Source organism: Ascaphus truei, chromosome 6 (assembly GCF_040206685.1).
Source record: "Ascaphus truei isolate aAscTru1 chromosome 6, aAscTru1.hap1, whole genome shotgun sequence".
NCBI classification, from domain to species: domain Eukaryota; kingdom Metazoa; phylum Chordata; class Amphibia; order Anura; family Ascaphidae; genus Ascaphus; species Ascaphus truei.
In genome coordinates this window covers 45,341,478-45,409,941 of record NC_134488.1, presented here as the reverse complement: position 1 = coordinate 45,409,941, position 68,464 = coordinate 45,341,478, and the positions used below count along the sequence as shown (strand labels likewise).

The 68,464-nt window shown below is 43.5% G+C and overlaps 1 protein-coding gene across 2 annotated transcripts; it reads left to right on the top strand.

Moving 5' to 3' along the window:
• The first annotated feature begins 17,929 nt into the window (after positions 1–17,929).
• Positions 17,930–55,964, top strand: LOC142496963 (NXPE family member 4-like). Of its 2 annotated transcripts, none has more exons than XM_075604095.1 (6): positions 17,930–18,012; positions 46,974–47,075; positions 50,399–51,081; positions 51,685–51,746; positions 53,322–53,537; positions 54,660–55,964. In XM_075604095.1, exons 2-6 carry the CDS (start codon positions 46,980–46,982, stop codon positions 55,193–55,195), a joined length of 1,593 nt encoding a protein of 530 aa, XP_075460210.1. In that variant the 5' UTR covers positions 17,930–18,012; positions 46,974–46,979; the 3' UTR covers positions 55,196–55,964. The 2 variants fall into 2 exon arrangements, with proteins under 2 accessions (XP_075460210.1, XP_075460212.1); XM_075604097.1 differs by lacking the exon at positions 17,930–18,012 and adding an exon at positions 21,145–21,859.
• The last annotated feature ends 12,500 nt before the right edge of the window (positions 55,965–68,464 follow it).

Below are 68,464 nucleotides of genomic sequence, written 5' to 3'. Positions count from 1 at the left end.
ACACTTAAAAAAGAGGCATGGACCCTTAAACACTAATGAACAGCACTAGGGAACGACACACACTGTCAACCCTAAACATGAAAAGGATAGTGACTCAAAAAACACTAGGGAGAATCAAAGTGAATCACAATACAGTAGGTTACTGGGTTTAAAGGCACCTACAGTATACAACGCTAAGGATAATGCACACTACAATACCAAAAAGTATTTTAACCAAGCAAGTAAACCAAAATCAATATATACTGTAAGTAACAACCAGAAAAGACAATTTAAAACCAAACTAACCCTTACAATACCAAGGATTACATCTATCTAATTGTAAAAAACCTTATACAGTACATTATACACAGCATTGTTTAAAAACCCCTTCCCCCCCTAATGTTTCTGTTAAGTAGATTACACTGAAGGGAGAGAGATATAAAGGCCTAAAGCCCCTTCCCCCCTAATGTTTCTGTTAAACAGATTACAGTACATTGAAGGGAGAGAGATTTTACAGAAACACACATTAGGGGGGAGGGGGCTTTAAACAGATTACAGTACATTGAAGGGAGAGAGATGTTTCTGTTACCAGTAAATCTCCCTCCCTGCATTGCTAACCACCCTCACCCCCTACCCACATACCGTTAACCCCCCCCCCCATCCTGGCCATGGCCCCTCCGCTTCTGCAAAACAGACACAAAAATTAAAACATACAAAGTAATGTCCCCTAACCCCTTAATCACCATAGCGGTTATTAACCGCTACAGTCATGAAGGGGTTAACCCACCCTCACCCACCCACCACTCGGGATGCCTACATACCCTCCCACACTAACCCCCCCCCCACCCGTGAGGCCTAACCACCCAATCAGTTCCCACAAGGGAGGCCTACCCACATACCGTTGGGGAAACACCCCACCCCCACCCCAGTACCCACAATAAAAACAGTACAATCACCCACAATAAACAGCATTCTATTTATTAAATACATTACCCACCCCCTGTGCCCCCCCCCCCCCATAAATACAAGATTTATTCTTTTACATTCAGGGTCCATAACGCAGCCCCACGCTAGTCCCCGGTGGGCTGGCAGGGCACCTGGACAGACCTACAGTTTACCAGCAGCATTCCACAGGTTCTGGAGGCCTGCTGGTGGATCCTGCCAGCACCATGGCGCCCAGGTGGTCTCCTTGGGTCACCGTGAGCCTCAATTGGGTCCACACGGTAGGCCCAAGGATGTCTGGGAGCCCCGGGTCAAACCCACAGGTGTCTGCGGGGCCTCGGGTGGTTCCCATGGGGGTCTGGGGAACTCACGGGTGCTCACTACGGGTCCGCGGTGCCCCCACAGAAGTGGGACCACACATCATCATCCCCGCACCTACGGCTCGGAGGTGCCCCCACAGAAGTGGGACCACACATCGTCATGCCCGCAGACTACGGGTCCGCGGTGCCCCCACAGAAGTGGGACCACACATCATCATCCCCGCATGTGTCACCCGTGGAACCACCAGCCTGCTACCCTTTAGGATACCCGAGGATTCCCCGCGGGTGGTCTCCAGAGGTCCCACGCAAAACCACGGAAGTAACCCTGAATGTAAAAAAAATAAACCTGGCCAATACATTCAATACATACACCCTCCCCCCCAACACCTACAGTACAATAATGTGCAAAATAACTATTATCCAGATATGGATAATAGATTAATTGCCCATTATTAAAAACATTAACTAGCATACTGTATACAAATAAATAAAGTACTACTGACCTCATCAATACGAAGTGTCCGATGCCAGCGCCTTCCTTCTCTTGCCCACACAAAACATAGCCAAAACCAAGCCAATACATTGCAATTACATTCAGATATCAATTAACCCCTTAAACACCTTATCGGATAATAACCGCAAAGGTAATTAAGGGGTTAAGCCACACAGGCACGATACCCACCCTTCACCCATGAATTTGTACTGTGGCTTCATCATGCAACTATATATATATATACTGTATATATATACATACAGAGAGACAGAGAGAAAGAGAGAGAGAGAGATATATACAGTATATATATATACACACGTTATATACACACCCATGATAAACCAAATATACAGTACAAATAAATGTAGAAGGGTTATCAAAACCATACTGTTCTACAACCAAACACTTCTCCATACAGATACTACATTAAAATCAATTTCCTTTAAAAATCCTAACTGATCTCACAATCTACTGTACTGTATATGATCACAAACCAATGAAAAAAAAGTCACATTCCAAAATGCATAAAATCTATGCACCATACTGTATACATTCTGCAAATTAATCAAACGTAAACAAAAATCAGTTAGCAATCATTATTTACACCCCTAAACATTTCACACTCAATCAAGAACAATGAGACCATTAACAGATTCACGCCTAGAGCAGAACAATTAAGCCTTTGAAAAAATATAAGTACCGACAAAAATACAACCTTTACAGTACAGTACAACCAAGGCTATCTATCCCTGACCTTCCTCAAACACACAATACAATACCAAGGAATAATACATCTATCTAATTTTAAAATACTTTAAACTCACAAAATAATTAAAAACACATCTAATCCAGCTTTTAAAACATCATCATTTCTTACCCTGAATGTATACTGTACAGTATATCTCTCTAGACATATATATTGTACATACATACATACAGTGGCAAGAAATGATATACCACAAGCAAAAAAAAAATACACAGGTTAAAAAACCTTTTGAAATAATGAACAAGTTAAATAAAATACATTTCTTTACTGTAGTTCACTTACCATTACTTGCCCCCACCGACTCCCGTTGCCCAGCTTACTCACGAACCAATCCACGATCAGGAACCCATAAAATAATAAACCATTGAAAATAATAAACATTAAACTAAAAATCCAAACCAATCCACGGGTCTTCTACTTGTAATACACCTTCATCTGTATTCTTCTTTCTTCTATCTCCTTCCGGGCGGGGCAGGGCGTGGTCTTCTTTCCATCATCGGCCACGCCCTTGTCTTTTTCCTTCTCCGGAGGTCCTTCCTCCGCGGCGTCTGGCTGCAAAATGAGACGACATAGGCTTTTAAAGGCCTATGACGTCACATTTTGCGTCATGGTTCCCACGGTCCTGATTGGACCGTGAAAACCATGTGTGTTGGCCGATAATAAAAAAATGATGACGTCACTTAAAGGGAATGAAAGCACAGCCAATCAGAATGGCTTTGCTTCAATTGCCTTTAAGATGACGTCATGAAAAGGCACATGGTCGTGCACACATGGTACTAGAGCCAATCAGAGCGTGGGAACTTTATGCCTACTCTGATTGGCTCTGGTATACCATGTGTCAGGGGCTTGGGGGAGAAAGGATGTGACGTCAATGAAAACCTGTCACGTGGTACGGTAGCCAATCAGAGCGTGGGAACTTTATCCTTATTGACGTCACATCCTTTCTCCCCCAAGCCCCTGACACATGGTATACCAGAGCCAATCAGAGTAGGGATAAAGTTCCCACGCTCTGATTGGCTCTGGTATACCATGTGTCAGGGGCTTGGGGGAGAAAGGATGTGACGTCAATAAGGATAAAGTTCCCACGCTCTGATTGGCTACCGTACCACGTGACAGGTTTTCATTGACGTCACATCCTTTCTCCCCCAAGCCCCTGACACATGGTATACCAGAGCCAATCAGAGTAGGCATAAAGTTCCCACGCTCTGATTGGCTCTAGTACCATGTGTGCACGACCATGTGCCTTTTCATGACGTCATCTTAAAGGCAATTGAAGCAAAGCCATTCTGATTGGCTGTGCTTTCATTCCCTTTAAGTGACGTCATCATTTTTTTATTATCGGCCAACACACATGGTTTTCACGGTCCAATCAGGACCGTGGGAACCATGACGCAAAATGTGACGTCATAGGCCTTTAAAAGCCTATGTCGTCTCATTTTGCAGCCAGACGCCGCGGAGGAAGGACCTCCGGAGAAGGAAAAAGACAAGGGCGTGGCCGATGATGGAAAGAAGACCACGCCCTGCCCCGCCCGGAAGGAGATAGAAGAAAGAAGAATACAGATGAAGGTGTATTACAAGTAGAAGACCCGTGGATTGGTTTGGATTTTTAGTTTAATGTTTATTATTTTCAATGGTTTATTATTTTATGGGTTCCTGATCGTGGATTGGTTCGTGAGTAAGCTGGGCAACGGGAGTCGGTGGGGGCAAGTAATGGTAAGTGAACTACAGTAAAGAAATGTATTTTATTTAACTTGTTCATTATTTCAAAAGGTTTTTTAACCTGTGTATTTTTTTTTTGCTTGTGGTATATCATTTCTTGCCACTGTATGTATGTATGTACAATATATATGTCTAGAGAGATATACTGTACAGTATACATTCAGGGTAAGAAATGATGATGTTTTAAAAGCTGGATTAGATGTGTTTTTAATTATTTTGTGAGTTTAAAGTATTTTAAAATTAGATAGATGTATTATTCCTTGGTATTGTATTGTGTGTTTGAGGAAGGTCAGGGATAGATAGCCTTGGTTGTACTGTACTGTAAAGGTTGTATTTTTGTCGGTACTTATATTTTTTCAAAGGCTTAATTGTTCTGCTCTAGGCGTGAATCTGTTAATGGTCTCATTGTTCTTGATTGAGTGTGAAATGTTTAGGGGTGTAAATAATGATTGCTAACTGATTTTTGTTTACGTTTGATTAATTTGCAGAATGTATACAGTATGGTGCATAGATTTTATGCATTTTGGAATGTGACTTTTTTTTCATTGGTTTGTGATCATATACAGTACAGTAGATTGTGAGATCAGTTAGGATTTTTAAAGGAAATTGATTTTAATGTAGTATCTGTATGGAGAAGTGTTTGGTTGTAGAACAGTATGGTTTTGATAACCCTTCTACATTTATTTGTACTGTATATTTGGTTTATCATGGGTGTGTATATAACGTGTGTATATATATATACTGTATATATCTCTCTCTCTCTCTTTCTCTCTGTCTCTCTGTATGTATATATATACAGTATATATATATATAGTTGCATGATGAAGCCACAGTACAAATTCATGGGTGAAGGGTGGGTATCGTGCCTGTGTGGCTTAACCCCTTAATTACCTTTGCGGTTATTATCCGATAAGGTGTTTAAGGGGTTAATTGATATCTGAATGTAATTGCAATGTATTGGCTTGGTTTTGGCTATGTTTTGTGTGGGCAAGAGAAGGAAGGCGCTGGCATCGGACACTTCGTATTGATGAGGTCAGTAGTACTTTATTTATTTGTATACAGTATGCTAGTTAATGTTTTTAATAATGGGCAATTAATCTATTATCCATATCTGGATAATAGTTATTTTGCACATTATTGTACTGTAGGTGTTGGGGGGGAGGGTGTATGTATTGAATGTATTGGCCAGGTTTATTTTTTTTACATTCAGGGTTACTTCCGTGGTTTTGCGTGGGACCTCTGGAGACCACCCGCGGGGAATCCTCGGGTATCCTAAAGGGTAGCAGGCTGGTGGTTCCACGGGTGACACATGCGGGGATGATGATGTGTGGTCCCACTTCTGTGGGGGCACCGCGGACCCGTAGTCTGCGGGCATGACGATGTGTGGTCCCACTTCTGTGGGGGCACCTCCGAGCCGTAGGTGCGGGGATGATGATGTGTGGTCCCACTTCTGTGGGGGCACCGCGGACCCGTAGTGAGCACCCGTGAGTTCCCCAGACCCCCATGGGAACCACCCGAGGCCCCGCAGACACCTGTGGGTTTGACCCGGGGCTCCCAGACATCCTTGGGCCTACCGTGTGGACCCAATTGAGGCTCACGGTGACCCAAGGAGACCACCTGGGCGCCATGGTGCTGGCAGGATCCACCAGCAGGCCTCCAGAACCTGTGGAATGCTGCTGGTAAACTGTAGGTCTGTCCAGGTGCCCTGCCAGCCCACCGGGGACTAGCGTGGGGCTGCGTTATGGACCCTGAATGTAAAAGAATAAATCTTGTATTTATGGGGGGGGGGGGGGCACAGGGGGTGGGTAATGTATTTAATAAATAGAATGCTGTTTATTGTGGGTGATTGTACTGTTTTTATTGTGGGTACTGGGGTGGGGGTGGGGTGTTTCCCCAACGGTATGTGGGTAGGCCTCCCTTGTGGGTAGTTAGTGGGTGAGGGTTGAGGGTGGTTAGGCCTCACGGGGTGGGGGGTTAGAGTGGGAGGGTATGTACAGTAGGCGTCCCAAGTGGTGGGTGAGGGCGGGTTAACCCCTTCATGACTGTAGCGGTTAATAACCGCTATGGTGATTAAGGGGTTAGGGGACATTACTTTGAAAGTGTTATTTTTTTTCTCTGTTTTACTGTACAGCAGCGGAGGTTGCCATGGGTAGTGGGTAGTGTATTGAATGTATTTATTGGTTATTATGCGTTAACCCCTTCATTACCTTAGCGGCTATACGCTATGCTAATGAAGCCTCGTTTCTGAACTTTTAATAATATTGTGCAGGAGCAGGGGGTCCCCTGAGATTAGATTTCTGTCTCAGGGAACCCCCTGCTCACTCTACAATATTATTAAAAAGACAGAAATGCTGCTTCTTTACCATAGCGCATAGCCGCTAAGCTAAAGAATGATTCTTTAATGATGTGTGTGTTTTATTCACAGTGTAGATGTTCTCCGGAGCTGAAGCGCACAGGTTTCAGGTCTGGGGACCCCGTGCCCCCCGAGATACAGGCCCCTTTAGGGGGTGCCGGTATCCCTCTGCTCTGCTTGGTTTACAGGCCGCGGTCACGTGATCGGACCTTTAAACCAAGCAGAGGGCTACCGGCACCCCCTAAAGGGGCCTGTATCTCGGGGGGCACGGGGTCCCCAGACCTAAAACCTGTGCGGTTCAGCTCCAGAGACCCCCTGCACATCTACACTATCAATAAAAATGTATTTCCAATGTATTTATTGTCATTTATTTATTTATTTTTTGGCGGCTGCTGTGTGTGATTATTTTTTATTGTGTTTAGCGGGGGTGGGTGACGGGGTTTATAAATGTGAGTTTATAAATAAAATAAAGAATATTATTTATAGGGGCCTTAGAACAGAAGTTCCCACGCCAATTGCGCGCTCATTGCTCTTTTGTTACAATGTTGCTGGTCTTGCGGGTTTGCAGTCTGGCAGCAAAAAGCAGTTTGTACTGTAGTACTGTGTGTGAGATAAAGTAACCAGTTCTTTTATTGCTGAAGTCGCCACTAAAAACTTTTATTTACAAATACAGTACAAAAACCGTGCAACACACAACAACATTCAGTATCCTTTGTTTAAGTACAGCAGGTACTATAGGGTAAAACATGTACTGTACAGTACAGCACAACATTACAGTATGGTCTCACTGAAAGTCCTCCCCATTTTCCAGCCATGGCCGATGCCTTGCATGGCGCAAAACGCCATTAATGCAGTCTCTAACGCCTCTCATTACAGGATCTGTAACAGGGTAATAGCGCTGCATTTCTTCCACAATCTTTTTCCTTAAATTGGCAGGAAGGGCATTTTTTTGGCGATTCCCATCATAGTTCACTTTGAACACCCACTCGCAGTACAATGTGTAGGGAACATGGTGTTTAAATATGATCAAGGCATACTTGTGTGGTATACCAGCACTCCTCACCCTATACTTCTCCCTCAGCGCCGGTGTCAGATCGCACAGGGAGATGTCGGGCACTGTTTGTATGCGAGCGGGTGTAGGAAGTCTTTTGGGAGCGGGTGTACTTGAGGCGATGGGCAATGGTAGGGTGTCTGGGAGGAAGCTTTCCTCCGGTAGTGGTCGCCGGGTTGTCTCCTGGCGTGGTCTAGATGGGGTTGTCATGTCCTCCTCAATAGCATAGTACACTGTATCTTCTGGTGGAGGGTGTGTGCTTGGTGATGGAAGGGGGTCGAAGGTACCATGCATCACATCCATGTCACCCCCCTGCTCCAGCATCGGGGAAACAGGGGCATTAACACCGAGCAAATAATGTATGCCCGCTATGTCTGCCTCTATCTTGTCCATCCGTTGATCCATCCGTTGCTCCATATGTAGCATCCGTTGATCCAGCCGTTGCTCCATATGTAGCACCGACTCCAGAAGCAGATCTAGCTTTGCCAGCACACTAGAATTCCCGGGGAGATCCACACTTAGCCCATTCAGGATCCGGTCCAACGAGCTGCTTGTGCATGGCATCTGGAGATCTGGGGGGATGGGTGCAACGGAGGATGAGATGGGGGTTCCCTGGAGAGAAGCGGCATCGATGGAGAGTGGAAGAGGTGACCTGGGGATGCCCGGTACAGGAGAAGCTGCAGCGTGGTGGAAGAGGGATGGAGAAGGTGACCGCTGGATTTCCGGGAGAGAAGCAGAGTCGTCCAAGAGCAAAGGAGACAGTGACCCGTTGATTTCAGAGGCAGCAGCATCTTCAGATGGAACCGGAGAAGATGGGGGTGGAGAAGCCGGGCTGAAGATTTCCGGGACAGCTACAGCAGAGTCGTCGAAGCATATGGGAGCAAGTGGTCTGCGGATTCGGTGAGTTGGCTGCCATGCGTCTTGCGAACCGAGCACAGTACCGTATTTCTTCTTCACATAATAAGGCTGACGTGTTTTAAAAGCCTTAGCCTTTGGGGTCAGCAGAAGGTTTTCTTTGTTGGCCTTAGCCTGTCGCTTTGCCTTTGGCTTGGGAACGGTAACTGCCTTTCTTTTTTTCAGTGTGGCAGGCACAGCAGAGGTGAGATGATTCTTTCTTCCATAGAACCGGGGCTGCTCCATGTAAGCGGGAGGCACAATGCAGTATCTGGACAATGCCTCAGATAAAGATCAGCAAGTGGTGGGCTATGCAACGTGTACAACCTTTTATGCATGGTGGCCAGGTACAGGTGTTGAAAGTGGGTGGTCTGTTATGTGAGTCATTAACATATAAATACACCATCCATTTTGTGGATTCACTGCACATTGAATACACATCGACTAAACATCGAATACACATTCTTGTGTTTGTATTTCTTTCTACAGTACTCGCAGCAATGCCTGTTAAGAAGATTTCAAAGGATCTCAGCATGAGAATGAAGGAGATGTACACGAGCGGACAACGAATTGCAGATATCCAGCGCTGGTTAACTGCTTCTGGCCTCGTTGTGCCATCAAGCACTGTGTGCTATCATGCACAAGGAAAAAACAGAGACCGCAAAAAGGCACCAAGGGTAACAAATGCGTAAGTATACTGTATTTATAAAACTTAACCAAAAAAAATATAGAAAACTGTAGTGTACATCTACAGTATACCGTATTTATATAGTATATTTATTATATTACAACAGTATATACTGTAGTGTACTGTATGTGTGGTCAATTTATATTTTTTGTGCAGCAGTATACACTTTTGGTATATTGCAATTCATCTGACAACGGAATATACAGTATATGATGTGTATTTATTATGATATAACAACAGTATACCGTATTTATATAGTATATTTATTATATTACAACAGTATATACTGTAGTGTACTGTATGTGTGGTCAATTTATATTTTTTGTGCAGCAGTATACACTTTTGGTATATTGCAATTCATCTGACAACGGAATATTTATATAGTATATTTATATTACAACAGTACTGTATACTGTATATTTTGTCTATTTATATTTATAGTACAGCAGTATACATTTTTTGTATATTTATATTTACTGTATATTACAACATTACATGTACAGTATACAGTATACATTTTATATTGCTGCATATTAATAACACAATATAATTTCTTTGCATTGTAGGGAGACTACTCTTCTGGTGGACAGAATAAGTGAGGAGAATGATGAGAGGAGCGCATTAAGGGTTAAAAACACTCTTCAGGAAAACCACAATCTGACTGTATCCGAGAGCAGCATAAAGAAGATGAGACGCAGAATTGGATGGAAATATGGACGTGTGAGGTTAGTAGTGGACAGTACAGGAGGTACTGTACTGTAAAGTAAAAATGTTGTTTTGCAAACTGTACTGCGCTGTGACGCTAACATTTTTTATTCATTGTCATTACAGAGCGTACCCCATGATACGGGACGCAAACAAAATCAAAAGAGTGCTCCAGGCCCAGGCATGGATCGACAGCGGTGAGACTTTCCAGGATTGCATCTTCACTGATGAGTCTACTGTGTCGCTGGAGAGATTTGCAAGATTTGCGTTCCACAAAAAAGGCCGCATAACTTTGAAGCCACGGCCAAAACACCCTGTGAAGCTGCATGTGTGGGGTGCCATCTCTAGGCGTGGACCGGGATGCATTGTCGTCTTTGAAGGTACAATTTCTCAAATATAATGCCGCCTAATGCACTGTACTTGACTAGTGTTGCCTTACCGTATGCACTGTACTGTACTATTGAGCACTTTTCTTTTCTTGCTATAGGAATCATGAATAAAGATTTCTTCCAAGACAACATTGTGCCCGTGATAGTGCGATACATCACACAAGACTTTCCCAATGGTCATCGCTTTTACCAGGACAATGATCCCAAGCACACCGCGTCGACGGCGCATATCCTTGAGCGCGGCATCAACTGGGTGAAGACGCCAGCGGAGTAAGTGTAGTAGACCGTGTCCCATTTATATTCCCCACTGTTTTTACTGTGTACTCTATCTCTTAAACTAATTGTCCTTTCTTTCCAATCACAGATCACCAGACTTCAATCCGATCGAAATGGTCTGGCATCAGCTGAAGGACCACATCCGTAAAGTGGCGAAACCCTCCAAGAAGGACGAGTTGTATACAGCCATAATGAGTTTTTGGAACGATGTACTCACCGAGGAACGATGCAATAAATATATAGACCATATTGCCACTGTGTTGCCCATTGTCATCGCGCGCAATGGACAAGCATCAGGAAAGTAGTACAGTGCTGTAGTATTGTACAGTAGGTACACTATGATACAGGTAAGTATGGCACAGATTTTAGCTTTCCCAATAGTCAGAGTTTACAGTAGTTCCAGTATACAGTACAGTAGACTAGTTTGACATACTACAGTAACTGCCTACTAACTGCTCCATTTTTTCTTTCCAGAGAAAGCTGCACCAGCCACCTACTGTACAGTAGGTCTACCATAATACAGTACGCACATACAGTACAGTACAGTAACTAAACAAAGTTTTTGTTTTCTTGTCGTTCCAGGAAAAAGGGTGCACCAGGGTGGAGGGGGGGCCTTGTGTTCGTCAAATCTGCTTGTGCAGTCAAATGTACAGTATATAAACAGCAGTAATGATGTACACAAAACCTCTCCTCTCTCAATGAACTACTGTACCGCAGACACAATGAGGATACTGTTACAGTATGAAGGGAAAAAGAACAGGATGGGTTATTTAACATTACAGTATACTGTGCAATATTTATACTGTATATTTATATATACTGTATTTTTATTCTAAAGGTATTCGAGAATGTACTCTACTGTATGAGGACCTGGTGACTTTCAACCCTCTCAGACCCACAGAAAGGATTATTTCACATCACTGTATATTTATCCTGTATATTTTCAGTAATTTAGAAGCAGTGGCTGTTCTGAACAGCCCAGGGCCAGATTAACAAAACAATGGCTTGGATTGGATTAGCCAGACGATTGATGCTTGGCCAGGGAGGGATTAAAATCTCTAAGGGAGGGGGTGGGTGGTGTAGCTGTAGGATTGTACTGTGTCAGTATTTCCAACGCCAGGTCACCCTAATAATTGCATGAATAAACCCCCAAAGACAAGGCCCAAATATACTAGTACAGTATACTGTACAGTACTGTAAAGTATGTATTATTGTGTGTTGATGTTTTGAATTGCTGTTAACTTGAAAAGTTTCACCATTGTATTGTACTGTATTTGTAAATAAAAGTATTTTGTGGCGACTTCAGCAATAAAAGAACTGGTTAATTTATCTCACATAAAGTACGTGAATACGACCGCAATCACCATTGTACAGTAAATGGGTGCATAGGATGGAACGACAGGTGCTAAAGGGGTATACAGTAAATATGATACTGTATTTATCAGTATTGATCAAAGAGAGTTGATCAGAAGGATTCCCCTTATAAAGTATACAGCACTCTATTGTCATTCATACAGTACAGTATACTGTAGTAAAGGGTAGACAACACATGGTCTTGCAGTATACTGTATTACTAAAAATCTGTCAGGTTGACCAGAATCACTGCGGATATCGGAAAATAATACAATTTTATTAATTCTACGTACTGTATATAAGGGGAATCCTTCTGATCAACTCTCTTTGATCAACACTGATAAATACAGTACAGTAATTTATCTCACACTCAGTACTACAAACTGCTTTTTGCTTGCAATAAACAAACAAACAGGGAAGCGCTACTGTATACTGTATGAGTTAGGATCAGGCCCAGCAGCCACTTTATGTTGAAAACCACATATGAAATGAGCATAAATTTGCATGAATAATTACACAAAAATATATAAAATAAATAGCACAAGTCTCTGACAGAGAGAAATTGTCCAGGTGGTGTGGATACAGGTTAATGCCCCTGTCTGATAGGACAGACTCGGGCAAGAATGGCCTGTGAGAGGTGAAAATCCAGAATGGTAGCTGGGATGGAAAGCGCTACCAACTGTGCAGGTATTGAAGTGTGTAGAAATGGGAAGGTGCCGTAGGCATCAAATGTGGAAAGCGCTCACCCAGACTTCATACAGTACACTGCGCTTTTTGCTTGCATACTGCAAAGCCGCAAGACCAGCAACATTGTAAAAAAAGAGCAAAAAAAAGAGCAATGAGCGCGAAATTGGCGTGGGAACTTCTGTTCTAGGGCCCCTAGAAATAATATTCTTTATTTTAGTTATAAACTCACATTTATATATAAAGTATATATTTATTTCTCTTCATGTACTGTATTTATTTAGATTTATTTATTAATTGTGGAGCTGCTGTGCGTGAGGGGCCATGGCCAGGATGGGGGGGGGGGGGGGGGTAACGGTACAGTATGTGGGTAGGGGGTGAGGGTGGTTAGACCTCACAGTACATTATGCACATTGGGCCCCCCTCCTCCCCACATTTACATACTGTACTGTACACTACACGACATCAATGCAGGGAGGGTTTACCAATGCAGGGAGGGTTTACCAATGCAGGTAAGGCTTTAGGCCTTTATATCTCTCTCCCTTCAGTGTAATCTACTTAACAGAAACATTAGGGGGGGAAGGGGCTTTAGGCCTTTATATCTCTCTCCCTTCAGTGTAATCTGCTTAACACAAACATTAGGGGGGAAGGGGTTTTTAAACAATGCTGTGTATAATGTACTGTATAAGGTTTTTTACAATTAGATAGATGTAATCCTTGGTATTGTAAGGGTTAGTTTGGTTTTAAATTGTCTTTTCTGGTTGTTACTTACAGTATATATTGATTTTGGTTTACTTGCTTGGTTAAAATACTTTTTGGTATTGTAGTGTGCATTATCCTTAGCGTTGTATACTGTAGGTGCCTTTAAACCCAGTAACCTACTGTATTGTGATTCACTTTGATTCTCCCTAGTGTTTTTTGAGTCACTATCCTTTTCATGTTTAGGGTTGACAGTGTGTGTCGTTCCCTAGTGCTGTTCATTAGTGTTTAAGGGTCCATGCCTCTTTTTTAAGTGTTTTTAAATCATGTACTGTTTATTCATCCCTTTTTGCACTGTGTCAAATAAATAAACAAATATATCAATTGCATACCTGAGTGCTCCCATACGGGTTACTTTTTTCTCTTTTCACTCACATACAGTATGTATATATATATATATATATATATATATATATATATATATATATATATATATATATATATATATATATACAGTATATATACACAGTGTATATATGTATACTGTATATATATATATATATATATATATATATATGTATACAGTGTATATACTGTACAGTATATACAGTATTTATTTCTCTTCATGTCTTTATTTATTTATTTATTTATTTAGATTTATTTATTAATTGTGGGGCTGCTGTGCGTGAATTTTTTTTATTGGGGGTGAGGGGGGTGTTTGGCCCTTGGTGTGAGTTTACGACTTGCAGCAGCAGCAGCACAATTAATAAATAAATATAAATAAATAAATAAATAAATGACAATAAATACATTTGAAATACATTTTTATTGATAGTGTACATGTGCAGGGGGTCTCCGGAGCTGAACCGCGGTGGTTTTAGGTCTGGGGACCCCGTGCCCCCCGAGATACAGGCCCCTTTAGGGGGTGCCGGTATCCCTCTGCTCTGCTTGGTTAAACGCAGAGCACTCAGCACTCAGAAACACAGGCCAGCCAGATTGAAACACACACACAATAGGGGGAGGTTTTTTTTACATAGCTTGCAGGGAAGCTTAACGCACACACACAATAGGGGGATAGGGGGATAGGGGGAGGTTTTTTTTACATAGATTAGAGAGAAGGCAGGGCGTTTTAAAAGCGAGAATAGGGGGAGGGGGTTTTACATAGATTTTATTTATTTATTTATTTAGATTTATTTATTAATTGTGGGGCTGCTGTGCGTGAATTTTTTTTATTGGGGGTGAGGGGGGTGTTTGGCCCTTGGTGTGAGTTTACGACTTGCAGCAGCAGCAGCACAATTAATAAATAAATATAAATAAATAAATAAATAAATGACAATAAATACATTTGAAATACATTTTTATTGATAGTGTACATGTGCAGGGGGTCTCCGGAGCTGAACCGCGGTGGTTTTAGGTCTGGGGACCCCGTGCCCCCCGAGATACAGGCCCCTTTAGGGGGTGCCGGTATCCCTCTGCTCTGCTTGGTTAAACGCAGAGCACTCAGCACTCAGAAACACAGGCCAGCCAGATTGAAACACACACACAATAGGGGGAGGTTTTTTTTACATAGCTTGCAGGGAAGCTTAACGCACACACACAATAGGGGGATAGGGGGATAGGGGGAGGTTTTTTTTACATAGATTAGAGAGAAGGCAGGGCGTTTTAAAAGCGAGAATAGGGGGAGGGGGTTTTACATAGATTTTATTTATTTATTTATTTAGATTTATTTATTAATTGTGGGGCTGCTGGTGGGGCTGCTGTGCGTGAATTTTTTTTATTGGGGGTGAGGGGGGTGTTTGGCCCTTGGTGTGAGTTTACGACTTGCAGCAGCAGCAGCACAATTAATAAATAAATATAAATAAATAAATAAATAAATGACAATAAATACATTTGAAATACATTTTTATTGATAGTGTACATGTGCAGGGGGTCTCCGGAGCTGAAGCGCACAGGTTTTAGGTCTGGGGACCCCGTGCCCCCCGAGATACAGGCCCCTTTAGGGGGTGCCGGTATCCCTCTGCTCTGCTTGGTTTACAGGCCGCGATCACGTGATCGGGACCTTTAAACCAAGCAGAGGGCTACCGGCACCCCCTAAAGGGGCCTGTATCTCGGGGGGCACGGGGTCCCCAGACCTAAAACCACCGCGGTTCAGCTCCGGAGACCCCCTGCACATCTACACTATCAATAAAAATGTATTTCCAATGTATTTATTGTCATTTATTTATTTATTTTTTGGCGGCTGCTGTGTGTGTGTATTTTTTTATTGTGGGTAGCGGGAGGGTGGGTGAATGGGGTATTCGCCCCAACGATGGTTGGGGAGGGCTTGCGGGGGGGGGGGGGGGGGTGGGGTAGCGGGAGGGCTTAACCCCTTCATGACCGTAGCGGTATTAACTGCTACGATCGTGAAGGGGTTAAGTGCACCCGCAACCCCCCCCCCCCTCCCGCAAGTCCTAAACTCACACCAAGGGCCAAATACCCCCCTCACCCATCCCCACTACACACAATAAAGCGGGCACGGTGGGTTAACCCCTTCATTGCCTTAGCGGCTATCCGCTATGGTAATGACGCAGCATTTTCCGTATTTTTAATAATATTGATCAGGAGCAGGGGGGTTCCCTGAGCATTAATTTCTGGCTCAGGGAACCCCCTGCTCACTGTACAATATTATTAAAATACAGAAATGATGCTTCTTTACCATAGCGCATAGACGCTAAGGTAAAGAACGAGTGTTTATTTATACTGTATATTGTATGTGTTTTATTGATAGTGTACATGTGCAGGGGGTCTCCAGAGCAGAAGCGCACAGGTTTCAGGTCTGGGGACCCCGTGCCCCCCGAGATACAGGCCCCTTTAGGGGGTGCCGGTATCCCTCTGCTCTGCTTGGTTTACAGGCCGCGGTCACGTGATCGGGGCTTTTAACGCAGAGCTGGATACCGGCACCCCCTAAAGGGGCCTGTATCTCGGGGGGCACGGGGTCCCCAGACCTAAAACCACCGCGGTTCAGCTCCGGAGACCCCCTGCACATCTACACTATCAATAAAAATGTATTTCCAATGTATTTATTGTCATTTATTTATTTATTTTTTGGCGGCTGCTGTGTGTGTGTATTTTTTTATTGTGGGTAGCGGGAGGGTGGGTGAATGGGGTATTCGCCCCAACGATGGTTGGGGAGGGCTTGCGGGGGGGGGGGGGGGGGTGGGGTAGCGGGAGGGCTTAACCCCTTCATGACCGTAGCGGTATTAACTGCTACGATCGTGAAGGGGTTAAGTGCACCCGCAACCCCCCCCCCCCTCCCGCAAGTCCTAAACTCACACCAAGGGCCAAATACCCCCCTCACCCATCCCCACTACACACAATAAAGCGGGCACGGTGGGTTAACCCCTTCATTGCCTTAGCGGCTATCCGCTATGGTAATGACGCAGCATTTTCCGTATTTTTAATAATATTGATCAGGAGCAGGGGGGTTCCCTGAGCATTAATTTCTGGCTCAGGGAACCCCCTGCTCACTGTACAATATTATTAAAATACAGAAATGATGCTTCTTTACCATAGCGCATAGACGCTAAGGTAAAGAACGAGTGTTTATTTATACTGTATATTGTATGTGTTTTATTGATAGTGTACATGTGCAGGGGGTCTCCAGAGCAGAAGCGCACAGGTTTCAGGTCTGGGGACCCCGTGCCCCCCGAGATACAGGCCCCTTTAGGGGGTGCCGGTATCCCTCTGCTCTGCTTGGTTTACAGGCCGCGGTCACGTGATCGGGGCTTTTAACGCAGAGCTGGATACCGGCACCCCCTAAAGGGGCCTGTATCTCGGGGGGCACGGGGTCCCCAGACCTAAAACCACCGCGGTTCAGCTCCGGAGACCCCCTGCACATCTACACTATCAATAAAAATGTATTTCAAATAATTTTTAATGTGTGGATGTTTGCGCAGAGAGAGAGCAGCGGATCTCTCTCTGCTGCAAACACATCTCGCCCCCGCCGCCCATACAGTACTGTAGTATCATTTATGTATGTGCATATACAGTACAGTACAGTACTGTATGTTAGGGCTTACAGGGGTTGTTGTTATACAGTATATATATATATATATATATATATATATATATATATATATATATATATACTGCATTACAATTCATTATAGGGGACGGCTTCACAGAGAATAGCTCGCAAGCGCCACCATGTGTATTTTGACGGCATTGCAGTATTGTAACCAGCCGGAATAAAAAGCTTAAATTCCTGCCGGAAAATAACGCAATGCACTCTGGCTGAAAAATATCAGAAACCTGAATACACCCGAGTATACCCGAATTCGCGGGACTAGCCGTGCTCGAATAAAGTGTGTCGCCAGTGTATAAAAAGCTCCCACATAAGATGATATTTACATAACTATACGTCATTGAAAAAGCCCCACCTACAGTATGATGGAGTGATTAATCAAGAAATCCCAGATATTTCTATGTAAGCAATGTATTTCTACTTGCTACTGGCAAGGGTTGATAAAAAAACAAACAAATAAAAAAAAAACCACCCTAACTCTCTTGTGAGATCCCGCCTCCTTATTACATGGAGGCTGTACCTGCAGATATTCCAATCATTTTATTCACTGCACTAAGATAAGTGTCACCAAGAATCACTGTTCCAGAGAGTAACAGAGTGAGTGGGACAGAGGGTGTAATGAAGAACACTGAATAAACGTGAGTAAGAAATAAATGCGAAATAATATACTGTATATACCTCTTATCTGCTTTTAAAGGGATAAGGGGGACACTTACCCCTTACTGCCTCCTTATACAAAGACATCAGGGGCATGTGCCTCTCTCCCCACCCTATACCTATATCAGGGACACATACTTTTCCCCTCCTAATACACAGACATCAGGGACATGTGCCTCTCATCTCCTCCTAATAAACATACATGAGGGACATATATCTCTCGCCTCCTCCTTATACACAGACAAAAGGGACACATACCACTCACCTCCTAATACACAGACATCAGGGACACATACCTCTAACCTCCTCCTAATATACAGACATCAGGACACTTACCTCAAACCTCCTCCTTATACAAACACCAGGTACACATACCTCTCACCTCCTCCTAATACACAGACATTAGGGACACGTAACTCCTAGGGATGTGTGAACGTACCTAAATTTGCATTAACTACTGTATGTTTCAAAAGAGTTTTCTAGAACTTTGACAATTTCAGCAGAGTTTTTAATGCTACAAAATCACAGAGAAATTCAAGAGAAGAATCTATACTGAGATACATCATCGCAAACCCGTATTTCAGGCGGTGGAGACTTTTACTTGGTAAACTGCTTCGCAAACTTTTAAAAAGTAGAATTTTTAGCAAATCTAAAAATTGGCGCATTTTGCAAAGTTCTAAAGCGTGGGTGAGAAGCAATAACAAGGCAAAGGTGGCTGAAAACGCACATGTATCCATTATGTTTTATCGTTGGTTTATTGCTACACTTACTGGGATGTTTCTATTTTACTGGTGTATGGGCTCGTCCATAGCAACCGCGCAACGTGATGCGAACCGGAGACGGCTCCTCTATGAGGCCGCGAGCGAGCGCGCGCCCGATGAAACGCGATGGCACGGCAGCGTTCCCAGCAGACAAGAAATGTGTGTTTTCGCGCGACAGCTGCGTCACGTGACTTTTTTTTTTAAACCAATTAGAGGGAAGCTACATGAATCAACACTTTTCTGCCTGGTTACTGCCCATTCATGGTTTACTAAAGTAGATTCTACCATAGAACAATGGTAATGTGGTTAAAGCTGTAATATAAGGTTGAACTGGAAGCGGTGTCTAATTGCAGAGCCTAGTTGTTTTCCATCTTAAATCTGCTTACACTGTGCAGCTAATAAACACACAGATACCCAGCAAGCTCTAAGAAACCCCCAAAAATATCTGCAATATTTGGTCATGCGTTGATGTTGGCTGCAGGCTTATAACGCTTTGGCCAAAGCGTTTAACTAAATGACCTTTTTCAAGAGATATATAGGTATTTCACTGTGTATTTTTGTCATATTGGATGTAGCTTTGGGCTTCTTTGCTTCTTTGTTGTGTACACTGTGCAGCTATCCTGAAGTGCCCTTCTTTTTTGATGGCTATTTTCCCTCAGTTGTAACCCTCTCCTTTATTCCTGGGATTAGGCAGTAAATTGGTTTGGTGCAAATGTAAAAAAAAATTGTGTAGGCTTTATTAGAGAGTGTTATTAATGTGCAGAAATAGTTCCACGGCTGCTGACCTCCAGGATATCTGCAGCTCTATATCGTCCTGCGATCACCGCGGCCAACTTCAGCAAACAAATCTTTATGTAGACAATAGCAATTAAAAACTCACATATAAAACATTGTGAACTGACACAAGAGCGCACATCATCCAATTCATTTCTCACACACTATCATGATTTTTTGTAATGGTCTGCCCTACCTTCCTGCCAATGTTCCATCCAAAACCTCCCCCCCTCCCCCCCAGCATTCCCTTCCCCCTCTTTGCTGCTGTGGATGTATAGCCCCCCCCATCCCTTATTGTCCTATGACATAAATTGTTAGTCCAAATAAAAAAGGTATCACCTAATACTGAAGAGCTTAAATATTGTGGCAAACGGCTCCCTATGTGTATGTATGTGTGTATGTATGTCTTTATTTATATAGCGCCATTAGTGTACATAGCGCTTCACAGCAGTAATACACGTGACAATCATATAAATAACAAATAATACAAATAACAGATCATGGGAATAAGTGCTTCAGACATAAAAGTCACATTTCGGAAGAGGAGTCGCTGCTCCGAGGAGCTTCCAATCTAATTGGTAGATTGGTGTAGCACTGTCGTTTGCCCAGGCTCTTCGCGACACAGTCTTTTAGGGTTTAATTTGTATAAAATTGGGACAAACATGTGTATACACACAAGGGGCACTCAGCCCTCAACATTCAGAGATTCATTTTTCCATTAGTGACACTACACATTTCAAACACCGTCACTTTAAGAGACAAAATCATAAAATAAACTCCTACTCCTCTTAGGAGACTAACTTTACATTCAGTTTCAACCCTTATTACCTTGGTGGACAGCTATGCTGGTTACCACCACAAACAGGTACTATTTTAGCTGAACATATAAAGTTTCTGAACACAGCAATAATGTTTTGCTTATCTGTTACTCCAGGGTTTGGAGCAGACATCCCCGCTTCAGCACGGTCTCTCGTCCTTCCTTCTTCTTCCTGGGATTAACAGCCCATGCAGTCCAAGCAGGCTCTGCAACCACCATCCAGCGGGCCAAGTGGTCTGTGCCAGCTTCTACAGCTGGGGAGAACTCTCTCTGTCCCTTTCTCTGGGACTGCAGTATCTCCTGTTGTGCAGGGTACTTCATGCCTTATTAAACTTTCATTTAGGAGTACTGTCTTAAATAGTACCAGGTGCAGCAAGCTTTCAAAGAGGAATTTAACCTCCTGTACACCGGAACCTATCCACTCCGCTTGCTCTCTAGTCCATAAGGACAGTATATATATATATGTATATGAACCACAAAAAAGAAAAAAGAACCCTCACACAAAGCACTCGGATAATGTACAATATTGTGCACTGATATGAAAATAAATTTATTCGATCAATTAAATCAAAAATTCAAAACAAAGCATATCACACTTACACATAAGCAAACGGGAAACTGACTAAAAATTGCCTACCTACTGAACTCCAAATGATAAGGACAAGGAAACCTCCCCCCCCCCCCCCCCCTGTATTGAAACAAACCACACTGGGGACAAACGGCGGGTTATAAAAGGGGAAAAAAATAAACCTTAAACCCAAACTACATACAGTAGCTGCACACCTGTGGCTCATAATAAAGCCAACATAAATACAAAATAAGAGAGCACCCTAGAGGACAAAAACAAACATCCATCCATGTGAAAATTCATATACAGTATCCAATGACATCCAAAAGCAGACATGTATTAGATGTAAACACTGCCTAAGTGACTAAAAGGCTGCAAGCATTGCCTGAAAGGGAATATCCATTTATCTGCTGGCTCTAAGTGTACTGTACAGCCATATAAGGGCATTATCTGTCAGTACCTTAGCATTGCCATGTTATATTTGATCTAGGTTAAATTGGAGTTTGCTCTCCCTTCCCTTTCAGGCAATGTTGGCAGCCTTTTAAGGGATTGAGGGAAATTACATGCAAATGAGCACAATGTGTCACCTTTTGTCTGGAATATATATATTGGAGCCCACTCACCACCCGGCACGCCTGCAGAACCTGTTTGTGGATTCAACCCTTTTGCCCAGCTGATTTGGGAGTTCCATACTGATGGGGACAGGCCAACCCTTTTGCCCAGCTGATTTGGGAGTTCCATACTGATGGGGACAGGCTAACCCTTTTGCCCAGCTGATTTGGGAGTTCCATACTGATGGGGACAGGCTAACCCTTTTGCCAAGTTGAACTCGGCTTCAGCACAAACAAGAACCAGCTTGCTTCTTTGTTCAGCTTAATCGTGTCTCTTCATAATAGGAACCGGCAGCTGTAAGTACTTTTCAGTTTGTTCACAGTCTCATGAGTTTCTGGACTTTATTATACCCATTGACAGTAACTAAATTAGTGTGTTCCACCAATAAATTCCTTCAGGTTTCTGCTATCACATCTATTCAACAACCCATTTATATGTGTCATCATTATATATCACAGAGACTACTTTCAGCACCAGTCATATCATACACTGGTGCTGTTGGGTTCTGTGTCAAGGGACTGTTTGGTTTCACTGCCAGCACGTGACCGGCTGGTCTAGGAACCCCCTTGGTCTGTATTCCCCGCATTTCATTACTATCTCGGGGTCCTACTAACACAGTGTGTAGCATTGTGTCTGTGTATCAACTTAGATCCAACCATTATAGTTTTTATAGAGGTTCTGTCTGTTACTCTGACTCCCAGGGACTGTTTTAACTTTTGTTTTCATAGATGTTGTTTAATACTTCTTGATAAAGTGCATCTGATTGCACGAAACGCGTAGAAGGTTGCAGCCTTACGTTTTTATGACCCTTTAATAAAGATTTTTTTGCCAGACCTGCTATCATCCTTTTGGCTGTGCGCTGCACACACAAACCTTGCATTGATACTTATTATACTTGAGTGCTTCAGAGGGATTCTTTCCTACAGTAGTTAATTATATATATATAATATATATATATATATATATATATATATATATATATATATATATATATATATATACAGTGGTTGACAAATCACCAAAAAATCTACTCGCCACACAAAAAAATCTACTCGTCACCTAGTACCAAACGTGTGCTGCTTGAGCCAATATTTACTCGCCCGGGGGTTAAATCCACTCGCCCGGGGCGAGCAAATTTATAGGTTTGTCGAACACTGTATATATATATATATATATATAGAACACACAAAAGGAGAAGTTGCTCAACACATAATATATAAGGTTAACTCAAGCCCTTTAATAAAACTAACTATAAGGGTAAAGTAAAATATATACCAAAATTAAAGTCAGTATATAAATTAAATAGGACCTGATGGTGCTAGGGGATAGTGAAAACTATATAAGACACACAGATGAAAAGAACAAAGACAATCCCCTTAGTAGCACTCTAAATTACACCTAAACTAATCTATAAGATAAAGATAAAGATGGTTAAAAAGAAATAGATGCTCCGCCAATTCAGAAAAAATGAACAAGATTTTATTGATTAAACAACAAGACACACTAACTTAAAAACATAAAAATACTAAAGACAGCCTATGAAAATATATATGTATCAAAAATATAAAGAGAGGACTACTAATCAAACACTATCAAATACTATCAGTATTACAAAAAGAAAAAAAAAACTAAAATGTGTCTAAATAAAGTTTAAATAATGACAACAAAGTAGTTTAGTCTAACATAATAGGCAATACAAAATATATTCCCACTGACATATGCATGAAAGAATAATAAATCAAGAGTGTTTACTTTACTACAGCCTTTATGTAATCTTCTATTCTGAGGGATTTATGATGGATCTGATGCAGCACTTTGGACTTTATTTTTTGTTCCTGTTATAAGCAGACTTTGGAAACACATCATGTACAATCAATATGGACACAAACTCTACACAATCTAGCTGCAGCTGAGTATTACCCTCCTTACTGTTTGGGCATTACCTGTCCTTGCAGTGCTGCGCTTTGTGGTGTTTTCAATATGTATGACTGTTTGCTAATATGTCTTTATTAGTCATATTTTTCTTTATTTGCTGCATCAGTTCTCATTGATTTCATTTTGGGGAAATGCTGTTCAGGGTATAACTATTATTATTGTTATATTATTTTTCCCTGGTTGCTTTATCTCTTTTTTTCCCCTCTGTTTTTGGTATACATACCAATTTTTTTATGGCTATATACTGGGTCATTGACTATATACTTTTTCCAACGCAATGATTTATTATTCTTTCATGCATATGTCAGTGGGAATATATTTTGTATTGCCTATTATGTTAGACTAAACTACTTTGTTGTCATTATTTAAACTTTATTTAGACACATTTTAGTTTTTTTTTTTTTTTCTTTTTGTAATACTGATAGTGTTTGATTAGTAGTCCTCTCTTTATATTTTTGATACATATATATTTTCATAGGCTGTCTTTAGTATTTTTATGTTTTTAAGTTAGTGTGTCTTGTTGTTTAATCAATAAAATCTTGTTCATTTTTTCTGAATTGGCGGAGCATCTGTTTCTTTTTAACCATCTTTATCTTATAGATTAGTTTAGGTGTAATTTAGAGTGCTACTAAGGGGATTGTCTTTGTTCTTTTCATCTGTGTGTCTTATATATATATATATATATATATATATATATATATATATATATATATGAACAAAAAACAAACAAAAGCGCAAACTCCATAGCACGTAACTGAGTAAAAAATAAGGTACATTTATTTAAAAAATCTGCATCCCATAAGCATGTGCACTTACAGGATTTCAAACAGAACCATTCGTGGGAGAGAAATCTCTATTGTGGTCACATGCCGGTGCGGGTACCAGTATGTGGGGAGAACCACCCGGACTCTAAGTACAAGATTTTTAGAACATAGAAGAAACATCATACATGGCACTACAACTCACAACCTATCTAGACACTTCTTGGACAAACATAACAAAGATCCTTCCTCTCTAAGAGTCATGTGCTTGGAACAGATTCCCTTAACAGTACTTAGTGGTGATAGAGTCAAGAGACTTAACCTTAGGGAGACCTATTGGATTTATATGTTGGAAACATTGAGTCCAATGGGTCTCAATGACTGTATTGATACAAGCACTATCATCTAATATCTCTCTTTATTGTTCTGGCAGGACATCGGAGGTTTGAGCATGTTTTATTGTGCTCCCTTTGATGTCTCAGTCAGTATATTAAATGGGGGGCCCCTGGTCAAAAACATTGCACTTTTTATTTCATTTTATTTTATTTCACAACCAATAGCATACATAGTTAATTAATTTCCATTTTCACTGCATGTATTTATCATATCACACATATGCTAATAGTGATATATTCATCCACTGTTGGAAAATACAGTATTTCACTTATAAACACTTTATTTCAACTCACACACATTCACATATCCTATAAGAAGTGTATCTCATACAAACATTTCACCTATATTGCACACATACACATTCACTTTAATTATATATATGGTTTTGGATTGCTGGCTCTTGGCTAATTTTTCTCTAATTTGCCAATGGGCCATATATTATTGAGTCTTAATCTGCCACGATTAAGGTGGGGTACAAATATTATGTCATAATTTCTGAGCTATGGATTGTAGCATCTTCCCCTACATCTAGTGTAATTTAGAATATTTATTTATCCAAATAATAATTGATTGAGATTCATGTCAAGCCTCTCTCCATAATAGTATTAATATTAAAATTAATTTCAATATATAACAAATATATATAGTCCATTCTTAGACCCAAAGTCCCAATACTCTATATAATTTGCTTTTTTCATCTCTTCCAGTTTAAACAATAATGAGCATCTTATATTCATATTTGATTCTCTTATTCAAGCTTGATTAAATTATTATAATAATATTTATTAGTGTTCATTGGAGTTACAACTATGTGAAACTAACAATGAATTCAATTGAATACAAACTTCTGGTTAGCACTAGTATCTAATATATACAATGTTGTCCTCTAATAATAAATTGTATGTTATCATCTTTGTTCTATGCAGGGCTATCTTTATGATAAGATCAATGGATTTCGACTAAGAATATATTAAATGTGTCATCTACTATTATTCAGTAACACCTACTAATAGTAATTATACTTTAATACCATTCATGCACATTAGCAATAAGCCTCTGCATGTCTTTTATATCCTATGTCTGTTTCAGTGTCTATCACTTAATTCTAATGAATGATTGTTTGTAAATATCTGTATTATTCATATGTTTATCCCTTTTCTTAATTTATTTAGCATTAACAGTTTAGCTATTGCATCAGGTTATAGAGATTAGCCCAATGATATTTATGGAACTAAACACAGCTGTGGAGAAATGCTTTTCATTGGTGAAAGGGACTATTTAACACAAGGCAGTTCCATGTGGTATCCATCCCCTGATGAAATCCGCAGAGTAGGAAGAAACGCGTAGGGATATCTGGCAGTGAATCTACGGTGGCCGGGCAGCTCCTAGCACCAGCGTGAGGACGCAAGGACGTGTCTGAAGACCCTTCCTGGTTTCTAAGTGCAACAAGAAAGGTCAATGGCGGCCGCACGCGGAGATTGAGCGCTCCCAACATTAAAGGACTACTTCCCTGGAGACAGCGGCGGACAGCACTATCCTATCTGGAGCCATTGCGGACATTCACACACAAAGAAGTGATCGAGGAGTCCTCAGTTGGTGCATGGGCAGGTCCCATAATATGCTTTATTTTATCAGACAAATTGTAAGTGTGCATTTGTCTTGTCCATGATATATTAAATATTGTTCATCTGATTTTACACAAGGATCGGGCGCTTCTTTTCTCTTTTTCTCTAATATATATATATATATATGAACAAAAAACAAACAAAAGCGCAAACTCCATAGCACGTAACTGAGTAAAAAATAAGGTACATTTATTTAAAAAATCTGCATCCCATAAGAATGTGCACTTACAGGATTTCAAACAGAACCATTCGTGGGAGAGAAATCTCTATTGTGGTCATCTGCGGTGGTAGGGTGAGTCCCAGGTTTGCAGAGTGGATGTAAACAGCCCAAGTTCACCATGAATTGGCAGCAAGATATAAAGGCATACAGTATATAGTAATGTCATTACTTTATACCAAGGAATTTGTCTATTTACCATTTTCCCTTACAGCTGGGGCCGCCTTTATCCTAGTGCGGCCGTATCGGCACAACTCTGATAATCGCGGGCAGATGCAGTATTTTGTTTTTTTTGCCGGAATATGTTCCGGTATTTTAGCGCTCGTAATATTAGCATTTTATTAGCGCTGTCTGCAATACTACAATACCGTCTAAATACTCAGGGGGGCATTCGCGAGCTGTTGTCTTCAAAGTCTAATACTTTAGCAGTTCAACCTACAGTACGTCAGTACACAGTCTGCGTGTGCGCGCGCAGTATTTGTAAATTTGCATATTTATACATGCATGTGCAGTGCTGTACTGTATGTCTCATTTGAAAATTGTTGAAACGCATAGGCGTGTACTGTAACAGTATCACATTTTGGCGTATACAGCGCTCTCCCCTCGCTCGCCCCCGCACACACACAGGCTAATTTACTGCACTGCAGTATTTCAACTTCTTATCTTATCTACAGTACAGTACACCTCTCCCACACCATTCCTTTGAATGTGTGTCTTTCTGGTTTCAATCACATTCCTGGTTGCTACATAGCTGATGATTACTGCGCATGCGTCTATAACTTCACCACTGCTTGCTTGCGAAGTTCAAGAGTGAGTGACCAAAAAAAAAATATATATTTTTTTTCTCGTCATTTTTTATTTTTATTTTCTCCACAAGAATGCCTAAACCATCTTAATATTACGATATTCAATCTGTGCTGTAGCTTTTGACTGCGACACTGTGCGTTTGACTGCACATAGTTGATTTGTGTGGTTTTTATGTATTTGGGGGTGTGGGGATCAAATTATTATGATGAACTGCCTGTTGAAAATATGTCATGTCTTTGAACTACAGTACAGCTAATCCTTCATGCAGCTGTACCCTGTACCCCCCTCCCCCACGCACGCACACACACGGCTCGCTCAAGGATTTGAACCTCTTATCGACACCTCTCCAGAACCATTCCGTTTCTACGGACGCAGGAAGCCACTCACCTCTGCCGTGCCTGTCACACAGAAAAAGCGAAAGGCCGCAGCTGTTTCCAAGCCAAGGCCAAAGCGACAGGCTAAGACTAATAAATAAAACCTTCTGCTGACCCCAAAGGCTAAGGGTTTTAATACACGTAAGCCTTATTATGTCAAGGAGAAATTTGGTGATGTACACTCAAGGCAAAACAAATGGCAGCCAAACCATCGAACCCGCAGGCCACTTCCTCGATTACGCTTCGACGTCTCTGCCGCTGCTCTCCCGGAAATCTACAGCCCATTCTCCACTACTCTTCGACAACGCTGCCGCTGGTCTCCCGGAAATCCACGGGTCAATTTCTCCATTACGCTTAGACGACTCTGCCGCTTCTCGCCCGGAAATCCACAGGTCACTTTCGCCATCCCTCTTCGACGACGCTGCCACTTCTCTCCCGGAAATTCACAGGTCACCTCCTCCATCCTTCTTCGACGACGCTGCCGCTTCTCTCCAGGGAAACCCCATCTCATCCTCCGTAGCACCCATCCACCCAGATGTCCACAGCACGCCATGCACAAGAACCAGCTCATTAGACCGCATGCTGAATGGGTTAAGTGTGGATATCCCCGGGAACTCTACTATGCTGGTAAAGATAGATCTTCTTTTAGAGACCATGCTAAATATGGATCAATGAATGGAGAAGATAGAGACTGACATAGCGGGGATACATAATTTGCTCGGTGTTCATGCCCCTGTATCCCCAACGCCGGAGCAGGAGGGTGGCATGGATGTGATGAATAGGACCTTCGACTACCTTCCAAAACCAAGCGCACCCCCTCTACCAGAAGAATTTGTGTACATGTATGCCGTTGACGAGGAGGATAACATGACAACCCCATCAAGACCACGCCAGGAGACAACACGCCGACCAAGACAGGAGGAAAGCTTCCTCCCAGACAACCTACCCTGCCCGCCGCCACAAGCACACCCGCTCCAAGAAGCACACACGCTCCCAGAATCCAACCTACATACGCTTGCATCGATACAGTGCCCGACATCATCCTACGCGAGCTGCCACCGGCACTCAGGAAGAAGTATAGGGTGATGAGTGCTGGTTTACCCCAGAAGTATGGCATGTTAATTTTTAAGCACCATGTGTACTACTTGGTGTACTGCGGGTGGGCCAAAAATGTAAACTACGAAGGAAATCGCGAAAAAAGGGCGCTTCCTGAAAATTTAAGAAGGACTATTGTGGAGGAATTGCGGCGCTATTTTTCAATTTCAGATCCTTTAATGAAAATCGTTCGAGACTCCATTATGGCATTTTGCGTTATACAAGGCACCGGCCCTGGAAGGACAATCTGGTGGGGATCAAATTTGCGTGACTGTTCAACTGTTGTGTATTTTTTGACTTGTTGCTTGTTTTAACTTGTATTAATAAAGAAATGTTTTTACTTAAACAAGACGTGCACAATTCCAGTCCTCGAGGGCCGCAAACAGGCCCGGTTTTCAAAGTTATCCTGAAAACCGGGCCTGTTTGCGGCCCTCGAGGACTGGAGTTGTGCAGGCCTGACTGACTGTACACCATCCTACTGTAAATGTTTTGACTTTCTGTACTTTAAAAAAGGAGATGTTGTGTGTTTTAAATTTTATTAATAAAGATTTTTTACTAACACCATACTGTTGTGCTGTACTGTAAATGTTTTGACTTTCTGTAATTTAATAAAGGAGATGTTGAGTATTTTAAATTTTATTAATAAAGAAATGTTTTTACTTAAACATGACCTGCACAATTCCAGTCCTCGAGGGCCGCAAACAGGCCCGTTTTTCAAGGTTATCCAGAAAACCGGGCCTGTTTGCGGCCCTCGAGGACTGGAGTTGTGCAGGCCTGACTGACTGTTCTGTACACCATCCTACTGTAAATGTTTTGACTTTCTGTACATAAATGTTTTCACTAGCAGTAAACCATACAGCTGTTAATGTTTTGAATTGCTGTACACTTTAAATGTTTTTAAATTGTTTTTGTAAATAAATGTTTTTGTACTTACTCCACCAATAAAAGAAAATGTTGATTTGTTTTAAATTGTTCCATTGTCTCCTTTTATACTGTAACAAAATACAGTGTTTCTAGAACATACAGTACTGACCAGGCATACTGTACAGTACTGTACTGTATACTGTAGGCATGCTCAGTACTGTACATCACAAGAGTATTAAAACAATACATGTACGGGTATAGAATACACATATGTACTGGAATACATGTAGAATAAATGCATACTTTTTATTTTTCGGGTTTATTGTACAGTATATATATAAAAAAGTATTGTATACGGTCTCAAAACAGCCTACTGTTTCAGGTTTTCTATGAAGCTCTCAGTTACAGTATTCTATCCTAATCAATAACAACGGCCACTAAACTGTAGACTCCGGTATGTGGTTTTTTAAATCCGATTCACCAATGTGCAGGCATTGTTACACAAAGCGATATTATCCATCGCAATCCCTCCATGTGCCGTTTTCCGCATGAGATGACAAAGTTTTCTTTTCTGAGGAAAAACAAAAGAACAAGTTTTACTGTAATGGTCAGTCAGCCCCCTAAAGAAGTTCCCACAGTCAGTCCCACCAATAATTTTCTCGGGGTGCGTCCCTGTTCACATGCGCATGCGCCTACTGTAGATGTGATGACACGCATATGCGTTTCAAGAAGGTTCCAATGCGCATGCGCCTAGCTTTCCACCATTTGTGGAGTATCTACTGTAGAAGCTGCTCAGCCAATGATATTGCTTACAGGAGAATCTCTTGACTGTGCATTGATATTGATATTTCAAAAACAGAATAAAATACGGCAACATTACTCACCATAGACTTTGCCAATTAGCTGGCGCCGAGCCACTGCCAGTCCCGAAATCTTGATTATACACATAGTTAACAGGTGCCAGCGGATGAGGCTGGAAATCGCTTTGGTACATGCAACCTTGCTGGAATCTGTACGCGAAATCCGTCTCAGGCTGCAGGTATCAGGGCGGGGACAGACAGCAAGGGTTGCCGGTCACCAGGTTTTCACTGACAGCCGGACCGTTATTGGAAGCAGGCGGCGCTGTCGCTGGCGCATTGCTTTCCAGTGACTGAAGTTTCTTAGTTGGTTTTAACATGACCTTTCGCCTTTTGAAGTCTCCATGATCATAGATACGGGAAAAATCCGGTGATACACACCAATACCCTCCAATAACACCGGGATCAATACGAAAAAAACACGGATCGATACATAACTTTTTCCTTATTGCACGCTTCCACACATAAGCATCTGGTGAAAATTTGTAAAAGATATGTTTCAGACAATCTAGGGGGAGCACATGTGGGGAACAAAAGACAAATAAAAAACAATTTAAGTGCAGACGTTTTGAATGAGGAGATCAATGATGTGTTGATATTCTTGGCTCTAAAGGTGAATCTACTCACAAGATGGTTGTGGTTTTAAATGCAGTTAGCAGATAGGGCTGCTACCCATAAGGATATAATGGTGTATGGGATTCCCTCCAGGCACGTCTCGTCAGTAGGGAGATGTATATGTAGAGGAGAAAAACAGCACTGGAATGAACTGTTAGATAGATGTTCATATGGGTTAATTGATTTAATTCTAGACCAACAAAAACACATCTAAAACATCTAGATGAAGAAATAAATGAGATTAAAGAAAAATTAACCCCACTGGATTACACGAAGGAATTTAAAGAAAAGGATATACAATTGCAGAAAAAACTTGACAACTTAGAAAGGGACACAGATAACAACAAAACCAAAAAACTGCATAGGGATGAGGAGGATTACAGAAAAGGGGAACAAAGAAATTGGACTATTATTAGAACATATAAGAAAAATTACAGAAATCCCTATAGAGATAATAGTCTTTTTCAAGACAGATCTACATCAGGAGAAACATCTAGAAAAGAAAGGCATGACAATAGACAGAGAGAGCACTCTAACAAAAGGACTGATAAGTCTCTTACAAGAGACTCAGATAGAGGTAGAGTCAATTATACACCAATTAACCAAAAGAAAAAAGAAAAAAGAGAGGAAGAGAGATTGAATAAAAAATCAAATAGAACTAAATCGCTGGACTATAAACAAAGAGATGATAAGAGTTCCAATACAGATAAACAATCAAGCATTGATTCCTCTTTTTTAGGAGCGGGGGAGGGCCCTTCCAGTTGGTGGGAAGGGAAAAACTAAATTCAGCAGAAGCAGGAGAAAGGGGCATTAGGCCACTCCAAAAGAGGAAGACAGCCAGAGGAAAGAGAGGAAGAAGAAAAAGGGAGAGAAAAAAGGAGTGCCAAATAAAAATAGACAATGTCTTTATTTTGAGAAGTATTGCATTAACAGAAACACAAAAAGCATCCTCTCTAGAGGTTTATCCTTTGCACCTATGAAAGGGCATAGTCAATTTGACTTGTTTATAGACGCTAATCGTTATCTCAGAAAACTAACAGTAAAGAGGTATTTTTTAGGTTGGCATGTTGAACCAAAATTTAATGTTGTAGTGCCCCCTGTCGTTGAACAGGAACGACAATTTATCCATACAGGCCTGAAGCAAAAATCCACTTTTTCCCCCCATTTTGCCTCTGGGAACCATCTGGAGGTTTTCTTTCAGATGGTTACCAAGGACTTCGAAGATTTGGCAAAAAATGATAATACACAACCCCAAAAAAGAAAAATTGAAAATCTGACAAAAATTGAGAAAGAAGGTTTAAAACAACTAATGGATGAGGACAACCTAATTATAAAACAGGCAGACAAGGGAGGGGGCGTTGTCCTGATGGATAAACCAGATTATGAAAGGGAAACACTAAGACTATTGGGAGATAGCAATACATATTAGAAGCTACCATCTAATCCTATTAAAGAATATACAGAGGAACTTAAAAAACTATTGAATGAGGGAAGGGAGACCAGCATACTAGATGAGAAGGAATACAAATTCTTCTATCAGGATAAAGCTAGGATGCCGGTCTTCTATTACCTTCCTAAGGTCCATAAAAGTGTAGTCAATCCCCCAGGTAGACCAATAGTCTCGGGGATTGACTCATTAAGAGCTAACCTCTCTATGTATATTGATACCTTTTTGCAAAAATATGTAGTTTAACAGAAATCGTATTTGAGGGACACATTAGACTTATTGAATCTGTTAAATGAGATAACCTGGGAAGATCATTACATTTTAGCGACATGTGATGTTGCATCTTTATATACAGTAATTCAGCACACACAGGTGTAACGGGTATTCCCCCCACCAATCGCAGATCTGATGTGGGTGCAAGGAACATACAAGGTTACTCAGGTGTGGTGCATTACCTGTTGGCTCACAGGAGGGCTGAGCTTCCGCCACGGGGAACCTGGGGTAATTATACTAGGGGTGATCACTTACAACATCTTCTCGGTACAGCGCCTCCACCTGCGATGGCTCCCACCAGAGGGGGAGTGGTTCCTCGCAGGACAATCACAATAATAATCACTTACACGACAGCATGTATATTAACTATATGACTTTACTAACACACATATCACACATTACATAACATCATAACCTTATCACCTCAGGCTCAATGTCTGGCGTTCCCACTCAGTGTCCTGTAATCCCCCCACACCCAATGTCCCGTACTCCTACGGAGGTCGTGGGTGACTGCGCAGTCACTATGAACTAATAGGCCTGTTGGTGCACATATATTCAGAGGTACCTTCCGAGCACTCCGATGCTCGGGCCTGCAACACTCTTCTCAAAGGGTCAGACGTACGATGCATCCGTCAGATCCTATCCAGGTACTTCTCCAGGAACCCCAACGAGGGTCCCACCGCTTCACGGGAACACCACCGTCTCACGGTAACAGCAACCGAATCACGGGAACAGCAACCGCCGCTATCCCTATCTATCCCTAACTAACCCTAACGTGACAGGAACCCTAACCTAGGGCCTGCGGAGTAATAACCTGCCCCACTCCCTTAGCTACCCAAGTCCCTAATCCTCCCTAACATCTAGCTACTCGCTACTCCTAACAGCCTGCAGCAGACACACAGCTCTCACCGTCAGCCTGCAGACATTCACACACGCTGCACACACTGCGCCCAGCACATGCAGAAACAACACACAGCAACCAATCCTACATACACCATACACTGGAGAGGGAGAGCCTATCTGGGGCCTAAGGGGTTAAGCGTCTGCCTACTCCCCTAACGAGGCCCAGTCCTGACTCCCACTAACAACTGACTAACCTGAGTGACAGGGTCCATTACTCTAGGGCATCCCTGGCAACACTCACTATATGGGATAACTAGAGCTATCTTGGGCCAAGGGGGTGCTGGATAGTACAGGGGATCCCCCCTCTCCCGTACCCTACCTCCTTCCCTTGTCTGCCTAGTTGCTCTGCTTCTTCCTGACTGACACGTAGCTCCAGCCCGCCAAATGTATCCATTCCTGTCCAGGGCAGTCCTACAGCCCTATTGGCTCCTATCAGGCACCTGGTGCCTGTCTCGCTATGCCCCATGGGAGTTGTAGTCCCATGGAGCCTAAAAGCACATAGGGACCGCATGCGCGCCTTTCCTGCGCATGCGCGAGTCTTTGGGGGCCGCCTCAACCTTTCCCTACTCTGCTCTGGCCCTCGCGCGACTCTCCCTGACTCTGGGGTTCCTCCCGCGCCTGCGCGATCACTGCGCATGCGCGATTGGCCATATAATGGCGGCGGCCTCACAGACCTGCTCCGGGAGCGCCGAGAACCCAGCGACACGATCGCGGCCTTGGCAACTGGCCGCACGCGTCCCCGGCAACCCACGAGCAGGAGCCTGACCGCCCTCACCCCTGCGATACGCCGACGGGGCCGCCATTGAACTCGGCGGCACCCGCGATCGGCAGCTAGGTGAGGGGGGTACTGACAGGCTGGGGAGACCTGGCTACATCCTCCCCCTGGTGAAAAATCCAACGCCATCGCTTGGGGAACGACATACCTTGACATACGTTTACACACTGAAAAATGGCATGGCATAATTGGTACACTTTCACACAATGAAAAATTACAGGGCATATCACACCAATTAATACCCGAGACTGGCTGAGACCATGTGTGGGGTGCCCCGAACTGAACATGTGGGGGTACCTCACTTTTGCGCCCGTGAGCCTCCCCCAGAAAAATCTCCTGTTGAGCACGCTCTGGGGAAACAGTCACTGGCTCTTCGCTACTTCCTCCCCCTGGTGGAAGGAGTAGCACAACGTCTTTTAAGCCGGCCTTTACCCGGTCATCCGCGGCTTGGATGCGGTAGACCAGGAGGCCAGGGCCTTTCCCACGGTCCACTACCTGAGGAATGGGGCGCTCCTTTTTGGGCTTAAAGGAGGCCAGTCTCCCTGGATCTCTCTCCACACAGTCTTTGTCCCCATATTTTTGTGAGGCTTCCACTGAGAAGCGAGCACGGGACAATGTCTCGGTTTCACCTGGCAGGGGGGAAAGAGTAGACACCTTACCCCTGCGGTGATTCACAGTGGCCAACAGGTCCTCGGGGACGCTGTCAGTTCCCACCTTGGCGGTATCGGGACCTGTCCCCAATTCTTCTGGGACAGTCCACTCACTGACTCGAACTTCGGGAGCGTTGGATCCCAGTCCTGGGACCACTTGCGTCGGAGCACACGGGCTCACACTCCGCTCAGGAACCATAGCTTTGGCCTTCTTCACGGCCACCTCCATCGGAGTCGGTGGGGAACAAGGGGGTTCCTTACCACTCTGCTGGCTGACGATGGGCTTCCCTTCTTCCGGAAGGATCGACGGTAGACACTGGTCCACTCTCTTCTCTGGACAACTACCTTCCAATGAGGACACCTCCACCAGGACGCGATGCAGAGGGGAGCCCTTCGCCCGGGCGACCAGACTTAAGGAGCCATCGTGCTCCGCGGTCACCTGGAGGCTCAACCCCAACACCCCTGGGGCAGTCGACTCACCCTTGTCGTCTGTAGGTACTGGTCCCAAGCCTAGGACCGATGGTACCTCTGTAGTAGGTCGGACTGACCATTGTAGGGCACACGGGCCCGCAGCAGGGTCCGCAACATCGGGACACACTTCCTCTAGGGCCCACGGGCCCACAGCAGGCTCTGTATTCGCCGAGATAGTGTGTTCATTGGTGTCACTAAAGTGGTCCGCCGGCAGGCGCATCACCACAAGTGACGGGTCGCTGGATTCACTAGAAGAAGGTGGGGGTATATACACCTTACCCTGTGATTCCTCTGTCTCACTGCTGGGGTGGTTCGCTGGTAGGCGCATCGCCACCGATGGGAATTCAACCTTGTCCGCTGGCAACATCACGATCGGATCCTCCGCCAACGTGTTGCTCGGCTCCAGGATGGGCTGATCCGGGTTCTGTGGTTCCTGCTCAGGAACCAGGTCTAGAAGGTTCACTTGGGCGCACTGGCCCTCCTAAATGTCTATGAGAAGGGTAGATGGGTTAGTTATACTGACCGGCTCTTCAGGCTGGGGCACAATAGGTTTTAAGAACCAGGCACCGAAATCTTCACATTGAGGCTCCCACGCCAATGCCGCTCTAGAACAGTCACATGTGGGGCTAAAATACTGTATGCTCAGTTCTCCATCCACGGTGCCGGTCTTGAAATCCAGCGGTAGCTGAAATAGGTCGGCTCCTTGGACATAAGCTTTTTGCAGGCATGTGCACATTAATGTAAGGGCTTTCACTCCTGGCACGTGCCAGGACACATACACATTGGGGTGTACTCCCTTACAGTCTGTTTCATCACCATCATCAGAAAACCCAGAGTCTATTTCATTTATGTCGGCCACTGTGCCCTCTTCCTCGGGCTGTCCTGTAGCCGCCAACGGCACGGGTTGCAGAGTCGGTATCCTGCAGCAGCCACACATGCGTCCCCATGCCAATTTACAAAAGGAGCAGTCACCGTTGTTACAGAAACATTCCCGGCAAGCATCCTCGTTTGCGTCTTCCAGCCGCCCTCTTATCAGGCACGTCAAAATTGCAAAGTTCATACTACCCGACGGACTCAACGATTCTATCATACACGGACACAACAAAAAGGATACGACCCCGGCCTTCGTCGGCCAGAGTCCATATGACGGCGAGCAATTTTCTTTGCCCCCAGTACTTTCTTTGATGGAGACAGCAGTCACGGATGAAGGCTCACAGTGCTTGCTCCCCCTGGTGGAATCTGAAGGAGGGGCAGCACACTCTTTCATTAAGTGACTCTGGCTCGGCACAGAGTTATTCAGTTGGCGGGGGCGGGGCTTAGGGTTTCCCGCCAAACCCAGACAGTTTGCAACATTTTCCCGCGCGAGCGGGAAATCAGCACGTGACTTCTTCATGGCGAACAAAAATAGCACAATTTAGAAAAAAATATACCGGGCACCCCAGGTCTATCTCAGCAGCGCCTCCAAATGTAACGGGTATTCCCCCCACCAATCGCAGATCTGATGTGGGTGCAAGGAACATACAAGGTTACTCAGGTGTGGTGCATTACCTGTGGGCTCACAGGAGGGCTGAGCTTCCGCCACGGGGAACCTGGGGTAATTATACTAGGGGTGATCACTTACAACATCTTCTCGGTACAGCGCCTCCACCTGCGATGGCTCCCACCAGAGGGGGAGTGGTTCCTCGCAGGACACTCACAATAATAATCACTTACACGACAGCATGTATATTAACTATATGACTTTACTAACACACATATCACACATTACATAACATCATAACCTTATCACCTCAGGCTCAATGTCTGGCGATCCCACCCAGTGTCCTGTAATCCCCCCACACCCAATGTCCCGTACTCCTACGGAGGTCGTGGGTGACTGCGCAGTCACTATGAACTAATAGGCCTGTTGGTGCACATATATTCAGAGGTACCTTCCGAGCACTCCGATGCTCGGGCCTGCAACACTCTTCTCAAAGGGTCAGACGTGCGATGCATCCGTCTGATCCTATCCAGGTACTTCTCCAGGAACCCCAACGAGGGTCCCACCGCTTCACGGGAACACCACCGTCTCACGGTAACAGCAACTGAATCACGGGAACAGCAACCGCCGCTATCCCTATCTATCCCTAACTAACCCTAACGTGACAGGAACCCTAACCTAGGGCCTGCGGAGTAATAACCTGCCCCACTCCCTTAGCTACCCAAGTCCATAATCCTCCCTAACATCTAGCTACTCGCTACTCCTAACAGCCTGCAGCAGACACACAGCTCTCACCGTCAGCCTGCAGACATTCACACACGCTGCACACACTGCGCCCAGCATATGCAGCAACAACACACAGCAACCAATCCTACATACACCATACACTGGAGAGGGAGAGCCTATCTGGGGCCTAAGGGGTTAAGCGTCTGCCTACTCCCCTAACGAGGCCCAGTCCTGACTCCCACTAACAACTGACTAACCTGAGTGACAGGGTCCCTTACTCTAGGGCATCCCTGGCAACACTCACTATATGGGATAACTAGAGCTATCTTGGGCCAAGGGGGTGCTGGCTAGTACAGGGGATCCCCCCTCTCCCGTACCCTACCTCCTTCCCTTGTCTGCCTCCTTGCTCTGCTTCTTCCTGACTGACACGTAGCTCCAGCCCGCCAAATGTATCCATTCCTGTCCAGGGCAGTCCTACAGCCCTATTGGCTCCTATCAGGCACTTGGTGCCTGTCTCGCTATGCCCCATAGGAGTTGTAGTCCCATGGAGCCTAAAAGCACATAGGGACCGCGTGCACACCTTTCCTGCGCATGCGCGAGTCTTTGGGGGCCGCCTCAACCCTTCCCTACTCTGCTCTGGCCCTCGCGCGACTTTCCCTGACTATGGGGTTCCTCCCGCGCCTGCGCGATCACTGCGCATGCGCGATTGGCCATGTAATGGCGGCGGCCTCACAGACCTGCTCCGGGAGCGCCGAGAACCCAGCGACGCGATCGCGGCCTTGGCAACCGGCCGCACGCGTCCCCGGCAACCCCCGAGCAGGAGCCTGACCGACCTCACCCCTGCGATACGCCGACGGGGCCGCCATTGAACTCGGCGGCACCCGCGATCGGCAGCTAGGTGAGGGGGGTACTGACAGGCTGGGGAGACCTGGCTACACAGGGATGCGCAGCCACAAAGAGATTTTTAGAGGAGGACGCCACACTACAACCATCACAGGTTGATTTTATAATTGACAGTATAAATTTTATTTTACATCACAATTATTTTTGGTTTGGGGACACCTTTTATTTGCAACAGTGTGGGACGGCGATGGGACGAGATTCGCGCCAAGCTACGCCAATCTGTTTGTAGCAGATTGGGAGAAGGATAACATCTGGAGTAGTAATGAGCTTGGCGCGAACCTCGTCCTCTATCGCCATTACATCGATGACGTGTTTATTATTTGGAGAGGGGGAGAGGAGAATTTAGTTACATTTCTAGATAATATGAATATCAACACATATAACAAAAAATGCACAGCTTGTAGGTATAAATCACCTGAACAAACCCGCTTTTGCTCTAACGTAACAGGTGAAAGCTTTAATATAACGAGTTTAATGACCTGCAGGACAGACCATGTAGTATATCTTCTGGAATGTTCCTGCAGGTTACAGTACGTAGGAAAGACTATCAGACCTGTGCGGACAAGAATAATAGAACATCTGAGTGGAATACACAGAAAACTTGTGAATCATAGCATACCAAAACACTTTCTAGAATGTCACGCGGGTGAACCAACAAGCTTGCAGTTCAAAGCAATAGAGCATGTATTGCCACACTGGAGGGGAGGTGATAGGGGATCAGAATTGCTTAAGAGAGAAGCATTCTGGATCCACCGTTTAAAAACCATGACACCAAAAGGCTTAAATGCCGAAATTGATCTGGCACCTTTCCTTACATGAATGTTATCTAATAATGCTCTTTTTTTGTCCTACTGTATCTGCCTTACCTATGTCGTTTCAGCCTTTAACGTCATGATATGTACATCGGATGTCATTTGAAAACTCTTGCATAGATTTTTTTTTTTTTCCAACTTAAGTTTTTTATTGGAGTTACCTGTACAGACATTATTTCACAGCCCATTGTTTTACTTCCAAATACAGAATTGTAGAAAAGACACAAAACAAACATGAAAGCTTTATAACTGCCAACAACAACTAACAGATGACACTACTGACAAGACGGATCAGACAAGGGAACCGGGGGCGGGGGCGGGGGCGGGGGGGGGGGGGGGAGGGGGGAAGGTAAGAGAGAAGGCGCCGGGGTCTGATGCGGGGAGCATCCTTGTACGCTGCTATGCTTTCCACGTCCTGTCAGGGACCCGATAGGCTATCGCTCTGGGGCATAGATTTTTATATGAGTATCTGTCCCCTAGAATAGTCTTTTATAATATCTAATGGATTGTGTAATTATTTTATAGATTTGAGCCCACTGGCATATGTGATCTTGTTCTATTTCATCTTACACATTGTGTTAAACATGCCACAATGATTATATGAACATACTATGCTGCACAATGATGAATAATATTATGTGATGTAAATGAAACGTCATTCTCCACTCATTATTATAGCACAGATGATTAATCTTAATGCACTCAGTTACATGCTTGTAACCTTAAACACATTTAATATATTATATTGTATTTATTTACACTGTATTACGTATATTTAAGTCCCCTACTAATTATCTACAACTAGATATTAAATTAACTTGGCTATAATTAATAGAAACACAACTATTGCCTCTATATAACATCTGTCATAGAGAGAATAACAGATGAATTATATTTGTATGATGAATAGCCTTATCTATATTGCTGCGTGCATCCTAAGTGCAATTCACTGAAGTTGATGTGAATTAAACAAGTCTCCCCTTTTCTGATTGCCTAATGGCAGTTAGTAGCTAAACCTGCAACAATTACGTGTGCAACAACAGCTCTGTTGATTTTATTTAATTAATTAAGTTCTTGGAGTTTACCTCCTCACCCCCCCCCTATTTCTTTACAAATATTATTTGTAATTACACACTCTATTGTCACTTACCTATTACTTTTGATTACATATTGTATTGCCATATAATTATAGCGAAACCTCCCACTTTTGTTTGAATGATGTTTCATATTTTTAGAAAGATGTTAAAATTATTAAAGTGTTGTTATCTGTTCTGTGTTAAATTTCTGATTAGACGATTGCCAACCATAGCGCTCTGATAATTGACAATTAGCATTAAGATTAGGGTATATATAGACACCTATTAACCCCAAGCAGTATACACTCCTGACGAAGCCATACACAGCTTCCTTTAGCTGGGTGAAACGCGTAGAGTGGCTTTTTGGATCAGTCAGGGACCCGTAGCTTCACCACCCACAGAGCCGTGACGTCACACGCACCGGAGGAAACATTGAGAGAAGCTGGACTCTTGAGGTGCAGGCGAAGGAGCTCCGGGACGGCGAGGGGAGGCGGTGAGAGCTGCACAGTACCCACAGATTTCACATTGATTGTGATAAATGCTTACTTTTAATTAGCACATTGTAAGTGCACATTTTATATGCTTATCAATTTTTACATAAAGTTTATATCAGATTGCGCTATGTAGTGCTGTTTTTCTCCTCTACATATACATCTCCTAACTGACGAGACGTGCCTGGAGGAGATCCCACACACCATTATATCCTTATGGGTAGCAGCCCTATCTGCTAACTGCATTTAAAACCACAACCATCTTGTGAGTAGATTCACCATTTGAGCCAAGAATATCAACACATCATTGATCTCCTCATTCAAAACGTCTGCACTTAAATTGTTTTTTATTTGTCTTTTGTTCCCCACATGTGCTCCCCCTGGATTGTCTGAAACATATCTTTCTCCTTGGAACCCGTGAAACACGTTCCACCAGAGGGTTTGAGCAGGGTTTTATATTATCTGTATACCATTTTTTGGTTTTATTTTATTTTAGCTCACTATTTTATTACACTGCATTTATAGTCACTTAATGTTAAGTAGCTAGCGCCTTTTTTCACTTTAATTCGAAAATTTGTAAAAGTCATAGTTTTCGATAAAATACTGATAAATTTGACCAACTGTTGCCATCTTATCATCTGTTGCATTAATCGCGGCCCATATTAAATAAGCGTATGTTCTGTCGGGTTTTTGGAACACGGACTGCGGTGGTGCACTCATGTCGGGACCCTCAGGACAATAAAACACCAGACACTGTGCATGTATTTTTTAATATGAAAAGCCAAAATTGATACATTATTGTAACTTCTTCAGTACCAAGGCCAATTTACAATGGACCACTGTGGTATTTTTTTAAACACCTGCAAGTCGACACATTACTGAAGCGCATGCGCATTACAATTCATGAATTTCTGCCACCTGGCGGATATGCGAAGAATTGCAACCAATTAAATCCGAACCATTATCAATAAACACATCAATAAACACATCAACCGCAACATGAATGCGGTATGAATTCGTCATGAATGCAGCATGAACGTGGTGAAGTGCGGTGAAGTGTGTGGCATTCGGAAAAAATCCCCGAAAAAATTTGGAGATGTTGGAGAATAAAAGGGGCTTTATATTGCCAAGGGAATTTGATCATTTATTAAGTAATTAATTTAACCCTTCAGACACTGTCACGTATTTCCCATGTTTTCCATTTCTCTTTCCTTCACTTCTTTGAAAACGGGATGGATCCTCCGGTGCTTGTCTCCACTTGTGGCTCAGGAGTACATGTAAAATAAGGGAAACGCGGTGAGGGGACACATTCAGAGAGAGGGGAGCGAGGGGGGGGGGGGGGGCTCTTGATGGTTTCTGTGTATCTAATCCACAAAGCCCTCCAGGTTTACCAGATACACAGAAACCAAAAAGATCCTTCCGGCCATCTGATCATTGCAGGAACCATCAAGAGGCCCTCCCCTCTCTCCCCCCCCCCATCCCCAGTTGAAGATCTGTTGGTTAACATACACCCAGAGTCCTCTCAACTACTACAGAAGACCTTATATTCCCATGTAAGTGTGGTTAAATATACAGCTATATATTTGTTACTACACTCCTGGTACCCCTGAATGTGTCCCCTCGCCGCCTTTCCCTTATTTTACATGTACTCCTGAGCCACAAGTGGAGACAAGCACCAGAGGATCCATCCCGTTTTCAAAGACTGTTCATATAGAGGTTTGTGAATCACTGCTACAGAGACTCTGGCAGCAGGTTACACTTTGTGTGGGACTATAACTTTATACCGATTATACACGTTTGGCGCAACTATTTCCCCCCTTTTTTCCTTCACTTCTTATTTGTCTTTTTCTGTAATAGTTGGAGATGTTCAGTCCGCAAAATAATGGGAGATATAATGTTTTAGTGCACAGTAGGTTCCTGGAAAAATGGAGTTTGCCTTGATGGGGTCAGCACAACTTAAATCGTGTTTTGATCCATAGATGCTGCCACATCACTCCTTTATTTATAAAAAAACCTTCTATATTGTATACGTGAACCGGTTGAAAATCCTTATTGAGCAATTGCGGCCGAAAATGACCTGGTCACTCAGCTGGAGATGCACAGTTAGACCCCAAAGGGCTTATTCCAGTAGCTTTGATAACTTTGCTGCCATCTGGAACGATGTGGCATCTTCCCACCGAATGGTTTTCATTTGTGTTATGACAGTATTCAGAAAGAATGTCAAAACCTCTCGGCGTAGCAGCAAAGTCATCTCCGATTTGTTCTAGTCTCCCCCTGCGATCTTCTCCCAATCTGAGCTGCACAGAGAGAGCCGCCTCTCCCTGCACAGCTCTCACAGGCTATCACAGTGTTTTTATTTACATTTGAATACTAGTGTACGGGAGCAGGGGGTCTCCGGAGCAGAACCGCATTAATTTCAGGGCCATAGAAAAATGGAGAAAATCGGGTTGAGCAGTGCAAACAATCCGGGCTTGAGGCAGGATACAATAAACTATTTGGCATACAACCCAAGCACAAACAACAGAAGATAGTTCTCTGACGCATTTCCTGCCTCAACGGCACTTTATCAAAGAGTAACTAGATGTTCAAAGTCCACCTCCTAAATAGGATCCTAATTGACTGCACTTGTGCCATATCCCCACCCCGGTTCCAGCCAGTGGCCAGACCCCAGGTGATATGCGGGAATGGACCAATCGAAGTAACCACAAGCAGCCAATAGGTATACCGATCCAGGAGGTGTTCAAACTAATGATATGACACTTTATACAAATACCATAAAAAATACAGATTTGAGCATATTACTTCAAACACATCTTGCATTTATAATGCCCCTCAAATAACTGAGACCATGCACCGTGATTGTCATATATCATGCAGTGCTGACATCAAACCACAAAGGACTGCAACTGTAGCTGAAGTAACAAGATACAAAATAACCATTATAAAGCACATACAAATCTGAACATACAATACATAAACCAACACACACTGACAGAAGATACTTTAAAAAGATACAAGATGTACAGTATCTACGTGCAACATATATAATTCTATTGATAAGCATCATACTGTAAGTCACTATATCCTTTAATATACCGCATATAGGGATAACCATTGATCCATATAGAATTGCTATAGAGGAATTAATAAGTGGTCTAGTGGATAAATAACCACATCGTCAAACCTTACAGTAAATAGGCATATTCAAAATAGCAAACTGGAGTCCATCGTTAATAGCTATATCTAGTTGGACCACATGACTTGACATATGAACAATTTTATAAGAAATTATGAAAATAAAAAGTTACTTCATTATCAATATAATAATATGAGATATACAATACAGGCATACCCCGCTTTAAGGACACTCACTTTAAGTACACTCGCGAGTAAGTACATATCGCCCAATAGTCAAACGCCAGCTCACGCATGTGCCTGTCAGCACGTCCTGAACAGCAAAGTTGAATTCCCTACCTGCACCGAAGCTGTGCGCACGTGGGGAGACTATAGAGCCTGTTACATATGCATTATTTACATCAGTTATGCACGTATACGATGATTGCAGTACAGTACATGCATCAATAAGTGGAAAAAAGGGAGTGCTTCACTTTAAGTACATTTTCGCTTTACCTACATGCTCTGGTCCCATTGCGTACATTAATGCGGGGTATGCCTGTATGTAGACTCAATATATGTACAATGTCAAATGTATATTGCTGTATATGTTGTAATTGTAAAGCATTTTAATTGTAGAGAATCTTAAACAAATGACTCCAATGTCACCCTAAAAAATGTGTGAGCTCCCAGTCCACATTATTGCGGGGCCTAAATACATAGTCATCTGTGTGTGTGTGTCTGTAACGGCACACCTGTAAGCACGTTACCTGTATACAGGACAAGGGTTAATATACAGCACTCTAGCTGGCCCACTTTTCACCTTCACAAAGGTCCCTCAAATCAACACTATCTCCCTTCAATCCATCCCAATATACAGTACCAACTGTCATGAACAGCATACAAGTGAGTATGTGACATAGATATGAAATCATTGTTAATACACACAGCTACTCTAGCAAACGCACCTATCTCCTCCGCAAGGTGTCCAATCCACACTAGGTACTTTCAATTAGTTAATATTAACCCCTTATTCATTTGCAATCATATCTATCCTCCACCCCCCCAAGAAATATGCAAAATATGTAATTAATATTTTGCCAGCATCTGAGGTCCCTGTTATAGAAAAAACTCACCTTAAAGGAACCAGCTGTGGGGCTGGACTATACTCCACCCTGAGACGTACCCCACCCTGAGACATACCCCACCCTGAGACATAACGCACCCTGAGACATACCCCACCCTGAGACATACCCCACCCTGAGACATACCCCACCCTGAGACATAACCCACCCCGAGGCATAACCCACCCTGAGGCATATCCCACCCTGAGACATACCCCACCCTGAGACATACCCCACCCTGAGACATACCCCACCCTGAGACATACCCCACCCTGAGACATACCCCACCCTGAGACATAACGCACCCCGAGACATACCCCACTCTGAGACATAACCCACCCTGAGACATACCCCACCCTGAGACATACCCCACCCTGAGGCATACCCCACCCTGAGACATAACCTACCCTGAGACAAACCCCACCCTGAGGCATACCCCACCCTGAGACATAACCCACCCTGAGACATACCCCACCCTGAGACATACTCCACCCTGAGGCACAACCCACCCTGAGACATACCCCACCCTGAGACATAACCCACCCTGAGACATACCCCACCCTGAGACATAGCCCACTCTGAGACACACCCCACCCTGAGGCATAACCCACCCTGAGGCATAACCCACCCTGAGGCATATCCCACCCTGAGACATACCCCACCCTGAGACATACCCCACCCTGAGACATACCCCACCCTGAGACATACCCCACCCTGAGACATACCCCACCCTGAGACATAACGCACCCCGAGACATACCCCACTCTGAGACATAACCCACCCTGAGACATACCCCACCCTGAGACATACCCCACCCTTAGGCATACCCCACCCTGAGACATAACCCACCCTGAGACAAACCCCACCCTGAGGCATACCCCACCCTGAGACATAACCCACCCTGAGACATACCCCACCCTGAGACATACTCCACCCTGAGGCACAACCCACCCTGAGACATACCCCACCCTGAGACATAACCCACCCTGAGACATACCCCACCCTGAGACATAGCCCACTCTGAGACACACCCCACCCTGAGGCATAACCCACCCTGAGACATACCCCACCCTGAGACATAACGCACCCTGAGGCATACCCCACCCTGAGATATAACGCACCCTGAGGCATACCCCACCCTGAGACATACCCCACCCTGAGGCATACCCCACCCTGAGGCATCCTCCGTCCTGAGGCATACCCAACCCTGAGACATACCCCACCCTGAGGCATACCCAACCCTGAGACATACCCCACCGTGAAGCATACTCCGTCCTGAGACATACCCCACACTGAGGCATACCCCACCCTGAGGCATACTCCGTCCAACAATGTGCAGCCACTTTAGCTTTTGTTTCAACATTGCCCCTTATTCCCTGTAGAGTGTAAGCTCTTGGGATCAGGGCCTCATTACATTCTGTATGTGTTTGCATCTGTCTGTACCTGTAGGTCATTCAGTTTGTGTCATTGATGTCACTCCGTGCCCCCCTTGTACCGCGCCGCAGAATATGTTGTCGCTTTACAAATACACAATAATAATTACAGTGCTCCCAGGCAAACGTTCCTCACTCTCTTTTGCTTCTCATTTCCACATTTCCTTGTATTTTTCTTTTTGACAGATATCCATGGCAGTTTCCCTAACAAGGCGTAGAGGTGCCTTGGCTGTGGCACTTGCAGTTTTAATGGTGTTAAGCATCCTGTTTCACCGCAACCTAATACAGGTACGAGCAACTGTGGTTCCTCCATTTAGTTGACCACTCACGGGATATGTTGGGTGTTTGGTTAAAGCAATAATTAAAAGATTAATAAAAAATAGCTAAGCTGAAGAAAATAAATGCTGAGAAAGTCCCAAAAAGTTCCAGCTGGGGATTCACTTATATTGATCCCAAAACACTCCTTTTTACAACACATGGAGAGATACTCATGCACACACCTTAGACACCTGGGAAATATGCAAAAAAATGTATAAATAGGTTTATTGAGTTTTCAATAGGGGAGAGGGTACAGAAAGAAAAAAAAAGGAGGCGGGAAGGGGGGTACGACATAAAATGGGGAACCATCACAGAACACACAAAATACTAGTTTATTATGTCAAAACACATAAAACAGCATAGTTAAAATCTTCATCTACCAATCAACATCATTGTATAATCTCAACCCATTTGCAGATGAATAGGAGTGGCTTTAGGAGGCCAGTTTTTAGCAGCAATCTCTTGTTGACTATTCCCGAAGGATTTATTTGGATGGCAAATCAAAATCCCTATGTTAGGACTCCTGACTTTTAGACATTTATCCAAGGCTCTTACATCTTAAAAAAGGAACTCATTCTATGGCGCAGTAGAGCAGTCAGCCTCTGCATCTTCATAACCTAATTTATTCTCCTCTCAATCATACGTTTTGGGGGAGTATTCTGATTCTTCCAATATACTGAGATCAAACATCTTGCTGTCGTTAGAATATGAGAAATCATTTTTTTATTATTGTGATCGATATCCTTTATTGGTTTGCCTAGGACTATAATTAATGGGCCTTATTGTATTTTAATTGCTGTTACCTCCTCTATCAAACTTTGAACTAGCTTCCAATACCTCTGAATCTTGGGCCATAATCACAAGATATGTAAAAGATCACCAATCTGGCCACAACTTCTCCAACACATATTTGAGGGACCAAGATAAATGAGGCTAAAGGGCTTATTCATTAAGCTCCGTTAGCACTGTACCATGTGATCTGCATGGAAAGCCCCGTTCAAGCCAATGAGACTTTCAGTGAAGATCGCCCGGTACAGCGCTAACGGAGCTTAATGATTAAGCCCCTAAGGCTCTTTGGAGTCAGATACAAGTGATATATATATATATATATATATATATATATATATATATATATATATATACAGTGGTCGACAAATCACCAAAAAATCTACTCGCCACACAAAAAAATCTACTCGCCACCTAGTACCACACGTGTGCTGCTGGGGCCAATAGGAGCTCGCCACGATATTAAATCCACTCGCCCGGGGCGTGCAAATGTATAGGTTTGTCGAACACTGTATATATATATATATATATATATATATATATATATATATATATCTAATATATATATATATATTCTCGTTTGTTGCAGTATATGCTATTTTAATCATTTTAATATACTTTGCATGTTCAAATGAGCACATTTCCCAGGCGTCTCAGGTGTATGTCAGGTGTGTTCAGCGGTATCTCCTAACGTGTTGTATAAAGGAGTGTAATAGCAGCAATGAAGGGATGAAGTGGCTTGTGTGTTCAAGAGCAGTGGCCCTGCTTAAGCTCAGATGACGCAATTATTTTTGAACCACCTGTGCTCAAGCAGGGGTATCCTTAAAACCTGCACTGTTAGTGGTCCTTGAGGACTGGAGTTGGGGACCACTGTTCTAGAGAATCCAGATCTCAGTGCATGGAGTAACTAAGTGAATGTGTAGCTGACTGGGGAGATGTTAAGGCGTCCTTCCCTAACACAGTGTGTGGAACATTCATTTACAAGAACTGATAGGCAACACAGACAGCCGAAAAATGCTTAGCATACACAAATGGGAAAGTTAAAAGATAGACAAAAAATATGTAGGGCTTAAAGTGACAAAGAGCAGCCTACAGCACATGTACAGAGCATTTTATTTTATCAATTTGAAACATTATTGTGACAGACATGAGTTGGCATTAAAATGATTTCTGGCAGTAACTTTGCAACAGGGACATATCCCTGTTTAAATAAAGCAGCCTCAGAGCTCTGGAGAATCCAGCAGAGTTGATTGCAGCCACTCGATTAACTAGTCTCCACCTGGACTAATGAGAGCTGTAAAAAGAGCTGTAAAATGAGAGCTGTAAAAAGCCTCATGTGAGACACACAATGATAGCTCACATTTGGGGTGACATAAGGAGAAGGAAGACTGCAGAGATTTTCCTTAGCCCACAACTGGGCTGATATGTGGAAAAGATGATGTCTTGATGCACACAGAAGTCTCTCTCCCCTCTCTCGCTCCTTGTTAAAGGAACAGGCGCAATAAAGCCAGGATTTAATTTCACCCTAATCGGTCTCCATTAAATATACCTCTGAACACATCTCTTACAAACTTCTTATGGGATTAAGGGAGCTCTTAAGAATTAATTTTCACTTTCCAAACGCGTGTATTGTATGTCTTTATTTATATAGCGCCAAAAGTATACTCAGCGCTTCACAAAGAATACAGTACAGGAAATTATAATAATACATTAAGCGCAGCAAAATCAGATAATAGGAAAGGAAATCCCTGCCCCGAAGAGCTTACAATCTAAGATGTATGATGGGAAACTTACAGAGACAGGAGGTGAGGGAATAAGTGCTGCAGATGGCAATGCTTGGCCACAATGGCTTGTAGGAGTGACTGTGGGTGTGGGACAATAGTCAGAGGCTTTTGGGATGCTTGATTTGTGGGGTGAGTTTTAAGGTTGGTCACGATTAAATCAGAAGGTTAAAACCTTTTACATGGGAAGAGATGGCAGGGAGGCGTGGGTGAGAGCAGGTGTGTTTATGTCTGGGCGTGTAAGAGGTTCCTTCTCTAAGTGCCATTAACCCTACCTGTATAAAGTTATAAGATGGGATATGGAAACCTTTCATGGAGCAGTTATCCTCAAGGTAAATTTGACATCAGAGAAATCGGAGGCACCACTCTCTGATGTCATTGGAACATGATTGAACTTTTGTAGAGTAGGACAGTAAAACTCTGACTGCATATATTCATCTTTTTTAACATTCAAAAAGACTAAAACCATTTAGTTTTAGCTTCATGTTAAGTAAGATCATTTAAGGGATATCGATAATTGAGTGGGTGAGATTGGGGAACGGTTTGCTTGCTTTGAATACCCGTATAGGAGTGAATGTAAATAATAAATATAAAAATTAATTTCTTTAAAGAACACACACTGTACGTCTCTTTTTCTGTACACACATCATATACACCTGTTCTGAACTGTGAACTGTTCTGTAAAGATGATAACTCATTTAACTCATTTATCCATTTTGTTTGAAGATACAGAGATTTACAATTCCCATATCAAACACAACCTTAGAAAACATGTCCGAAATCCAAATGAGAGTAAATGACATCTTCAAGAAAATAGATCGCATGATCCCCAATAACAATTTTACCCACATTGATAACACGACCAGTGCTGGGAAGAGCAGAGCCACCATAATAAGCCCTAAAGACAAGTATTGTGTTGGAGACAATTTAACTGTCCGAGTTGACATGTTCGATTACTTGGGAAAGAGGAAGACCTATGGAGGAGACTACATAAGAGCAAGAATCTCTACCCCAGAGCTTGGAGCAGGAGCTTCTGGGAGGATTGAGGATTTCAACAATGGTACCTATCACGTCCACTTCACTTTATTTTGGAAGGGAAGAATTAATGTCTCTGTTTTACTCATGCACCCTAGTGAAGGAGTCTCAACCCTTTGGAATTTGAGAAATACATGGTATGGTTATATAGATAACACAGGCAAGTTCACAAATCACAACAAACAGACTGAGACAAAGTGTGGGTTTGACCTTAATAAATCAGAAGAATTATGTGAGTATGCAGACCTTAGAGATGAAGAATACTTTTATTGTGTCAAGCCTCGAAATTACCCTTGTGGGTCACTCACAGAGACAAAGAGCTGGTATTCTAGTCGTTCAAAATTTACTCCACTTCAAGCAAGTCTATTTGAGAGGTAAGCAAATTAATAACATTTCAAAGAGAAGGAAATTGGATTTGACGTGTGGTTTGTTATTTGACATCCAGTGAGAGCTCATGCTATTGGCTGCTCAGTAATTACAGGAGTTACTGTCAAGGTCTCCAAGCTGAAAAACTGGGGTCATGTGGGTGAATAAAAAACCATAGCAGATTTATCAAACAAAAATCATTCTTTTGCCATACTCTTTGCACAAGATAGACCTTCAGGAGACCATGGTATATAATCCTCTCTATGTCTATATATATTATGTAATGGTAATACTTCCATAGAATATAAAATATTATACGATTTAAAAGATTACAATGTGATTAACTAGTTTAAGTTATGCTGATTTAGCGATAGCCACTGCGTAGTAATTAAAATGTTAACACAACAGCAATTTAAAAAAGCTAAATATTTTTGTATAAATAAACTAGGCTACGGTGCATTACAAAGTAATTATAAAGACAATTAGAACATGCCTGATAAACATGGGAAGCTTTATTACTTTGCCTCATATAACAAAACAGAATACTTTCTTCCATGGCCTTCATCTATTGGAACAAAAAATTGACTTCGGTTTTACTGATTGATTTGAAGGGCCAATGTCAGAGTGGAGATTCCAAAGAACTTTGAAGACATCAATGTTGTTATCTGCAATAGTAAGTATCTGCTGCTTTCCGTAATGAACCATCACTGGAGCACACCATTTTGACTGAATAGATAAGCCAGTACTTTTGCTAGCGATGTTGCCAATCTCTATAAACCAGGAGTTCTCCACTCTGGTCCTCAAGACAGGTCAAGTTTTAAGGATATCCCAGTTTCAGCACAGGTGGCTCAATCAGTCCCTGCTTCAGCACCGGTGGCTCAATCAGTCCCTTCTTCAGCACAAGTGGCTCAATCAGACCCTTCTTCAGCACAATTGGCTCAATCAGTCCCTGCTTCAGCACAGGTGGCTCAATGATTGATCCACCTGTGCTGAAGCTGGGATATCCTTAAAATTTGACCTGTTGGGGGGTCTTGAGGACTGAAATTGAGAACCCCTGCTATAAACAATCCCACATTACTCACATGTGCAAAGAGAAAGTGCTTCCATCCTAATGCAGGAGGACTTGAACTTAAACTTAGGGGGTTATTCACGAAACTGAGATAGTGGCGACCGGGCAAAACTGCACGTAAACTGCAACGGACTTTCCCCAATTGGCACTATCGCAGTGTAATGATGAATCCCCTTTAATCCTTTACCCATACATGTTAAGCAAAATAGAAGAAAGCCATGTCAATTGAATATTTCCCCCTTTAAATCCATTGCTTTCTTTTCATTTCGGAACCTTTGACCAGAGTCCATAAGAACCAAATGAGACGCAATCGGGTGCCAGCAAAAAGGCCCCATATAGAGATCTAGCCAGACTTACTGTCTCCGGGCGCCCCGGATGAACAAGCAAGAGTCTGCGACGCCAGGCAGAACGCCTGCCGTGACAGTGCTGTGATGGGTACATGCTCATGAAAGGACCTCTCCCGTTAATCCTTCGGAGCTGTGACCTTGCATTGCAGAAGCACTGGAAGCACTTTGTTTGGTTAAATCTCTATATTATAGAAAAAAAAAACCTAGAAAACAGTTTATTTTATACACCTGGAGACATTATTTTTTGACACATAGTTCCACCACTTTTGCCTTAAAAATATATGCCTAGAACAGGGGAGGGGGTGGGGGAAATCTAGTAATCAAGGGTCACTAACAGGTGAGGTTTTCAGGATATCCCGGTTTCGGCACATGTTGCTCAATCAGTGCTGAAGCCATTGATTCAGCCACTCGTGCTGAAGCAGAGACTGATTGAGCCACCCGTGCTGAAGCTGGGATATCTTGAAAACCTGACCTGTAGGTGGCCCTTAAGGACTAGAGTTGGCCACCCCAGGGCTATTGCTTTTAGCATGATTTTAATGAATTCATGGGGTAGGAACGAAATTGTGTGGGCACAAATAAAATACAGGGTCAGGGAGACTCACTTAAGCTTAATGTGAGAATCACATTAAGAAAAGTAGATAATAGAAAGTGTAGCTGTCATTGACATTACGCTTATTCATTTGAGTAAATGAGACTCATGGGTTCATCCCTTTTGTGGACAAAGCAGAGCAACTTGTTTCAGTGTCGCCCTATAATTCTGAGGGCTGAGCGAGAAGATGTAATGCAGTATGTTGTCCTGTCCTAATAGCAAAGTCGTTTCTTTTTGCAAAAGACAACACAGTTGTCAAGGAGAGATGCAAAATTGGAATGAAGTTGGAATACCCCAGTGGGCATTTCATGCAGCAAGTGTGGAGTCCCCAAGCTTGCGCCATGTCAACATACCACAGCGCAGAAGAACTGAACAGGTGTATGAAGGGAAAATTCATCCACATATTTGGGGATTCGACTCTGCGTCAGTGGATGGAGTACTTCCAGAATACTCTCAAAAGTACGTCTTGCATTTACTTGCTTTTTGTATTTAATTTTTTCCCATTTAATTTGTGCATTAATACAATCCACACAATGATAAGTAATTTGCTAAGTTGCCGATCGATCCGTTCTCCTGTGATCGATCGGCAAAGATTTGCTCGGGGGTTCACTAAATGGCTGCAGAGGAGTATTCTGCCGTCAGTGGAACAAAGTTCTATGGGGAAGATCATGTGACCAGGCAGTCACTAGATACAATTGGTGCACTGCTAGAGAGAGGGCAGGGCTCAAAAAGGGGTGTGCCAGAGCCTGTTTTAGAAGAGGAAGGTGATATGACTTTGTACATGGTTTCTATAGAAACCAAATATGGCTTGCTACATTATAATACATTAAACATTTAATTCAGAGTTGTTTTGCTTTTTTTTTTAAATGCTACAAGTATTTTCTCATAGTAAAGAAATGATTTTTTTTTTTTTTTTAAACACGCACATGTAGGATATTGTTTGGTCTGCAGCTCTAAAAAATAAACAATGAAAATCTTTAAGAAAACTACAGGGTTAATGTACTGTATTAACTTAAAATATCCACTTTAGCTAATAACTGGAGACATTAGTAATGTATGTCTCTTAGTATCAGTCTATCAAGGTACTTGCTTTGATTTTTCCATGCTTGCATGTCACAAGAACTGAACAATATAGATTTGCATTGGATTTAAGCCATATGGGCTGATTTTATTCAACTTTAATGACATTTTAAAGTGTTAATTTGAATTCATTTGCTTTGATTTTGCTCTGCCTGCATCAAAGAACAATATGGTAGTTGTTATACTGAGCAACATAAGAGGGTCTACTTATGAAATTCCCCTGGCTTCAAACCAGAAGCAAATTCTGTGCAAACGTATTGCACCAGATTTATCAAAGAGACATAAACGTTGCTTTTTACAGGATTTATATTCTCTGGTAAATCTAATGTTGCTTTTTTTTTCTCCAGTTTTCCAGCCCGGAGAATTTGAGCTGGCATAAACATGCAGTGATCAACAGGTTTATTATATGTGAAGCAGTTATTCACATGCTTCAGTGCAGATAAATATTATTTATTTCAACAATGCTTTATTGTGCTAATGCAACATCCTTTTTTTTTATAGCCCTTACATTGTTCAACCTTTATGAAGGTGGGTGGGCACAACAGATTGTAGTGCTTGATCTTCAAAGGAATATGAATATCCGCTGGAAAAGGCATGGCAACCCGTTCATCAGCAGCTCCTACCAATCCTGTAGAGAGGACCGCACTATCCCTCGTGAAGTTGATATGATTGGAGGTCACCAACACACTGTGATTATCTTAAACATAGGAGTGCATTTCAGAGCTTATCCCGTTCATCACTACATCAGGAGACTCCTCAACATTCGCCGTGCTTTGGAGCGCCTCTTCCTCCGAAGCCCCCAAACCAAAGTCATCATTAAGACCGAGAATACGAGTGAAATGGACAAGAACTATGAATCGAACAGTGACTTCTACGGCTATGTTCACTATTTCATCATGCAGTCTGTCTTTAAAGATCTACACGTTGGCTTTGTCAATGGCTGGGATATGACAACCGCGTTTGACGCAAATAAAATTCACCCTCCAGCATCTTTAATTCAGAATGAAGTTGACATGCTAATGACATATATCTGTTAAGGGTATGAAAGTCGACAGGGTGCTAGTTTACATCACCGAACTTGAGCAGCCTAGAGAACAAAAGGCTTATAGTGTTATACTGTATATAAGGGGCTGAGATGGAACTTTTTGTGGTATATCAACAAGTGAAAAAATGCAGAGCTACAAGGCAGCCAGATTAGACCAAAAATACAAATAAATGAAGTCTATTTAATGCTATGAGTAATAAAGACAGCGAATCCTCTGATGCATTTCGCACAAGACAAGGCGCTTTGTAAATGAATAAGGGTACAACAGAGAAAACAGCAGATAAATAGTGTGCTCTACTGGAAGCATCGCAGCAAGTACATATCAACCACAGCCGATGTAACTCGGAAAGGGACCCAGAGAAGGGCATCGGGAATCCGTAATGATAAGAATGAAAAATTAACCCATAAAACATTTAATGTATACTAACATAACTCCCATAACAACCAGGAGATATCGTGTACAACGACAATGAATAAAACCACAAACGATGTCTAGAAACAACAACTGCTATGATGGACCTCACAATATATAAATAAATATATATATGTGTGTGTATGTGTGCATATACATGTACGCATACGTGCACATATTAAAAAAGACACTTCCCTTGTAAACAAATGATAACATATATGATGACCTGACAAAATATATAGTCTAAGTAGACAATAAGTCACCAGTATCCCTGTATAAGAAAACATATATTTAAAAAAACAGTGTATAATAACATAGACTGTAGTGCAATAAGTAATGTACAATAATACCTCTGTGAGTGAATAATTTGACCAGATATGGATACCCAACAATAGATCACTTGTGACTGAAGATGTTATTATAAAATGACCCCATTAATCCTTTGTGCAGGAATTAGGTGAACTTCCTAGGTATAGAAAGTAATGCACAAATATTGAACCCCTTTACTAATAGCACCTAGTGCACACCAACAGTGCCTGATAATGGGATATAACTTACAAAGGGGTATATCTTGATGTCTCACTTCATCAAGGGTATAATATAATATTATAGACCCCTGATGAAGTGACATTGATCACGAAATGCGTAGGGTGAGGTTAGCAGCGACTATTCATCCTGCTTCCCATACTTGGCTTGGATTGCCTTAGGGAGTCTTGCAGTTTTGCAAGGCAAACCGGAGCACTGACTGCCTGTGGGCTTCCACGAGCTGAGAGGCATTTGTCCTTGATAGCCGATCGTTGGGTACCGTCAACGCACAACGGAAAGCGTGACGTCATCTCGTCACCACGAGAGGCGGACACAGGGAGATTCAGGAAGAGACTCAGGCATGGATACCGAGTCCATGCTCCATTGAAGGAACCAGTGAGAGCGGTGCCAACGGACTAAACGGACAGCGATTCCAAGGGTTCTCAACCAGGCTTAATGTGTTGGAAGGTTTAGAAAGGATGAATCAGTATGTGATTAGCATTCCAGATGTCCGTTTTATATGTTTTATTACATTTTAGTTTCCTAGTGGATCTGTTCTATGTTGTTTTTTGTCCCCTATGTCTATCAATTATTGTTGAGGATATCCCAGTGATCTGCCGACTTTGTCCTGCCATCAAGATATACCCTTTTGTAAGTTATATCCCATTATCACACACTGTTGGTGTGCTGGTGTGCACTAGGTGCTATTAGTAAAGGGTTTAAATATTTGAGTGTTACCTTCTATACCTAGGAGGTTCGCCTAATTCCTGCACAAATGATTAATGGGATCATTTTATAATAACATCTTCATTCACAAGTGACATATTGTTGGGTATCCACATCTGGTCAAATTATTCACTCACGGCGGTGTTATTGTTCATTACGTATTGCACTACATGTTATTATACACTGTGTTACTATATATTTTTCTTATACATCTGCACTGAGCATGGAGTGAAGTCCAGCGCCGAGGAGGACAATTTTTGCAAAGACTTTTGTGATAGGATTTGGATAATCCTAGGGACCACCTGGCTGCAGGACTTTGTTATTAAGTGGACACAACCCTTATTGCACGTATATGATTTATTATAATGGATTTAGTATTTGCATTGTAATACGTTAATTGTAAACATATAATGTATATATTATATGCACTAATTTTTGGGATATAGCGCTAAAGTTGTGTATTTGTCTATCTAATATCACTGTATACAATGTAATAAATGTTTGAAAGGTGAACAATCTCATTATATTATAATCCTAAATAATGGAATACTCTAAGAATGTTACTGTCCACAACACAATCACAGCGACAGGAAGGAAAAGAGCAGACCAATATAAGCACAATATAAAGCAAGCAGACTTGTAGTCATAATAATATAATAATATATAAACCAAACCAAACAGGATATGCACCATCCAGGGTTTGGCATTGCATCTAAAGACTGTGCATCTTAGAGTGAGAATCTTTAAGTGAATATGTAGTTAGACTGTAGTTAAATATTTATTGTTCCCAATGCAAGACTATAATCTCTGCTGATTTGATACATAACTAGTTGCATTGTCTCTTCACCCACAGGTATGTTTAACCTGTTGAATCCTCTGTAACCCCTGTTTACAAGAATCACATTCACACTGCCTATATTTGTGATCTATGGTATGTTTAGATTAGGAAACTTGATTTGTTAATTATGTCCTGTTAATTGTCCGGCTTGTAACAGGCAGATTTATTGGAGGAATATCATATGACTGTGTAGATGTATACATTTGAAAGCAGTTAAGGGATAGCATTGCATGGTTTATCCCCTGAGATCTGACTCCAAAACACTGTTAATGGTCCCAAGGTTCAACAAAGTATCCGGCCGTTCCTCCTTCTCTTACCGTGCACTCCACAACTGGAGCAGTCTGCCGGAGATTCTCACAGCCGCCACCAGTCTAAGTTCTTTCCAAACTAAAGCTGTCTCACATTTTAATGTGGTCTGTAACTGTTTCATACGCCTATAATATATCTTATCTTTAACTGTTCATGCAATGTCTTTATACATAATGTATTACCTTGTTCACCAAATGTAACCATGTGTTTGTAACCATGTACATTATCTGTCATCATAACTCTGTGCCCAGGACATACGTGAAAACGAGAGGTAACTCTCAATGTACTTCTTCCTGGTAACACATTTTGTAAATAAATAAGTCAAACCATAAAAAAATAATAAACAAAGTATCCATATAAATTGAAAAGATCTCAGTTAGATAAGTGCCCAAGTAAGTCATTGGAAGCATTTAAAATATACTACACATCATGTTATTAAGGGAGGCTTAAGACGTCAATATTGATTACTACATCACATTATCGTCATTTGTGATTTAATATCATGCTTTGAATATTCACTGGATACGTACCAAGATTTCTCTGATGCACTGAGGAGTGGATATTTTTTCCCTATTTCCCTTTTTTGTGGTAAAGTTGACATATAGGGCATTAACAGCTTACACCGGCTTAGTGGTGAATGGAGAATGCACATATTATAATGAGATGTATAATGTTCCGCATCCAGGCCTGCCATTTATTCCACTGTGTATATTATACATGTAACGGGTGTATCCCCCTGGTCTGACCCACCCAATCTCACATTGGCCCGTGTGGTCTAACCGGTCCCCATTACAAGGTCGTGTGTGGTGGTGCACCTGCAAGTAACAGGACTCCTGAGTCTCCCGCTTGATGGTATTAGGGGATGTCATCAGGACAGGTAGCTGAGGTAGTGGGTGCGAGTCCAACTTACTTCACGTGCAGCGCCTCCACCTCATCAGGATCTATGCTTCCGTAGGGAGATGGTCCTGGTGAGGAACTCCTTCTTGGTGGTGACCGCCACTGTAGAGTAATCTCACACTCACACAGTGGGGATATCTTTAACAAGGCCATCTTTATTGTGTATGTTGATGTAGCAGACTGCCCCATGCAGCTGCCGGCTCTAGCCGCACATTTCTCCGTGCTGTCCCTTTGCCAGGTACGCCCTCCCATATTGAAGTGGGATTCCCTCTTCTCCTAGGGAGATCACCTCTGCGCCAGGTCCCTGGACACAGAGTGGCTTAGACAGACTGTCTAGTCAACCTGGACCGCTAGTTACTTCACTAGGGTCACAAACTGTTCTTATAATCCCCTTGCGGGAAAACACTACTTCCCAGCAGATTTCCACAGATGCTAGAACAGCCACCCGTACTAACTGTGTTGTGCCTTATATACTTCAGGAGGCAGGCGCATCCCTGATGTCACTATCCAGGGACTCAGAGCATGCAGCCACTCCCCTCCATACATAGGGCACCTCACCATGGTGTGAGGGAAAACCTCCATAACCGCTGCTGGCATACCTGTACTTACCAGGACTTACTGCCAACAGAGAGGAAAGTAATATACCATTATTATGCATGGCTATATACTCCCCCTGGTGAATCCCCACCGTCCCGGCTGGGACCTAAATTTGGTGTACCTTGCTCCAGGAAACACTGAAAAGGAACACACAACTTAAGCGTTAAACATTATCACCTTCACATAATAATGACAAAACATACGCTCACTGACCAGCAGAGAGCATCAAAGAAAAAGCAGACCACTCATTGACGAGACCTAATAATAGTGTCGAGGTTCTGGTTTCTTCACCTCCCGCCCCGCTGCATCAGTGACTGTCACACTATGCGCACAACGCACATAGTGTAATAGAGTATAAAACGTGACTTTATGGTTAAAAATAAATATATCTGCGTACATCAAGATAATGATTACAAGCGGTTGGTTATTAGGTTTACCACACCATGTGAAGACTGGAGGTAGCACCCTTGGTAAGTACCAGCAGGGGATGTATCAGCAAGCGTCTCGTCTGCTTCTTCCTTCACAGCTGCGGGAACTACAACAGGGAGTGTGTCAGCAAGCGTCTCGTCTGCTGCGGGCTCCAGTGTTCACCGTCTTAGGATGGTTTGTATGAATGTCCTATAGTAGGAGTCCCAGAGCACACGGCTCCAAGCGGCGTGCTGTTCCTTGCAGGGCGCCCGGCGATGACGTCACAAATCGCCCATCAGCTTCCGGAAACCTTCTCCTGGGACGCACAGCGTGCGTGTCAAGTTGGAAATAACCAGCAGAATGGAGTAGGCAGCGCGCATGCGTCAAACAAATCAGCTTACTGACAGTGTCCAGAGACGCTTTAGACTACTTTTTGGGGAAACAAGCAATGACACCCTTCTTTCCAACGCGTTTCGTAACACTAGGTTACTTCTTCAGGGAATGTTACGAAACGCGTTGGAAAGAAGGGTGTCATTGCATGTTTCCCCAAAAAGTATTCTAAAGCGTCTCTGGACACTGTCAGTAAGCTGATTTGTTTGACGCATGCGCGCTGCCTACTCCATTCTGCTGGTTATTTCCAACTTGACACGCACGCTGTGCGTCCCAGGAGAAGGTTTCCGGAAGCTGATGGGCGATTTGTGACGTCATCGCCGGGCGCCCTGCAAGGAACAGCACGCCGCTTGGAGCCGTGTGCTCTGGGACTCCTACTATAGGACATTCATACAAACCATCCTAAGACGGTGAACACTGGAGCCCGCAGCAGACGAGACGCTTGCTGACACACTCCCTGTTGTAGTTCCCGCAGCTGTGAAGGAAGAAGCAGACGAGACGCTTGCTGATACATCCCCTGCTGGTACTTACCAAGGGTGCTACCTCCGGTCTTCACATGGTGTGGTAAACCTAATAACCAACCGCTTGTAATCATTATCTTGATGTACGCAGATATATTTATTTTTAACCATAAAGTCACGTTTTATACTCTATTACACTATGTGCGTTGTGCGCCTTGTTTTTCTGTTTTCTGTCTAGCTCCAGGGGTGTCGAGCCACCCCCAAGAGAGGCTGCAGACCCACAACAAGTGTCACCCTCACATAAGGTTTACAATATTGTTCCTTTATCACGGTGCATAGGTCACTTTAAGTACTAGTTATTTGCTGCGCACTAATTTCCGTTGTTTTCACTGTCACACTATACTCACGGGGCAAACCACGCTCATTGCAATACACCACCTTGTGCATATAGATGCTGCGCCCGATTTTCCAAACCCGCATAAGTTGGGAAACCCTCTGCTCAGCCGGAACTCCCTTAATGGCTCCTCCCTTATTCACGATATAATATTCTATATCATTGCGAAGCCACCTCTCTCGATTGTCCTCTATTTCTCTCATTAGAGGTTCAGGGACATAGGGGTATTCAAGCCCATGTGACCTTTTGTAATTGGCTGCAATAGCCCTTTCAGCTCGGCAGATCCTGGTCAATTTAGTTAACCCAGCCTTTCCTGGTAACACCCATGACAGGGGCTCATCTGACTCTACCAGGTCATCTAACCCTTCAGATCCCTTTGGGTTAACAAGACCTGATTGTAATCGCTCCCACCTCACTCGTAGCGCCCTGAGATAGGCCTCATTGTCATAATTCCCAGGAGCCCACCAATGATCAACCACCCCATCCCTTTCTAGAATAAAACGGGTGCGGTCTATCCAGGCGACATAACCCTCATATAAGGGCGCCCACCATCTAGTTTCCCGTACCTCTTCTGAGCTAGGTTCTAGAGGCTCGTCCTCCTCAGGCCCGCCCGATGATACCCCTGAAGTACCCTCGGATCGCGTAATTCGTTCCTTATGTTGGGACCAGTGCCCACCCTCGATACTCAGCACACTATTATTATCACTCATTATCGACCCTCGTCGGGAAATCCTCCCTCCACCCTCAGACCCATCATCAGAAGTTCCCCAGTCCAGGCTTTCAGTCCGTCCTTCGATAGGACCCCGGGAATCCCCTGACATACCCAGACTAGATGTTGACCCAAACGTGATAGCGACTGGGGCAGGGACTTTATCTATGGCCTTGGGGCTAACTTTGGGGATGGACGGGGTTAGGGGACGGGGTTGGATGGTAGGTAGTGGCAGGGTTACGGCCTGCTCCACAGCAATACCTGCCTTCGCTCTACCACAAAGTCTCTCCTCTTTACCAGTAGACGAACCCTTCAACTTCCAACTCGATCTTTCATCTTGCCTGGACGGAGGTGATCGGCTCCCACTGCTCGACCGCAGAGGCGCCAGCATTTCCCAGTCGACTCTGCTCGGGTCACCGGAACTCATCTCCGTGTAGACACGTGCCTCACCGCCATCTTGGGTTGGGTCCCCAATCGAGACCTCTTTCTCCACCAGGACATCCGGCAACGCCCTGCCTCGGCGCGATCCCGTCTGGGCCTGGTTCTGCTCCTCTTTAATCACCACCGGAGCCTGCGACAAGCCCATCTTTGGGGTAGCACTGCGCAGGGTTGGTGTAGAATGACCTCCTTCCGACCCACTAGTCACAATGGCCGTGGGACTCCGCTGATCGGGTCGGCGCGGTACGGGAGACACTCGACTCTGTGCCTCCCCACCACGAGGTAGAGAATCTCGCCAAGGGGTACCACTGGCATGGTACTCCGTTAACAAGTCCTGTGTCTCGGCCAGCCTGGCACACTCCTCATCCGAGGATTCTATTTTACAGTTCGGCCGGGGTATCCCAGTAGGGGACCGTCGATGGGCTCCTTTCCGGTCACCTCTCCGATGGCTGGTTTTCTCATTTTTAAGAACTCAGCTTGAGTCCGGCTCCGCGGGACATGCACTCTCACTCCACAGTGCACCCGGAAGCTCCGCTAACCAACATCGGGGTAGAATCTTTCATCCCCACAGCTTGTACTGGCACAAATGTCGTCATTGGCCACATATATTGCAGTCCACAATGAGGGCATCGAGCCTCACTGCCCACGGCTCTGCCCGGCAGTCTGCACTGCAGGCAGAGACAGACCACGGTCTCCACACCCTCTACGCGGATAATCAGGAAGCCTCCTGGAGCCGAATAGGGGTGGGTAGATATCAAGGGACTCTGTTCCATTTTCTCCACTTGCTCAGCCATGGTCACTAATGGCAGCACTCGTCCTAGCGGTCTGTATTGATCAATGGCTCTTCGCAACTGAAGTGCAGAGGCTGGTTGATCAAACTTTCCCTTCACTTCCTCCATCGGCTTCCGGTGAAACTGCAGACCACTCCCCCTGGTTGAAACTAGGGGGATGTCTCGTAGACTTGTAGGCTGACCGAGCACAGGTGCAGAGTGAGTCATAGTCCATGAGGGCGCGGCTCCAGCTTTCGCGCCAAACTCCCCCACAGGGTGGGGTTTTCCCGTTGGCGCCAATCCTGGCCAACAATTAGCAAACTGCAAAGTTGCAAGACTTTCTGAAGCATGCCCACGCGGTGTCCTGGGAACGCGGGAACCGCCATTTTGGTGAGTATTGTCCTTCTTTAAATTCGAGGTAGCGTCTGGCTGTTTGTTTATTGGTGTATAACAAAGTCCATTTCGTTCCTCCCATCTCACAAGGCTGTCATCCTCACTATTCTCGGGGGTATCTTCCCGAGAACATAGGCATGACAAACACGGCGCAGCCACGGCTTTCACGCCATTCCATAACAAACACACAAGAGTCTCTCCTGTAGCTTGTTCTTCCTCTATCCGCCATCCTGGACCTTCTGCTCTGTGCAGATCCTCCATTCTTGCGGTTCTCTCTCCCTGCCATCCTGGACCTTCTACTCTGTGCAGATCCTCCATTCTGACGGGTCTCTCTTGATCGTTGAACACGGGGTTTTTGTACATGGAGCTCCGCTCTGCGGGGCAGCTACCACATCAGTACAATAAACATGCCTTGTGCACCACCTGTGTACCTAACTTAAGTCTGACTCGTGTTTGCACTACCTCAGGCTAGGCTCACTCTTTCTGTGTCTACTGTATCGCTTTCCTCCAGTCTGTGCTCCTTGGTCAAGTGATCTGGAATTGAGACTAGAGTACTCTGGCTCTTCCATGCAGTACTTTGGGCGTCTACCTACTCTTGGCTAGCCTAGTGCGGACCCTTCCAGAATTCCTGCCCTAAGTTACCAGTTTACCCCTTCAGGCGTCCCCCGCTAGCGCTACCTCAAGGTGACTAGAACAGCAATAGCCTCCCGCTCCAGACTCACTAACCCCTAGCAGGATCCCAAGGTGTCTGTGCGGCCTGCAGCTCCCGCAGCTCCCCGACTACCCCTGGTTCCGTCCCACGCAGCACAAAGTGGCAGCAGACACTCTCCCTGTTTCCTATTGTGTGCCTAGCAAAAGCCTATCCTGTTAACAGGTCTCTCAGCAGCGCCTCCAATTGTAACGGGTGTATCCCCCTGGTCTGACCCACCCAATCTCACATTGGCCCGTGTGGTCTAACCGGTCCCCATTACAAGGTCGTGTGTGGTGGTGCACCTGCAAGTAACAGGACTCCTGAGTCTCCCGCTTGATGGTATTAGGGGATGTCATCAGGACAGGTAGCTGAGGTAGTGGGTGCGAGTCCAACTTACTTCACGTGCAGCGCCTCCACCTCATCAGGATCTATGCTTCCGCAGGGAGATGGTCCTGGTGAGGAACTCCTTCTCGGTGGTGATCGCCACTGTAGAGTAATCTCACACTCACACAGTGGGGATATCTTTAACAAGGCCATCTTTATTGTGTATGTTGATGTAGCAGACTGCCCCATGCAGCTGCCGGCTCTAGCCGCACATTTCTCTGTGCTGTCCCTTTGCCAGGTACGCCCTCCCGTATTGAAGTGGGATTCCCTCTTCTCCTAGGGAGATCACCTCTGCGCCAGGTCCCTGGACACAGAGTGGCTTAGACAGACTGTCTAGTCAACCTGGACCGCTAGTTACTTCACTAGGGTCACAAACTGTTCTTATAATCCCCTTGCGGGAAAACACTACTTCCCAGCAGATTTCCACAGATGCTAGAACAGCCACCCGTACTAACTGTGTTGTGCCTTATATACTTCAGGAGGCAGGCGCATCCCTGATGTCACTATCCAGGGACTCAGAGCATGCAGCCACTCCCCTCCATACATAGGGCACCTCACCATGGTGTGAGGGAAAACCTCCATAACCGCTGATGGCATACCTGTACTTACCAGGACTTACTGCCAACAGAGAGGAAAGTAATATACCATTATTATGCATGGCTATATACAGTATGTGCCAAAATTCTTTGTCAAGATTGACATAGCCCAAACTCCACTGACTTCTAATCCATGTCAAATATACTGTAAGATCTTTGTTTATAAAGTTTAATACATTGGATGTACTGTAGATGCAATAAAACATCTCTTTTCTCCCTCTGGGTTCTTTTTAGCAAACTTTACACGTGCAAAACTGGAGGAAAACGGATACAGACGCGCTGCTTGGGATCTGCCAATGGGGTTTCTTTCATTTAATGAAGGGGCTTTTTCTTTCCTCAAATGGCCACAGTTTTGCAGTTTGGAGACGGATAGGTAGACAGCACAGTCTGCACTCTCCAGTCATAACTCAGTTTGCAATGTGAATTACTTACTGAGTTCACTTGTATCAGCGAGGAATATGAGCACGGCAGTGGTTATACTTTATGAAGCAACATTGAGAGTCAGATAGTGACTTCGGCTAATTGTATAAATGAGATCCAATATTTATTTGCATCGTTTTATTCTTTCAGTTGGCACCATCTCCACTGCCAGCAAGAAACTGGCATTAAAGTGACTGTAGCATTAATGCATCAAACAGGTCTAAATAGTTTCAATCAATCAAAGTATGTATGTAAATCTTTTTCTATAAAGAATTCCACGTGATGAGAAAGACGGAGCACAGCGAACGCCAAAAAAGTCTGGGGCTAAGCAGAGCTAGTACTAAAAGTAATCTTTATTAATGGTGAACAACATGGAGGAGTTGGATATGCCTCATGTGGTTCACCATTAATAAAGATTAATTTTCGTACTAGCTCTGCTTAGCCCCAGACTTTTTTGGCATTCGCTGTGCTCCGTCTTTCTCTGCATGCTTATACCCTGGCTGGATGCACGCATCTTGGGACGACACATACCAGTAATGTGAGTACATACTTTTCTTATAAACATTGAAGTGATGTGAATTACTCTAGGGTTTGCCTGTTATCAAGGATCTTGCAGAGTCACTACTGTCTCAACACAACATTAGTTGACTCTGGCAGTGCTCCACATACAGGACACATACATTAATGAGTCCATCTATCAAGAACATCAAGCTATACTCAATGGTGTGCTGTATATATATATATCTGTCCTGCTGCTATTAGAGACTTGCATTCGTTTATGGTTTTGTAATCCCTCACCCAAATGCACTGATCTTAGAGATGTTTTTCTCTATTCACTAAATCTTTATCTATGTATCGCACACAGTGTACTTAGCGCTTTATAAAAGAGACAATAAAGTACAGGGAATTAAAATACAATAAGTGCAACAAAGTCAGACAATAGGAAAGGCAATCTAAGTGGTACGTTAGAAGAGTTACAGACAGCAGGTGAGGGAACAAGTGCAGTAGGTGGCAGTGTTTGGCTATGATGGTTGGTAGGAGTGACTGTGGTTGTGGGAGAGTAGACATGAGTGCAGGCTATTGGGATGCTTCATTGGGTTGGGAGAGAGGGTTCTTGGTGTATTCTGAGTATGAGGGAGTTCCACAGGTAAGGGGCAGGGAGGGAAAGGTGAAGAGATAGAGAGCAGTAGAGGTGAGAAAGGGATGGAGAGGAGTATACGTTCAAGAATTGGTGCTAAGTGATAAAAAAATGTTGTAAACGCGGGAGTAATATGTATATATGTATGTATATATATATATATATATATATATATATAGATATATACAGTAGGTGTATGTGTATATCCAGGATACCACCGACCTGCTAAACAAACTGAATGCCATTGGCCCCCTCCCTACAGGATGTAGAGTCACTTTATACAAACATCCCCCACAAGGATGGGATTTCAGCCTGCAGATACTTTCTGGGATCGCAGGAGCCACAAACAGAGACAGTGACTAAATGCATTGAATTTATTCTGACCCATAACTACTTCACATTTGGAAATGACACATACCTCCAGACAACCGGGACCGCTATGGGTACTCGGATGGCGCCACAGTATGCCAATCTGTTCTGCGCAAAACTGGAAAGTGACTTTCTGTCCACCTGTCACTTGAAACCCCTTACATACCTTCGCTACATCGATGACATCCTCCTGATTTGGACCTCTGGCGAACAGGACCTCCTACAGTTCTATGACAACTTCAATACTTTCCACCCGACCATCAACCTCAAACTCACCCATTCCCCGGATGAAGTACATTTTCTAGACACCACCATTACTATAAAGAACAACCAACTACAGACTTCTGTATACCGCAAACCTACAGACAGAGCCAGCTATTTGAGGGACAACAGCTTCCACCCGACACACACCAAACATGCAACCATCTACAGTCAAGCCATACGATACAACCGGATATGCTCCGACACAGCAGACAGAGACCAGCGGATTAAAGCCTTGAGATCAGACTTTATAAACCGTGGATATAACCACAGAATTGTAGACCAGTAAATTCACAAAGCCACCAGAATACCAAGAAGTGATCTCCTTGAATACAAACAGAAGGAGACAAGCGACAGGGTTCCTTTGGTGGTCACATATAACCCACACCTAGGAGACCTACGCAAGATCGCCAGGAAACTACAACCCATCCTCCAGGAAGATACAAGACTGCAACAGGTCTTCCCTGAAGCACCCTTATTATCATACAGACAACCCCATAATCTCAAGAATATTATGGTGAGGAGTAAAGTATTCAGCAGTACAACTGAATGCGGGACAAAACCATGCCAGGACCCAAGATGCAAAACCTGCGCAATGCTCTACACAGCGGACACAATACAAATACCACACAAGAATCGGGAATACAAAATCAGAGGAGGGTTCACCTGTTCCTCCAGCAATGTCGTGTACCTCATCATGTGCATGAAATGCCCAGGGGGCTGCTACTACATAGGTGAGACAGGACAGGGGCTAAACAAGAGAATGAACCTGCATCGCCACAGCATCACACACGGAACAAGAGACAGTCCTGTTGGCGAACATTTCTCTGACTCTGGCCATAAGATGAACGATCTGAGGGTTGCCATACTCAAAGGTAATCTTAAAACCCCGAAAGAGAGACGGTTGCATGAATACAAATTTATGCAACTGTTCGGGACACTTAGCAGTGGCCTAAACAGAGATCGAAATTTTATGAGTCATTACTGACACTAGCGAACTCTCTTCCCATGAGTGCTAAAGGCCATGTCTGTACATACTGTGCTATATGTATGCACACACAGCTGTCTCTCACACATACTTATACTCCTTATTTTTCCATCCATATACACCAATAGGGACCACATAGTATCCACA

Excerpts from the sequence above, each read along its gene's own strand:
- LOC142496963 (XM_075604095.1), top strand. The coding sequence starts at position 46,980 with ATGGCAGTTTCCCTAACAAGGCGTAGAGGTGCCTTGGCTGTGGCACTT. Across the intron at positions 47,076-50,398 it reads TTCACCGCAACCTAATACAG|ATACAGAGATTTACAATTCC; the intron begins GTACGAGCAACT and ends TTTTGTTTGAAG. Across the intron at positions 51,747-53,321 it reads CAATGTTGTTATCTGCAATA|ACAACACAGTTGTCAAGGAG; the intron begins GTAAGTATCTGC and ends TTTTTGCAAAAG.